The 72,089-nt window shown below is 35.2% G+C and overlaps 1 protein-coding gene across 2 annotated transcripts; it reads right to left on the reverse strand.

Moving 5' to 3' along the window:
* Nucleotides 1–1,980: 1,980 nt before the first annotated feature.
* RANBP9_2 (Ran-binding protein 9) lies at nucleotides 1,981–54,639 on the reverse strand (the record flags this gene model as incomplete). 2 transcript variants are annotated; one of them, XM_051212248.1, is made up of 10 exons in its annotated part: nucleotides 54,432–54,639; nucleotides 49,654–49,774; nucleotides 43,528–43,580; nucleotides 37,755–37,948; nucleotides 34,453–34,634; nucleotides 21,350–22,007; nucleotides 12,258–12,911; nucleotides 8,706–9,095; nucleotides 8,062–8,173; nucleotides 1,981–5,136 (listed from the first exon to the last, which is right to left on the reverse strand). In XM_051212248.1, exons 1-10 carry the CDS (start codon nucleotides 54,595–54,597, stop codon nucleotides 4,217–4,219), a joined length of 3,450 nt encoding a protein of 1,149 aa, XP_051072404.1. In that variant the 5' UTR covers nucleotides 54,598–54,639. The 2 variants fall into 2 exon arrangements, with proteins under 2 accessions (XP_051072404.1, XP_035586067.1); XM_035732630.2 differs by having other exon boundaries at nucleotides 4,217–5,136; nucleotides 8,706–9,521.
* Between the last annotated feature and the right edge of the window lie 17,450 nt (nucleotides 54,640–72,089).

The raw sequence follows: 72,089 nt of genomic DNA on the forward strand, positions 1-72,089 counted from the left end.
AGTACTGATGAGTTCAGTTAACATTTATTCGAACATGGCTAGTGGCTACATAGTCTGTTGACTTTTCTTAGAGTGGAGGGTTTCCTATGTCAGATAATGTCTCTCCCTATGCTTAAAGTTAGTGCTCTCTACAAAAAGATTAATTGACAGTAGTTTAAGAAGACGACCGCCGTTATCTGCTTGCTAAGTTGGTATACCGAAAGTGCCACTTAAGTGAATTTCAACTTGGTTTAAACTATCCATTAATGCACTAAAATCATCTGCCATGATTACGTCTAACCGCTTGAAGATCAAAGCATTTTCTGTATGACCTATATTTTCCTTCATTTTAACTAGTCGTCAAGAGATTGGGGAAAGATGACGAGGAAACACCAGCCTGCCTTTCTATCTTTCCAAATCCCTAGAGAGCTTATCCTACTTCTGGATTTAGTGTTATACCTACGCTAACTAGGCCATAAGAAGCAACAGTCATCTCAAACTACACGAAAAGTTGCATTTGGTTTAGGCGAGGTCAAGTGAATGGCTACACTTGGGACCCATATGCAAGCTCCAGAGATCCAGCATGTAAGGTTCTATAGTTCCAGGTAATGAAGCCTGTTGTCCAATTTGGTATAAGATTTAAGCATTGGATGCTCAAATATGTGGCTTGGAGCAGTTTCAGCCGACTAGGAATGACATTTCTGGAACTCATATCGTTAGCATTAACCGTGCATAAAGAAAAGATGAAGCCATAAAGGAGTGGTTGAGTATGAATAGAATAAATATTAAGAAATCTAGGGATATGATAGTGAACTAAGTAACCTCAACTGCTGTTATATGTGTGAGTGGTTGTCACTTCCCATTTACCCACACTATGGAAGGACATTCCGACCTCAAAGAGAAACTGTATTAGTACTTGTATCGTCAACCTCGGTGGATGAACACATAGCCAAAAAGATAACTACTTGAGTTTGGTCAGCCCGAGCACTATGAACGTTTTTGATCGAAACGTGAAATAATCCTAAGTACATTAAATATGAGATAAGACTCATTGTATTGTGCCTCCCCGCGGAAATCTTTATTAAAAGGCGAAAGATCCGTAAATGAGGAGACACCAGACATTACATCGGGAAATAGAAGCAGATATGAAAAGGATGAATAACAACTGGAAAGGATTGCTCAGGACAGGGTTGGATGGAGAATGCTGGTGAGCGGCCAATGCTCCTCCACGGCAAGTAACAGGCGTAAGTAAGAACTTTAAATACGAACAGGCTAGTACAAACATGAATTCTTATTATGGTTTAATTCTTGGACAATTAGAAAGTTATTAGTTTAAAAAATCTTCGAAGGATTCACTTGGAAAGTATGATATAGAATATTAGGAACAAAAGATGAGGTCTAAACAACTGAATAAAACAGAGCGAAAAATATTGATGTTAAAACTCAAGATCCACAGAAAAAGAGCAAACTTAAAGCACTACAACAGATTTCTGTTCATATGACTTAAAGGATCTAACAATTGGTAAGAATTAACTAACAGACTCTAAGCACAGCATCTGCTGTGCTAATGCGGTATGGCAACTTGGACTGATGCATATATGTGCCTGGTCCTACGTTGTAACTGACTGACTGCATCTACTCAAACCCAGTCACTAATTTCATTTGATCACTCCCAGTCTTCTCCTAATCTACTGTTATGTTAGCCACCATTGTTATTAAGAGATGATTCGGCGTGCGTAACCTAAATCTTAATCATCTTAATTGACAAAGTTTATGGTCACACCAACCAATTTTTATCTTATACATTAAGTCTAATTTCAGAATTACTTAATTCTTCAACCGTATGCGAGCATTTCTTCAAAGATACAAAATACTAGCAAACTATGTATGTACTATACTTTCAAAGTGTATGTTGCAAAATTATAGAATAGAATGAAGTGAACATCATCTTAACATACATGCTATTTGGTATCAAGGTGAATATATCGCTTAAACTACAGGTGCGGAAAGTTAGTTATAGTAATAACTTGTCAATCAAGTTACATATTAGAGATTGTTCTGAAGCTTATCTAAAGTTTACTTATCATTGTTGAATTATATTCTTCTTATTACATTTGCTTAATAAGTTTTAGCAAATAACCCTTCATTTCAATCAACTGAAAATAACCAATAACAATACAACAAATTACATACAATGAAATTCCATTTATTTATTTGTAAAAACATTCATTCCCAGAATTGTAACAATAACAGTAATTATCATTATTTCAATAGTCATATTCATTGTAGATTTTTATTTAATGGTAAAAATAATAATAATTATTATTATTATTATGATAGTCTCAAGGATATAACGAAGTCTCTCAGTTATTATCTCTCATTTTGTTGTAAACTTCCTTGTTTAGATTAAATATATAAAAAATTATAAGAAAAACTCTCTCTCTCTCTCTTCCACACATAGAATGAAATGGCTCAATAATAATCCTCAAGTTATTTACTTCTTAAAGTGAACCAATCAACGAACCAGAGAGTAGTAAACAGTAGCTACACGAAGAAGTTAATGAATAAACTAGAGCGAATTCTTTTGTTTAGTAAAAAAAAAATTGCATAATAATACAAACAAATATAGTTGATTGAATTAAACAAATCATGTAACAGTAATAATATTTGTGATAGTAATAGTAGTAATAGTAATATCAGATTATTTTCTCTGTTTGTTGAAAATAATATAAAAAGACGATTGAAGATAGTGAAAAGAGACCAACTCAGCGCCTCTCTCTCTCTCTTCCATCAAAAGAAAACTTAATCATATGTGGATATGATGAAAGGAAAGTCTAAGTGGATTGTAATACACAAGTGTATATGTAAGAGAAAATAAGTAAATGTATACGATTAAACAAACACATGTGTATATTATTTTCACGTAATTAAAACTGATTGGTTAACAGACTGTGCACAAACTTTATTAAAAGGGGGGTCAATATAAATAATTTATTTATTATTAACATTAGTGGATTTTGTTGGCCACAAGTTATTAGCAGATAAACAAGAATAATAAACTGTTTTTCACAAGATAATTAAGAAAGTCAAGAGTATCAGGTAAACCATTTATTCCTTTTTAAAAGTATACTTTTCTAATTTATAAAAATGTGGTCAACTAGTGAGAAGAGTTTATTACAGAAAGACATAAAAAGAAGGGAAATACAAGTAATAACAATGGAAAACAAATTTCTCGACAAAAAGGGAGGGGGACATAATTAGTAGTATTTTCTTTCTTTAAAAAAAATAGTAGTTATCAGAAAAAAAGAACGAAGTTTTTGTTCCAGCTTAGTAAAAAATAAAAAAAGTACAAACATAGGCGTACACATACGAACACACACACACACACAAAGAAGCAGATCAGCATACTTTTCATCTTGAGCACAGCAACTGTGTATGCATAATCATTATTAACTGTATGATCTAAACAGATGATGATTCGAGTGAATAAGAATAAACTACCTGGATACGTATATTTTTGAAAAGAATAAGATGTTAGTGTATACATCACCTGCCTACCTCATTATTGCTTTGTTTCTTTCTTTTCTTCAGATCAGTAATCCAATGAATTTTACATTAGTAATTCATCTTGTATTCTTTATTTCCTTGTATAACAAATAATCCCATCGTTTGTTTTCTTTAATGTTCTTTACTCTTATTGTTTGTCATTTATTTACCTATCGATTGTATTTATGGTGTTTTTCGTTTGCATGCCTCTGAGTGTATAAATATCATTAAATATAATACATTTAACCATCGAAACAGGACTGCATAAACAATATGTTCCTCAAATTTAATCATTTAATTACATTCTTTAAAAAAGGAACAAAGTCATTTCACAACTGAAAATAGTTGTCTAAAGTAAAAAGAAATTATCACTTATAGTAATAATAATTAAACAACTGCAAATCAATATATCATAATATAAGTATAAATATGAAAGCAACAAAGTAACAAACATCCATTATGAAGGGATTATAATTACATTGGCAATTGAAATAAGATAGGGAGGGGGGATTAAACTGAAGAATAGTTGGGGTAAGGGAGAGGATATGGTGCATGTTAACAGATAAAGAAAGGAAAATACCCAGAGGGAAAAAGTATAGACTGAAAAGTCATCTAATCTTATGGTTTTTTATCCTTTAAAAAGAAAAACAACCTCAACAACAACGATAATGTACGCATAGAAAAATCTCGTTTATCCTATAAATAAAATTGGATGAAAAAATCCTGCTAATTCCGGTCCAGTTGGTGCATGCGTATTAGTAAGAGAAGAGGTAACGGTAATACGTGAAGGTGAGAAACGATTAAGATTTTGTGTAGTACTAGTAGTGGTAGTAGTAGTAGCGGTAGTGTTATTTGATGTTGACGAGGAAAAAGATGTGGAAGCAGGCCAACTAGCTGTTGTGACTAGAAAGCGATTGAAATGTGAAGGTGATGAAGTACTACTACTGGTAGTAGCAGTAGTAGTAGTGGTACCAGTCATTGTAGTAGTACTCTGATTATCAAGTAATTGTGACTGATGTCGTTGATGAATTAAGTTTTGTAAACTTGTTGGTCTTGTGCGTGATGTTGATAATGATGATCTCTGTATGTCGGAACTTCGAGTAATTGGATTATTATTTCGTCCAGTTAATGAAATTAAAGCCGATGGAGGAACATACAAAGAGCTGGATATAATTGAAGTACTAGCAGGACGAAGTAGATTTGTAGAACCATTGAATTCATTTAAACTCAAAGCATATGTTTGAATATCAGTTGTTATATGCCGTGGTTCACCATCAATATCATCACGATGCATGATACCTATTGCTATACTACGATTTGGTGTAGTTGGTGTATCACGTGAAGCAGGTGTTATTGTAGATTCATGAGTTGGTGTATGATTAGTTCTAGATGTAAGACAAATATCATCAGCAGTAGTCCTGGCAGTAGGAGTTCTATTTTGTAAAGGATCAACAGATAACCCGCTAACATTTGACTGACCAGATTTGAAACGATAAAAACCAAAGGGACCATTGTTGGTTGTTTTACACGATGATCCTTCATCGGTTAAAACATGTTCCAAATATGTTAAAGCTATATCCAAAACCGGACGACAAGGTTGTTTTAAATGCACTGGAGAAAGTAAAATTCGACATAAAAATAAACAAATGATGACATAATTTTAAATAATTTAAATTTTATCTGTTATAAAGAAGAAATGATTAATATCACCATGGGGATTTGTGGAGATCGTAGTATTTTAACAGTTGAGTTCACAAGTCAATCTAAGCTACGTCACGATTGAAAACTTGAAAGCACTGAACAGCCGTTTCGTCCTAGCATGGGACTCCTCAGCAGTGAGCATCCATGGCTGTCCAGTGCTTCCAGATTTTCAATAGTGGTCTGACTTCGGTTAACTAATGAATTCGATCATTAAGATGATTAATGGCTGCAAAAGCTTTTTTCTTTCAACGTTACTACAAGTCAGAAGTTGCTGGGTGAGATTGTTAAACAAACATAAAAGGGACATTTTTTTACAATACCTTATCATTATTTATTCTCTTTTGTTAAAAGTTGTCCACTGTAACCGAACATGAGGAAAACGAGTAATAAAATTGTTATAACTTTTTTAACATACCAAACTTGTCATTAAAGACTTTTGGGAACAACAGGCTAAACAGTTAAACCGCTTGGCTAAAACAACTTATCAAACTACAAAAATCCTACTTCCAAGTTATTCACGCCCCTCAATATCTTAAATCAACAGATCCCCTTTGTAGATGTAAATAATTCAACAAACCATATATATATATATATATATATATATATATATATATATATATATATATATATATATATATATATATATATATATAACATCAGTGCTGGGCTCGTTAGTTTTAAAAGACTTAACTGTCATAAACCTCACGGTCAAACATCCACGTCATTTCTTAACACTCTATCCAACCGTTCAGTAGCTGGTTAACCAATCTCATCTGTCTTTCCATAAGTAAAAATGATCTACCACCTAACTACTAGTATTACATTCTATTTCAATTTTCCACTGAGTTTATACATGTTATCTGAGTATATTGATTAAAAGAGTTTGATATCAGTGCCGTCATATTCGGTCGTATCAAGTATCTCCACAAAATTATATGGTGAGTTGGATATATATATATATATATATATATATATATATATATATATATATATATATATTTTTAAGGAAAAATGCAAAGGTCAATTCTCAACGCTTAGTTATGGTTGTAAATTGGAATGACCAGCCAATAAAATACAGTCGAATAAACAAACAGCACTAATACATACTGAAATTTGTCACATAATCACTGAAGACTTAAAAGCTTTAGACAGTAACGTGATTGCATCCTCCCTCGTCAGTGCACACCCAGTGATCTATAGTTTTCTCAAACATAACAATGCCACACAATGACTAGTTCCAAACGGATTTATTAAGGTTCTAGGAAGAAGTCATAACCAATGAAGTCAAATAATTCAGTGCGTCATCCAATTAATATAATCGATATTCAGTCAACAAATGGTTAGTTTAAATGAAAAAATTGTTATGACATTACAATTATTTAATTACACGATAAACTGTAAACAATTCTGATGTAAGCCAGACCAATATATAGATATAGATCATTTCTATTATAAATGATAATTACACATTACAATTTGTCTAATCTACCTTCCATTAAATGAACTGACTGTTGATGAAAATGTTAATTAACACTGGATTTTTCTTGTTAAGAGAAAGAACAACACAGATTCAACTGTCAACTTCCAATTGATACCAGTAGATGTCGTGTATGTCTATATATATACACACACATGGGACAGGAACAACGAAAAAAAGCAGTTCATCATATGATCAGTGTGTAATTGAACAAATAAAGACTTTTCATTTTTACTACAAAATAAATTCCATTCTATTTTAAAACAGATGTGAATGAATTAATGTTGTTTTTTTGTTTATTTGAAGCGTAAAATCTCTAATAGACATTAACTCTTTTTGACAAACATTACAAAATGGACTGAAATGGTAATTTGTGATATTGAAATTTGTTAACCAGACAATGTAGTAATGCAAATGTATATGTCTTATAATCAAGGTGAAAATGATATGTATATTCGGACCACTCAGTGGTAGCATCTCAAACTATAAAACTTAGTGACGTGGATGTGAACTCTGCGTGCAACATCGATTATCTCAAGATTGTAGCTACACTGTCCTGATGAGTGCGAACAATCACGAAACGTAGGTACAATGTTCTTCTTACTGCTGTCATCAATTATTGTACAGATTTTTTAATAGTTACAAAAATAGTTTCCATCACAAACCTGTGGTAATCGTTTAGAAAACTTGGAAAATTAGATAGAACTGGATATAATTTATGTAATTAAACTGTTGAACAGGTTATTGATAGAGCAGCCAAAAGCTCATTGTAGAATTAAACACAAAACGACATAGATTCCAGATTAGTAGTATACCATCGAATCAGTGTTTGAGAATCAAATGCTATCCATTTCCAACTTTAATCGATTCAGAAAACTATCATCACTAGATGTAATTGATTACATGGTTAAAACACATATAACCATTTGATGCTCAGAATACTGGCTTTCATGATTGTCTAGCTGATTTTTGGTTCATCATGACAAGCAAACTACTTTAATTGGGAAAATTTTTCACACAACACCAACTATCTAAGCTTTCTGTCATTAATATTTACTTGAAGTTACACAGAAAACCTACTACGTGTAACACAGTAGTAGAATAATTCGAATATTGTGATGTGTGTTAGCATAGAAGAAATAAACATTTCGTAGAAAGAACTACAAAATGGTATTGAATATCAGGACAATAATAGATGTGTTGTGCACAAAGACGAAATAATAATAAAAAATACACAAAATCCTTTAAATGAACAATTATGTTCCAAGATAGTAATAAGGATTCCAGTCAAAAAGAAGGAAAACAGATGGACGTTTATGCATAAATAGGAAAATAACTGTAAATAGGGTTACACTTACCCAAAATAGTATCATTTACAGCATCAGCTAATAATTCTCGATATTTTGGATGTAACAAACCACTAAGCGGACTTTTGTATGGATTTTGATATGCAACTAAACTGAATGCATCCTATTAGAAATTAAGAGGAATGGAGAGAAAAAAACAGAATAGATTTTCCTGATGAAGGGAATGTAAAGATAATGTCATAATGACAATAATATGTAATGTGACGGTTTAACGACTACATTTTACTCGACTCAGGTGAGGATTTTATGCAGATCATTGTAATCTGTAGAAGAAACTAGTTACGGATTGACCTTGTTTGGTGGTACTATTGAGAACAAGGAGTGACTGGATGGTGATTTTAATGGTTAGGTGTTCGTCCTGAGACCTAGAGGTCTCGGATTTGGTCATCTGGATTAGATTTTTATTGATACTGTTACAAATTTAGAATATAGCTGCTAGAGTTTATTAACATTGTGCAACCAACCAATGAACTTAAATCACTTTATATATTCAGTGCAACTTTATGATTAATTAAAAACGAAAACTGAGTCGGTGTTCACGTCTAGAGCTCCGGAAAATTCTTTTCGAAGCTAATCACTAGTGAGCATATGATAATTGTCAGTAATACAACAAATTCAAAAGAAAAAAAACTTACACTTAAAAGTAACCATTGTTCCAAACTGATCACTCCTTGACGTTGCAATTCTAGTGCACTTGATCGTAAATTACGTCCATATTCAATTAACTCACGTAGTTCATTATTCAATATCTGATCAACACTTTCAACATCACCATTATTATTATTATTATTGTTATTATTATTATTATCGAAATAATTATGATGATGATGTGGATGATGATTAGAATTAATGGAATCATCAAAATAAAATCCATTACTGTTGACTGAATGAAACAAATCACCATTTTGTTTATTTTCCACAGAATTATTTTCATGATCAATTGGATCGATTTTAGACAAAGATATGGTAGAGTCATCATCAACAGGTGAATACACTGAATTGCCATTTGTTATAATTTCATTAGCCTGTTTTTGAACATTAATGGAAGGATGATGATGATCATGATGATAGGAATCAAAATGATATTTTGATTTGTATTTCGGTTTAAATGATACAGAATTAGAAGTTGAATATGAACGATCATAAGAAGATAAGGATATTAATGATGATGATGATGAAAAACTGTGTAACTTATTAACATGTATTCGTTTTCGTCGACAATGACCATTACCAACACCGCCACGATGACGACGTATTACAGTTAAACAGTTCAGTCCTTTATACTCAATTCCTAAACCTAGATCATTGACTGAATCAATTAAACGAAATTCCATATTCAAACCTTCAATATGTGGTTCTAACATCATTCCAGTTAATGAAATATGTCGAATATAAGAATTCGATAGGTGATGATTCCATTTGTATGGCCTAATCAATTTTCTATTGTCAGTCTGTAGAGATTGAAAGTAGAGCATAAACATAGTTTGGAGTTATAATGTTTTCTTTTCTAACCCACATTATTATTATTACTATTAATCTTGGTGTTTACAGTCTAATATTTCCAAAGTTTCTTCATTCATGTAGTAGTATTAACAGATGATAATCAATGGAATCTTCCAGGAATACTTATATACTTATTGATCAAGACTATCATCATCATACTATTTATGGTTGAAATTAGTGTTGACAAAAAATCAAACAAGAAGAAAACAGCTGATTCCGTTACGAAGTTTTCCGTAACTGATCATTATTACAAATATCATGGGATTAGGTTGGAATTTATAAATAAATCACCTGATAATCTTTCAGTTTGACATGACTAACATACGCTCATATAATAGTTTCTATGTTAAATAGGAATAAAACAGCTTGTCGGTTAAGTAATATAGTTTAAGAACAGATTTATCCTTTTTAATATTCAAGAAAGATTAACAGTGTAAACAGTTATTAAGGTGAAAATGTTTTCTCGCATTCTTAACGATAACAAAAACTGTTGGAACAAAACAACTAATAAGTTACAACTTAAAATGAACCATTTTAGATTTATTATCGGATTAAGTCAATTTGACATTGAAAATATACAGGTGTTCCAGAAATTTTACACACTGAACCTTTTTTTCTTAACTAATAAACACTGAATTATATGTAAACAATAATTGTCACTGGCTTTACCGTGATCAAATATGAGCTGCTTGATATAACAAGATAGCTAGGAAGAATACTCGACAACAAATAAAATCCAATCAAAATTGATTCATTACTAAGTAGAAACTGGTGTCATGTCTATCTAGTCCTTGAATTCTGATCAAATTCTAATGTAGCCATTAGTTTAAGTGACTCGACATTATGTTCACTATGTTGAATGTTAAGTGATTGGAGGTAGTTGATGGGAGACTCTGAAACTAGTTATTCTGTTAGTTAAGACTCATCCGCAAGTTTTTTTTCCTGTAATCTTGAAGGAAATAATGTTCCAAGTGGGATTTAATCCCGCAACATTCAGTTTACAGGGAAGTTGAATGGAGGTATGAGGGCGATTATCACTTTCCGGTTGTCCACACCCTGGAAGAGTTCTTCTGGAGGTACCTGAAAAGGAAACTAGATTAGAAGTGGTTATAGTGACCTGAGAGCATGACCGCAAGGCCCAAGGGACAACTGATTGTGGCCAATCATACACGACCTTTTTGTGGGTAATTCTCGTGTTAGCTCCGTACTTGTTGAGACCTTACTGCCAGAGACGGATATCCGTGGGATAAGGCGGGTGTGTATTTTTAGGGTCGACCTTTTCTAACCCCACCCCTCCTTGTGGAGAGGCAGCATCGCTGTCATGCTGGTTGTCTTAAGGAAACATCTTACTGTTGTCACACCTCTGGACAGTCAGCAGTACGACTTCGCCCTCAGACCTTGGGTTTCCTGCTTTTAGTCCTATCGCTCTTCAACCGACCTGTCTGGCATGGTAGGACCTTGAGGAACGATTGTTCCAGCCAGTATAGCTCGATTGATTCATCACGATAGGCAAGCCCGACCACCACGTCAAGGTAGCAAAAATGGGTAGGACTCAGCTTCATAGTTCGAGACACTATCACTCAGATATTCGGAATGCGAAAGACCTCTCTTGTAGAACTGAGAAATATTTACAATTGTTTGATCGCTAAATAATGATCAATATCATGTTTGTCTAGTTTTGTCGACTACTTGCAACTAACTAAAATATCAAAATACTGTATGCGATGTTGATTCACTTAACTATTTCAAAAAAATTTCGAAGTTAACACTGTAGTTTAGAGTAACTGTACTTGAAAGACCAATCGATAACTAACTAGTTAGTTACCAATATCATATTGTCTATTCCTTGGCGTTGATTGGGTTCTATTGAGGGAGTTGTATTACACACCCGCTAGTTCAAATAAGTCAACAAAGTTGTCACGAAGCACACAGATAGACATCGATAATAAAAGCAATCACTTTGCTAATAAAAAATAAATATTGGTACAAAAGGGTCTAGTATATTGAGGAATTTTTATCGAAAGTTATGCTGAAGAATGATTCAAAAGTATTAAGCATATAATTATTTACTTTGTGAAAAACTCAACGTAGTATTCGTACAAACTTAAAGTGGTAATAAAAAAATACGGGGGATTATTTTACTAGTGAGCATAGTTGACGATTACAAATATCAACTTTGTATAATTAAACATTGAATTAATAGGAAACCGTAGCTGACAATTCGCAATATAATTTCTACAACTGTTATATCATATCACACTAGTAAATTCTAGTCAGCTTAATTTCAAATAGTGAACTTCTATTCATAATAATAACAACACTAGAATCTTTTTAAATTCATTCAGAATTCGGTTATAGGTATCTAGTGCTAAGAAATAAAGTAAACAAAAGACATTAAAAAGGTGTTATCACAACTTTAAACTTCAGTATGAAAATTACATATTCAATTCTAAAGTGATAGAGATTTGTAGTTCATGCGGATGATTTTGATGACTTTTTGTTCTCTGAGCTAGATGGTTTGGTCGTGCTGGTGTCATCCAGAAGAACGATGAAGGCTCCATGACCAAGCCATCCAGTTCAGAGAATACAACCTACCAAAATATTTAATTTTCATTCAATAAAAATGAACAAATAGATTTTAGATCACATTAATTTATTCTTAATAAGTTTTTATTTTATCTTACCTTAATGTGATTGTTTTCTGCATAGACAGGGAACATAACAGGACAGATGATTTCTGATGAATTATTATCATTATTATTACCATTAGTAATACAGTCAAGGCTAACACCAGTACCATTAGCAGAAGGACTATTATCATTAAGAGAAGGACCATTTTTTGGAAAGACTGACGGTAGAATTTCAGAGCTATATTCACTACTTATTGCTGGTAATAATAATCCATTATTATTCCATTCATTACTTGGTAGGTTAAAACGAAGCCTAACAGGTGATTGATAATCTGATGGATTATGTGAATGATTATAATTATTAGTAGTTGATGTTAAACAAGACGGTCGATTGATGATAGAATTATTTGTAATATTAGTAGCATCAATTGTTGTGTGAGCTGTTAGCTCTAAATTCATTGAATGATGATTATGATTAGAATTAATTAAATGTTTACATTGACAATCATGTTTATTAGGTGTTGTTGTTATTTCAGGTGATGATTCTGAAGAGCTTGAAGGCTTCATTCTCTTTTGACTATTTCGATGAGTATATAAGCCGTTAGATTGTAATGTTTTCCTAATATTACTATCAATATTATTATTGTCAGGTAAACCGTTTAAAGATGCAGGTTCTTTGGAAGAATTGGTTGTATAATGCTGACGTATCTGTAAAACAAAAACAAAAATATGAATACAAAAGAATTTTAAATAGTGACATTCAACATAAATTGTTACTTATACCCACGTTACAACGGTCCTACGGAGAGTTCAGTTATTACATGTTAGGTCTTGAAGAGATAACATTAGAGACAGTTTTCTAGTTCTTATTTTTGCAATAACATTTACTGTCACCTGATTGGTTGTTTATGTGGTTGGTTTGTTATGTTGCCGAAGGTCATTGTATGCTACTATAAAATCAGTTGTTCCTTTTCAAATTTGATTTCTGTGAGGAATATGGAGTTATTCTGAAAGTTCCGTTTTAGCTTTGAAGTGTTGCTTGTGCGATATATGATCGGCCTATTCGAGTTGATATTTGTTCTCGTTCATATTAGAGAAATCCTCAATTGTTCGTAAATAGTTTTTACCGCTAACCAACTGGAAACATAGTCATCATAATCGAGAATTAACATCTAGACAATGGTTTTAATCTAATTTCGGAAACATATACAGTGTTGTACTCGCTTGAAAACCTAAACATTCTGGCTACGACTCAACGTGAAATAATAAATGTGCCATTCTGAAAGTAGTCACATTATATTAAAATGAAACGTTCACCTAACAGTGTTCTCTCTGATTTTCAATGGATTTTTGAAATATTGTCAATTTATGATGAAAACAAATCTCAAATTGGATAATTTCTACAAACCTTTTATCCTAATAGAAAAAAAAGATCAATTTAATCAATCGAAAATGACTGTATATAAAATATTAAACAAAAATACATAGTTTCTGAGCGATATCATTTTGAAGCATTAAAATTACAATTAGATATAACATTCTATCAGAAACAAATAAATGAAAATGTTAATATTATTGTAACTAAAATTCTTTTTTAATTAAAGTTTAGTAAAGATCGTAATAAACGTATGATGACAAACTTTTCCATATGTAATTATGAAAGAAAAACTTTTTGAACTATAATTATTAAAACAATATAACTGAGATTATCGGTCACATATGAAATTTTCAAGTAATATGTTATATCCAGGATTTTTTAACTTGACAAGAGATGTCAGTAGATTAGAAGAAAGGTAGGCGCGGCTGAACCAAAAAAATGGCAACAGTTCATGAAGTCACTGGGAATTAGACTGAGCTATGGTAACAGGTGTAGACTACCTGTTTGAAGTTCATGTTCATCCACTCTTTGTCTTCTCTTCAATTTTAAGTTTCTAAATTCCTCATAAACTTTTTATTTAACTAGTTTATATTTCTTTTCTCGAGTTGTATTTTCAAAGCGTAAACTTTTCCATTGCCATTAATAATGTTATTAACTCTACTATCCTCGGAATTCACCCTAAAAATTTCATTTCGCTATGCTAATAGGCTATAGCAACTTGAAGTGATGTACACACGTAACAAAGTTTTACGTTGCGTTTAACTGATTGACTAAGCACATTTGAAGTCATTTAAAACTGTCCGATGTGAACATGTCAGTATAGCACAGCATAACATGCAAGATTTAAAAAGACAAATCTATTGAAAGTTGGGGCTTGAAATGAAATCACACTTTAATATGAGACACTAATTCACTTAAAGAATAGAAAAATGAACAAAAGTATTGGTTATATGTCATATTATTTTAAATATTAAAATATGTAACGGATAACCTCAGCATCAATAATTTAAAATTACCAATTTGATTAATAAAGCTAAGATAAATGAATAAATAAGTGAATACATAAAATATAAACATAAAATGAAATATAAACAACAAGAATACAATAATGATATGATGATCACTGAAAATTATGAAATTGAACAAAATAATCAACTCTTTCATTACACATTCACATACAATTTAAGGTTCATGGACTTTTGTAATTTATTTCACAAGACTTAAATGTACTTAATGTATAATACTGAAATTAGATTAATCAAATGACCCGAAAGAAAAATAATAAGTAACCTATTTTAAATAAAACTATGTGATGTTTTATTTTATGATTTTTTTCAATTAAACTATTATTATATTATCAGAATGAGTATTGTGGAGATTTTAGTAAATTTCACAGGTTGAAATCATGAGTCAGTTGAAGCTAGACCACCATTGTATCATGTTGTTAAAACTTGAAAACATGTTCTAATTAGAATCAAGGTTGAACAGATTCTAGGTAGTTCAGTTATTAAAAATTAAATAAGTTTAATATTTTTATAGTCAAATGTTTGAATAGTAGTTCCAGCATAATTGGTCATTTCAATTGATGTATGTATTAAAATAAAAAGTACTTGGAGCTGGAGTTCAAACTCACAACTTATTGTTATTTGAAGGATGAAATAATGTAATTATTACAACCCTATCGTTTAATTTTTCAAAGTTTATTTAATGGAAACATTTTTCTGAGAATCTAGGATGTTATCAAACAGGACCTAGTTGAATGTAAAAACAAGTTTTATAAATAATTTAAACATTTCCCTCCTTTAATTGAACGCAACACATACAACGATGTAAATGTAGGTTTTTACAAGTACTCTTATTCAGTGCTACGCTTTGTAATTTATTAAAAATTTCTATTTGTATGATATATTCTAACTTAACAGTGAATCTATGGAATTATATACAAAAGTGGGTATCAATCTGAGATTTATTATTTTATTGTATTTGTAGGTATCAATGCCAAAGTTTGATTTGATAGTTTTGAATAAATTGAGGACTGGATAGAAGGTTAATAATAAATATAATTTTGTGGTACGACGATGAGTAGAAAATTGTATTTCAGACGTTTCATAACTTTATGTAAGCCACTTCTTTAGAGTAAATAAAAACATGGTTTACATTAAGTCATGAAACGTCATAAATACAACTTTCTACTCACTGGAATATAACAAAATACTTATTTTTTTAAACTTTATTGTGGGTACTATTTAAGTAAACAAACAAAATTAGTATAGATTGAGATTGATTTGAAATACAATTTAATGAAAGAACATTTAATAATAATGAGAAAACGTTTACAGAGTATATTTAATGGGTAATAAACATGTCGCATATAACTAATAGCTAATGCTCTTGAAAGGTGAACAAAAAGTTTGAACTGTGCACACAGTTCAATTATCCTCCGTGTATAAATATATGGAACGCTTAATGCACATGGATGGAAGATTTAACTTTTAAAAATAGAAGAAATCTCTTCTCAACGACATTCATACTATTATTCATCAGATGATGTACAACTTTTAATCATTTTGTACTGACTATTGAAAAAAATATTTAAATATAAATAATGACAATCGTCAAATGTTCTATTACTGTCTCTCTCTCTCCCCCTTCCTCTTTAACACAAGCAAACAATGCACATCAAAATGTTATTTTGATACCACATAGGAATTACAGAAATAAAAATATATGATTTAAAGAAGAAAAGTACTTAACTGAATAAATGTATATATCACAAGATTTCCCAATCCCGTGATCAATCATATCACGAATTTCATATATATAGTTCACGTGATTGAAAAACAAAATCAATACATATCAATACAAAGTTTTATATACGAATAATCTGGTGTTTTAGTAAGTCAATCAGCCGTAAATAGGATAGATAAACAGTTGATAGTCGTTATGCTTTATTTTCTACATTCAATCAGTTTATTTAATTCGTCGGTAACGAAAATTTTGCAACATTACGAAAAAATTTCAAAGGAGAGAAGTAAAACTCAATAAATTTAAATGATTTATACGCTGTTACTGTTACTGTCTGTAAGAACAAAGTAAATGATTGGTTAATTCTACAGAAGTGATCACGTAGTATATGTTTTGTAGATAATAACAAGCAAGCTAATAAAGGTTTTTAAAAGGATAAATTTAAACGACCATTAGGGAAAATTTATCATTTGAGAAATCAATAAATGCGATAAATTATTATGTCAAGCAAAGTATAAAACAGATCGTATATGTGCTAATAGTTGTGAACACATCGTGTATGAATTGCTGAAGCTGGAAAGGGGGCAGTGTAAAGTTAATCAGTTTATGACAGGTTGTCGTAGTATGAAAGAAAGTTATATAAGACTAACATCTGTCAGTTCATCACAACTCCTTGCCTGGTTTTGTAGAGATAATGAAACTTAGTGGCTAGAGAAGTTATTGAACGTGGCTTAGAATAGAAGCTAATGGCAATTCTGCTGTAGTTTTCTTTTACATTTTGTATGAAACTGAAATGAATTCCTTTAATTGGATGAAGTCTATCTTTGTTGTCTTTTTAACCGAAATGTACCTTCCATTGTATAACTACTCCGGTTCATCTATTTGTTTATCGATTGCATTTTAACTTACCTTCTTTATTTCTTCACAAAGTTGTATTTTAATTTTGTTTAGCGCATATTAATTTTGATGCTTCAGTTGTAACAAATTTGTCAGTTAAATAGACTAAATATAAATAATAGTCATTTTTTTATACGATGTCGACAATAATTATATTTGACATTTATGCGAGATATTACTACATGTACATTGAAGAGTTATTTCAGTAATTGTTTGATTGTAGATTTAAACCTTGCCATAATTTAATTGGATTTGGGCAGTTCGGTTAAATCAATGACGTTTTACGTAATTTAAAGATGAGTAAATGAAGTATTTGGTTAGCGAATTAACATTATCTTTGTGATATTTCTATTCCCGGTGGGTAACTGCCTCACATCCGACAAGATTAAACTGCACTGGTAACAACTTCGCGCTAAAACTCCGAGAATTACCTCTCGAAGATAGTCACTAGTGAGCACATGATGATTATCAGTATAAGGTAGTGGAGATTATTGGTTTTTAATTGAAATCATGGACTGATCAATGCTACACCACCATTGAGAACCTGGAAGCACTGGACGAACGTTTCGTTCCGGGTTCTAGTCCCACGTGTGAGATCTTAAGTGTGCACTGTCAAGGGGTCCCAAACTAGGACGGAACGGCCGTCCAGTACTTCCAGGTTTTCAACGTTAGTCTAACACTGACTCGTTCATGATTTCAATTACAACTCAATTATCTCCACAACCCATGCTGATATTTTTGTTTGTTCGACATCTCATATAATGTATTCAGTTTCTAATATTGAATCTATATGATTGTTTCATATTCGATTTCGTAAGCAAGAAGAAAACTCAAATCGGTTATTTTACTTAAGTTCCTTGCCTTAAAAACAATTTACGTAGAATTATTATAAATATTACAATCAAGTCAAGAATTACTTTCACTTTTTCTAGTGTTGATATTTGTTGAACTGGATGGTTTTCAATTGAGAGACTGTCGTTGTCATTCTGGACATCATTATCAGTGCCTACCTTCAATACTTCATTTGTGCTCCTAAATACACCCTAAAAATTATAGAATTTGTCCTATTCAGAATGTTGACATCTTAGCAATTAAATTTGTGTATGTATCTATCTGTATAAATTCGAGTCAATATGTGATCAGCATACATTATAATGGAACCAATTTATGAATGTAGGACAAAAATGTTAGCCAATCACATGATCAAGAGTCAACTGAACAAAGCAGTCAATGGGAGCATATCGAGATAATCAAAGCTGTGAAGGCAAACAGGTGGAAACAAGGTCACCAGAGAAGATTGAATTAATACCTGTTGAGTAATCAAAAAGAACATTCACACGCGAAGTAAGCGCTGATATTGTCCACAGCGATAACGGGAGTTTCACAATTAAACCGTTCAGCTCAAACAATATCACACTATTAAATTCATTCGTCTAAGCTATAAATCTCATTTATCCCAACCTTCGTTTTCTTCGATATCCTCCTGATGAAAGCATCCTTCAAATTTCACAAATTCAAACAGATAGTAAGCTATAACAACTACGCTATTCACTTTCAAGTATTTATCACCTATTAAAGTTTGAAGATAAGATGTATGCACTGAATCGATAATTTTACGATCACCCATTATTTTAACATGGAGAGAAAAAACCTGACAAACCTTGGTCGACACATATAAGCGAACAATTGTTTCCAATTAGATCGTCATCAGGCTTTACTCTAATATACATGAATATTTATACGAAAATTTTAAACCAATCAAGGCAATATGGGCCTGATGACGATCTAATTGAAAACAATTGTTCGCTTATATGTGTTGTTCTAATTTTCACAATGGGAATCTTTAATATTCTAAAACCTCGGTCGACCAAAAAACATGAATATAATCGATTTTAAGAAAATGTTTTATCACCTTCCCTTTTTTAACAGAAGTGTACTATATGTATATATTACCAATAGATAGATGGTGAAATTATCAATATATATATATATATATATATATATATATATATATATATATATATCCTATAATCCTGCACAGCCTTGACCTGTTCATACTTAACTGAATTATCTACACATCTGATGTGCAAGTGTGTATACAACACACTGAAACAGTCGACATATTAATTAAACGAGTACAGCATGTTAGTTAGTTCACCTAATTTTATCTCTTTTTTTGCTAAAATTAAAACTCATGCGATTTCGTGGGTGTTTTGCTTGTCAGGGTGATGGAAAAATTTCGTTAAAAGCGTGAACTGTAAAAGTGCAACAGTGTTTTGATGATTGATATCTCTTTTTATTTTAAATAAAAAATATAAACCAGTACGTTGCAACTAACAAAAAAATAGTAATAACAATAATGACCAAGGTAAATTAAACCACAAAGACTGATATAGCACTGTTTTATGTTTTAGTGTCATACACTATGAATTTTGCGGGCGTAACCGTGTAAATACCTCAGGACATCTGAAATACAATACAGTAAGCACCAACCAAATCACACTAAATGATCAAGCTCTGAAAGCGGTAGGAGCCTTTAAATATCTGGACAACATCATTAATAAGTAAAGGGGATCTAACGCAGATGTGAAGGCATGAACTGGCAAGTCAAGGGCAGCATTTCTACGACTGAAGAACATGTGGAACTCAAAACAACTGTCATCCAACATCCAAGTCAAAATCTTCAAAACAAAACTCGAGACAGTTTAATAGTACGGAACTGAGACGTGAAGAACTTCTACAACCATCATCATTAAAGTACAAGCATTTTGTAAAGTTAGACATTAACACCGTTGAATGCCGGCTCACTAGAGGTTAAGTGTTCGCGAGAAACTGAATGTCCTGGATTCAATTCCCGCCTGCGGGATCGTAAATATGCACTGTCAAGGAGTCCCATACTAGGACGAAACGGCCGTCCAGTGCTTCCAGGTTCTGAATGGTGGTGTGACATTGATCGGTTTGTGATTTCAATTAAAACTCAATAATCTCCACAACCTTATACTGATTTTATAAACAGCTGTCTACACAAGGTACTCTAAATTCATTGTTCAGACATCATCAGAGACATTCACCTGTGGTAGCGAGCAAACTAGCTACCAGATGAGGAGGGAACTAGGGAAAAAAGCTAGAGGGAAAAAATCACACTTCACGGAAATCATTAAACTCCACAAGGCAATCCCTAACGTGAGGTCCTCAAGGTAAAAGAAAAAGAGGTGAGTCGAAGAACACATGGCGCTAGAAATTGGAGACACATAAAAAGGAAGAGTAGCACTTCGCAGTAACCAGAAAACAGAGCCCGGGACAAAATTGGTCGGAGATCCTTGATTGGCAGCCTATGTCTCATGAAGGGTGACAGGCATAAGTAAGTAAGTATTCAGGGAATCAACAAAATACAATGATGGCTGGGAAAAAGCGATGATCATACCGACCAAGTGTTCAAATCTCAATGAAAACGAACAACAACAAAGGTGCGTCGATAAAGTATAATAAAAAAGATAATATGAACAAAGGAAATGAACTTTAGATTAAACTGATCAGCTAATGAAATATAAAATAGAGCCTTAGAAAGTAAACTGCATAACTGTTTACTGATTAGATCATAGGTTTGAGCACACCTCTAGAAATGCTTTCACATGGCCACACGTATACAACCACTACCAGTGAAATCCTATTCGTTGCCTTCTCGCGGCAGACGTGCTGTATACGAGATTGAGAGGACGAAAAGTGAATGCCCAGCGCCTTAACCTGGTTAGCGTGTATGAAGGATTTAATGGAGTTAGAAAATCCTGACTCCAAACCAATGGTCCACATCGGCTCTAGGATCCTGAGGGACAAATAGTGTGCGGACCTATTGTTGGCCACGGGCCACCATGGGACTGTATCTCCTAAAGTTTCTCCACTGCTTGTGGATTAGAGCTTTAGGTCAAAGGCTCAGGGTGTGGCTCCCAAAGAAAGCCATCTGCTTCGGTTTGAGCGTCTGAGTAGTATTCCAGCCCCCAAACAAATTATTCGATTTTTCTGGCACATATATATTTGGTACCTCCTTGTACCAATATTTGCATAAATAAGTAAACAGTAATAGTTAAATATGTTAGTTTCTTTAAAATAACAACAAGAAACAACTTACTAAATCTATAAAATGATGACATTTTAATACAAACGTAATAGATGGATCATTTTCCCATAATGTTTTGAAATAAGCTTTTAATTGATCTAATGCAGATAAATAATCACCGTTACGAATAGTCTCTCTTAAATGTCTTCGTCTTAGTAGTATATCTACAGCTTCAGGCCAACGAAATAAATCATTTAGGATTGTATCCTTCGATGATTTGACTAAATTTGCCTTCGACTGATAATGTTGATTGGTTGGCGCTGTTGTTGGCAACTTTGATTGCTGTTCACCACCTAGTTCATCGAAAGTAATACTGTTATTATCAGTGTCAGTATTATTGTGGTTACTATGATTGTGATCGTTGTTCAAATGACAAGTGCCATTTGTAGAATTTGTTATTGAATCTATTTGATATATATGTTTGTTTATAGACGATGGACAACTACCATTCGGTGTTTCAGATTCAGATGATTTTACAGGTGATTTACCGTTTGTGTCATAATTACTACTGCTGTCTTCATTATGATGTAAATTATAGTCATTATTATCAGTAACCTCATTGTTTTCATTGGTCGTAGTAGAAGAATCGATAGAAGCCTTTGTGACCCATTCGCCTAAAGCTTGAGCCGACTCAAGGAAACCGTTGTGTAATAGATAGGTTGCGACTAAGCTATAAAATTAGAAAAAAACATGAAGCGCAAAAAGGATCATAACACAAGAATAATAATTTGAAGAATGTGAAAAAAATACTCAAGTGCACATCAATAGTCGATATGATAATATAATTCACAGGTTAAACGAGGTTACTACTGATCGTAACACTTGTTCTAATGCTTTGCCGAACCAACGAGGTTGACGAAGAACAATATCCTTGAAACTAAAGGTACTATATATATATATATATATATATATATATATATATATCCGTAATCAAACTGACGTTAATGATATCGATATTGTGTATGTGTGTGTCAAGCAAACTTTATTCTCATAACGAATCATCATGTGACTTGGACGAGTAGTATGATGTGGAAAATGAATGATTATTCAGTACATAAAAAAATTATTGCTAAAGACAGACTTTCGAGAAAGTGCCAACTTCACAAACACTACTCCTCCCTTACTTCAGTTTCAGTAACTGAATAACAGTATCACTGTCTCACTCATACGTATAAGAACACACACAATGTGGCCTAAACTTGGTTGATAAAATACCTGAATTTCGACTCAACTATTAAGTGGTATGATAATCGATTTTAGACCGTTTACGAGTGAAACCTTATAAAAAAAATACTGTATCAAAATGGTTCAAAAAAATAATACAAGCACATTTCGTCAATAATACTCCAACTTTAAACACTCCTCATGTATAAAATAAGTGTATTATTTCCACATTGGATATGTTTATTGAATTTTCGATAAATCTATGATGGACAGACGAATTAAGTGACGATTACAGGATCGAAAATCATTCATAACAATCAATATTTTTCTCTTCCGTATTAACAGAATTATCGAAAAGAAGCTAGCGTAGAATGAACAAGACTAACGAAAAAATGACGATAACACTAAACAAACGTAGAAGAAGAAGAAGAAGAAGAAGAAGAAGAAGAAGAAGAAGAGAAGGAGGAGGAGGTAGAGGAGAAAAACATGTTGAACTTGATCCTAACAGTCAATTGTTTTCTATTTTGATCACCGAGTTATAAATAATTGAGACAACAACCAAACATCAAACATAATCGACCATTCTAAACTGATTTGAATTGAAAATAAACACTTTTTAATCAATTACGTAAACAACTTAACCAACCAATAAAACAATCCTGTAAATATAAGTGACTGTTCGTAATAGTCACATCAAACGGTATTTGTGATGACGCAATATATATATAACCACACATGAAATAAGTACATTCCTTGAAAACTGGAATAATGAGTTGTTATTATTAAGTTTAATCCGAATACCACTGATAAAAATCAGAATAATAACGATAACTATACGTAAAATATTACTTATTTAGACGACAATTTATTTGTTTAATATGACGTAGGAAACGATCTAAAAAGACACTGGAATCATGATGGAAAATTGAAAATTTACAAAGTGCTTTTTTTCTAGCTGTAAAAATGAAATGTGTAGAGAACCAAGGAGAATTTCCCCATCAATAATAGACAACTATGGCATTTTCGTCATTTGGAAATAATGCAGCTATTCCAATGGAACATTGATCACTCAGCTAGCTTATTGGTTGAAAGTTTATGGCCTTATCAGAATACAATGGCTGCTTCTGAAACGATGAGCAACATGTTAGTTGTTTTTAGAATGACTGACCTACAAAACTGAATTTCTCCAATTGGCTATGATACTTAATAACATTTTTTTTCGAGTTAAATATTTTGTATATAAGAATGCTACTTTATTGGAGAAAAACCTATTACTCTGGCTAATAGTCATATTTTTAATCTCAAACAATTCAAGAGTTTACATCAATGATTCGGTCAGCACTGAGCAACTTCATATAATTCACTGATCAGCATTCTTTCCTTTCATTTAATGATCAAAAATCTATTTATTAGATTGTAAAATCCTACTGCATAAGTTTCCACCCAAAACACTACGCATAAACTCAGGATTAATTATTAGACGATTTTACCATACGCAAGCAATCCTTGGAGGGCACTGAATACTAAGAGCCTAAAGATGTTTTCAATTCCCACAGTAATAAAGTAATACATAGAGAACTGCTATACAGCATACTCAACCTTTGATGAGCAGAGAATATCGTGTAAAGTGGCAAAAGCTAAGAAAGTCTTATATAATTGTCTCAGAATAGTAAAGATAGTAACAGTATCAGTGATAACAGGAAAGACTAGGCATCCAAGATACGATGATTTTGAACCATGCTATTCAAGGTCTCTAATCATTTATTAGGATAATCACATGGAACCCAACCAGGTTGTCTGTACCTAATAACATGGCTTAGTCTGATTCCATGTGGCTACATGAACAGATGCCATGTTTTAGTTTGACGATTCTCTAGCTTCCTTCCAACCTGCTCCTGCACCAGAAAACATCGCCCGCCGAGGTAGACGGTGGCTGGGCATACGTAACATATGTCCCAACTACCTCAGCTGATGAAGATTTTGATGGATTTTTGTTCTCTGAGCTGGATGGTTTAATCGTGGAGCTTTCATCGTTCTTCTGAACGACATCATCGGCACAAACTTCGGATAGACTTCTATCTGAAAGCTCCACGACCAAACCATCCAGCTCAGAGAACAAAAATCCATCAAAATCACCCACCTGAGCTACAAATCTTCTCTATCATGATGAAGATTTACTACCTCATTAATCGATTTCTCATCTTTATCTAGTACTCCATTCCTAATCCAGGCATAGTTTACTCTGTGGTCCCAAAATACAGAAGCAATGCTGTGTAGACACCTGTGATTGAATACCAGTAACCTACGTATATCATTAAAACGAATAACATAAAAAACAATTTCTGAAGTATTATACGAACTATAACCTAGATTAGAGAAATTACTAGAGTAAAACAATTTAGTTTCATTTTAAATTCTTTTGTAAATAGCTCAAGCGTTTCTTAGAGTATTGTAACTATTGTCCAATCCACATTAAATCACTAAAATAGTATGTTAATCACCGTTTAAGAATTCATTTGTGCTGTAATTACAACTTAACTAATAAATAACACAGTAAATAAAATGAACGATTGGAAAGGGATAAGAAAAAGAATTAATAATTATATTTTATGTCATATAAATTGTCATGTGAGTGTTTAGAATATAATAAAAACAATAGACAAACAAATACAGGAAAGATAAGATCGAATAATAATACTAATAGGACAGAAGTAATTCAATCTCATGTGTGCTTATATAGGTTGATTAGAATTGATAGAATATCATATTTTATTGCATGTGATACAATACACAACTGACATGGATATTATCGGGCAATGTTGATGTAAACAGGAAAAACGGTTCTTAAAAGTTCATGATATTATTATTATCAGTATTCATTAAAAATATATATATCATAAATCGAGGTACAATAAGAATTATTATGAAATAATCAACCAATAGAAGTGATATTTATGTGGCCGGCTATGAGCTCAACTTGATTTATAAGGACAGATTAATTATCATCAATATAAGTTAATTATCCATCAATAAACAATATCATCTTTACTTAGTTCCTAGTGTTGATCAAATACAATAGAATCAAGTTGCAAGAAGTGGCCGCTAGTTTAAATGATTGGACATCTTGGAGCACTATGTTGGACAGTTGAATGCATTCGGTAGGCAGCGCTCTTAGTTTTATTTTTGGTAGTCGGGACTTATCAGTGCGATTTACCTGTAATCTTGAAAGAACTGATGTTTTTAGTGGAATCGGTCGAATCTGATCACTGTTAAGGAATAGACAATATGAAATTAGCAGTTATTCGCTAAACAATTGATGTTAGCGTTTCAGTCTTACAAGATGTTGGCAACAATCGAATTAGCTCAATGGTGATGTCACTGACAGTGAAATCGAGTGACACATACCTGAATTCTAGAAATTGGATCAGTTCCCCCAAGATTGTTCATTTGCCTTGATAATGAGTTCTAAGTAGCGTAAAACAAGTACATAACTTTATACTAATTGTTCTCAACCAGCAATAATGTTATCACACGAATTTTCGAAGGAAATTAAGTGAAGCTACATGAGAAGATGATTTAGTAACTAAGTTAAAACTTATGTAACCGAGTATAAGTAACGCCCTAAGTGTAAGAGTTAAAGATATCCGTCAGCTACAAAGTATATTTTAACAGGTTTTAAGTAATGATTACAAAAATGGTCCGAATATTATATTTAAACTTATGTTGATTAACGTTAACCTTACGTAATAACTAAATATCGATTACAGAAAATCTCCGATACTTCAGAGAAATATAACGAAAACAAAGTGACTTTTTTTAATTATTGTCATAAACATTAGTCACTATAAAATGTATTTTATGAAAAACGTAGGCGGAAATTAATTAGCAAAAGATTTTAATGATATTAAGACTCCATTTTAGCATAGAGTTTTGATACCTATTGATCTCTTAGTTAAACTTATCTCATGTGGAGTCTACTTATATAGTGAGTCAGAAATAGGTGGGCCAAGAGACGAAGAAAAACATTAATGTAGAAACTATCACTAGGGGTTACAACATTGAGTAAAGACGACCAACTCATAGAGGAAAACCCTTCACGAATACTAGTGCTAACAAAAAAAACATCATGGAAAGAAATTAGGTCATGTTTACGTGTACATAGTGGACAACTAATCAATTATACTTGGATATATATAAGAAGATTTTAAAATTAGAATGAATGAAATATCATTCAATCTTTTTATGGCCAGACTTCTACATGTTCAGTGAAGATTATTTAAATTCACTAGAAAGAAAAGTGTACCTCACTGGAACTGATTGAATTTTTTTCGCATGAACATCATGAACAAAAATAGATATTGATCAATGACAGATTTAGTTCACAAGGTTAATTAGTTTAATTTAGTTCAAGTAAGTAACCTATAACTTGAATTTATGTTATAGAGATTTTTGTATACACGAGTTGGCAATTCTTCAGCTGAGTGTTTAAACTTACAACTTGAAATCCAATGCGTGAAAGTTGAACTATTCAAAAAAGATGAACTAAAAAGAATGCTGTTCACACTTCGATGATTGAATTACTGATTTACTAAATGTGATTGTGTTCATTGGCTTATGAAAATGAATATAACCAATTAAATCGCTTTTCTTATTCAGGATTAAATGATACCGTAGTATTACGATCACCTAGTACTTATATAAATTTTAATAGTTGAATTCATGTGTCAATGTAAGCTAGATCACTATTGAAAACATAAAATCATTAAACAGCCGTTTCGTCCTAGTATGGGACTCCTTAGCAGTGCTCACCCACGATCCCGTATGCGGAACTAGAACCCAGGACATTCTTTCTCGCGCACGAACGCTTAACCTGTGTGTGAATTCGCTTAATTAAATTATTGATCGTCAAAAATTCATTGTCTCTAGATAATACCATCAATTGCCTACTTCTCTATCACCATATATATATATATATATATATATATATATATATATATATATTGATTTGTACTGACTCAGTTAATTACCAAAAGTTAGATTATATTACTATGGATTTTTGCTTGAACAAACCATTTTAATTGCCATGATACAACTTCTATAAATAGTAATTTTAAAAAATAGGTTACAATCGAAAGATACTTGATAATGACGAGAATTAGCTTCACTTTTTTCGCATGATTACTAGGATACAAGCATATGATATGATCGACTAGAGAAGAATATCATATTAATTGTAAAATCATTCAAAGATTAACAAGTAACAAATAGAATGGAAATATGAACAAAACATTTCTCTATATAACAGACTTTTTCATTAAATTAGTTGGATAAATTCGTACAAAGCTTAATAAATATGTGTATTTCATTAACAATGTACCCTAGAGTTAATCGATATGCTCACCAGAATGAGAGAGAGAGAGACAGACAGATAGAGAAAGCTGTTTGATTCTGTACTGCGAAAAATGACAATGTTATACATTATGCATTCTTATTACTTACATAATTTAATACACTTAAATTAATTACGCACAAAATCGATGAGTACGTAGACTTGTAAACACTCATTCGAGTATACATCCAGGTAATAGTGACAAAAATAAGCACATGACGGATGAGTATGGAAATAATATAGAAACAAAACTTTATTAAGCTTACAAACTGATCGCAATCAAACTATAAAAATGAGACAGATCAATAAGGTTTGCAAACACGATAGAACATCCTAATATAGTGTAATAAAATATTACTAGGCTACAATGATGCTACACTACTAGTGTATACAATTAAAAAATTTCATGAACTGAGGTGAAGTAATGAAGCACAGTGATTTCACAATTGATAATTCAATCTCCTAATCCTAGTAAATGATAATTATTGCTTTAAAATATCCATAGTTATTTCCACGATTAGATACTACATAAGAAATCTGTTGAGATTATAACTGATAGAAAGTGGTTAGATTAAAATTTTAGACTGTTGATTGTTTAAATAGAAAGTTTCCTAGATTTTGACTCATACTACTACTATTCCGCGATTGGTTGCCAAATGCCATGGTACGACCGAGAGTGGGGAGAGTCAGTCAGCTCTCCCTCTCGAAATTTTCTCACATGTCCTCGTGCATACAACCACTTCCAGGGAAGTCCTACTCACTGCCTTCTCGCCGCACCGGCGTTGTTGACGAAATTGAGAGGACGAAAAGCAAACGTCGGTGATTTGACTGAGTTGGTGCATACGGAGGATCCACCTACAGGAGTTGGAAAACCCTAATTCCAAAACCAATGGTCACATGGGCTCCAGGATCCTGAGGGAACAAATTGCGTATGAACCTACTGTTGGTCACCGGCTACCATGGGACTGCATCTCCTGACGTTTCTCCACTGCTTGTGGATTAGAGCTATAAATCAAAGGCTCTGGATGTGACCCCCGAAGAAAACCACTTGCTCCAGTTTGAGCACCTGGGCAGTATCACAGCACACATCAATAAATTGACGAAAATTAGTGAAAATACTATTCTCTACTCGATTAAAAGTCAGACAACTCACATTCATTTTTTATTCTATTCTTTTTATATACTACGTCACTTGTCCACTCTTTTTTATTCCCACCTTGTGTATCCTTATTTTTCAACTTATACAGCAACACACACATGGTATAAACTCTGTTCTATTTAAACGATCTCGAGTTACTGACTGGCTGAAAATTGAATGCTTCCAGCGGATACGAATACTGAAACAGTCTTTCTGAAACCACGCACGCCATTCAAACTAGATTCCTTGAACGTTCGCACACTATTTATTATTACTATTATTTTAACACATAGATATTGGTACAAGGAGGCACCAAATACATATGCGCCACACAAATCTCATTTGATTTGTATAAGGACTGTAATACTACCCGGGTGCCCAAACTGAAGCAGGTGGTTTTCTTAGGGGCCACATCTAGAGCCTTCGACCTAAAGGTCTGATCTACAAAGCAGTGGAGCAACGTCGGAAGATGCAGTCCCATGGTAGCCAGTGACCAACGATTGGTTCATACACCATTTGTTCCTTCAGGATTCTGGAGCCCATGTGCACCACTGGTTTGGAATCAGGGTTTTCCAACTCTTCTAGGTGGACTCTCCGTGTCCACCAACCCGGTTAAGGCGCCGGACATTCGCTTTTCGTTTTCTTAATTTCGTAAACAATACCCCAGCCACGAGAAGGCAGTGAGTAGGACTTCCCTGGCACAGGCTATATACGCGTGTCCGTGTGAGAGCATTTTGAGAAGGAGAGCAGACTCTACCCACTCTCGGTCGTACCAGGGCATTTGGGGGCATGTTCGCACACTAATGCAGATCGGATAACAGATAGAGTTGGCTATGTCTTTAGAAAGTCTTAATATCGGTGTTTGTTGCCTATCCAGGATAGGTATTCAAGACACCAGTGAAAGCTTGTTTCACGTGCGTTTATCCGGGGAACCTGTGGCATCTTCGTCCGGTTTTACTGGCACTGGTGTCGCACTAAGCGCTGGAGCCGAGGCAGCACTAATCGACTGGGCCCCCATTAACAGTCGGTTATGTGCTGTTCTATTAGGAAGTTCCATCAAAACAAGAAGAAATCAGTGTGAGAAACGATGTCTTCTCGTCATCTCCGCCTATGCCCCGACAGATTGCAGCCCGAATGCAATCAAGGATGAGTTTTAACACCAAATAACAGTTCTTCTACAGAAATTGCATTCGACAGATAATGTAGTACTAGCCGGAGATCTGAAGGCTCAGGTCAGGCGTCTAGATACAGAAGAGAGTCGTTTAGGAGGTCAATGGGGACTTGTTGGTCGCAGGTCAGATAATGAGGACCGCCTACTGCAACTATGCGCAGACCACAACTTGTTTCTGGCTAGCACTAACTGCCGGCACAGTCATCGCCGATGTGCCACCTGGCATCCTCCTTCTACATTTCAAACCTGGACTCAGACTGATCACATCACAATCAGCTACCGCTGGCGTGGTTGCGTATAAGACTGCAGTTCCTTTTGGGGAGTAACTATCTGAACTCTGATCATGCCCTTGTTTGCGCCAATCTTACCTTACTTTTCAGTGGCCAACAAATTCATCGTCCTGAACGGATTGATGTCAGTAAATTGGTTGCAGCTTCTGTTACAACTAAATATCAAACCGAGCTAGGTTCTAGGCTAGCTAACATCCCACCGAAAAGTATGGATGAGCATTGGCTGCAATTGCACGACGCCATGTAAATGGTGAGTAAAGTCGAATGCGGCTTCGCGAAACGTCCAGCTTATAAGCAATTGGTTTCTTCTGGCTCCTTACAACACATCGAAGCCCATCGGTCTACTCCAGGTGACCGTGAGTTTGACCACAAACGAAGACTGTTACGTAATGAAATTGGGCAAAGCTTGCGTAAGGACCGAAAAGTCTGGTGGTCGGTGCGTGCTAATGATCTGGGAGCAGCAGCTACATCTAGTAACTACCGGAAGCTCTTCCAACTCATCCGAGCCGCTAGCAGCAAAAGTCTAGTGTGAGCGAAACAATCTGTGAAGATGACGGGATGCCAATCACTAACATCAAACGACGTCGTGGACGATGGGCGGAGTTTGTCGAGGAGCAGTGGTCTACTGCCCCGATAACATCGACCAGACTGTCCTACTCTCCATGGCTGGTGACGGCTGATCCACCAAATGATGCAGAAGTCCACGAGGAACTCCAACTTTTGAAGCTCTACGAATCATCGGGTCCAGATGAACTCTGGCCCATTTTAAAGATGATGGAGACCTTTTGGTTCAGGAACTGACGACGTTGTTTACAAAGGTTTGGGAGTTAGAGCATGTTCCAAGATCATGGAATGAGTCGAAAGTTTTCTCTATCTTTATAAAGGGTTCAGGTTGTTCCTGTAACAACTATCGGGGGATAAGTCTACTTCCGATTTGGTCCAAACTATTGGCTTCTGTCATACCTCGTAGGTTGTTCAAAACCAGAGAAAGATTGATTCGCGAGAAGCAGGCTGGTTTTCGTTCTGGCCGAGGATGTATTGATCATATCTTCACCCTCCGCCAAATGTTAGAACACCGCCATACTTATCACAAACAAACAATCATAGTGTTTCTTGACATCAGGGCTGCCTTCGATTCGTTGGACAGCACTGCTCTCTGGGATTGTTTATTGAAGAAGGGTGTGTCTGAGAATCCGAGTAACGTCATGAAATCCCTATATACAAACACCTCAGGTAAAGTGAGGGCATACAACCACCTCTCTCTACTGTTCCATTCAAGCGGTGGGGCTAGACAGGCTTACCAAATCTCACCATTCCTCTTCAACTTTGCCATCGATGACATTCCGGAAACAGCTCTGATGGATGTAAGCAATGGTAGTGTGAATCTGTTGCCTGGAGAAAGACTTCTCGACCTTGGAGATCCTGCTGTAATCTTCTTTTACTTTCTTCATAAAAAGTGACCGTAACTTCTTTAACTGAAAGAATTTTTTCTGGTCGTACATTTCTGTTTACCCTATTATTATTATTATTATTTCACTACCATACACTGATTTGTGGTCGCTTTTGTTCTTTTTCTTTTTACACGCACCTTACATTCTTTATCTCTTCCCATTCTCATTATTATTGTGTGGCGCATAGGTATTTGGTACCCCTTTGTACCAATATTTATGTGTTCAAATGAAAAAATAAAATAGGTTTTGAAAAAAAGGTTTGTTGCGAAGTGGCATGTTTGAAGAATAATTATTTGTAAATACAAACTCAATTTTGTCTTTTGAAACATAAAGTATTGGATTTAGCGAATGCATTTGTCATGAGTTCATGTCAGTTCAAATATATTTCTATTATCGTAATAATGCACTCAGTCACATCAATAAAGTGAACTTTGAAATCGAAGACACTTAGCAGATTAAGTAATTTTTCATATTAGCAGTCTATCATTAACACAAGTATGAGGTACATGTGTATCTCAGAAAGAGTAGACAAAAAGATAAATAAAATATCGTCTCAGTTACTGCATTTATTTTACCATGTAACGGTGTGAAGTATGCACAATAAAATCCAAGAAATCGTTATGCTTAACAATTAAACACCTTAGGATGATCACACAGTTCAACGTCGATTTAAAGCAAATAATATTAACACGTCATTTGTAAGCAATACAAAATAAAAGGATATCATTGTTTAAATATTAATTCAACCACAGTTTCATTAAATTTAACGGGCTCAAGCATTAGCTTAAATTGTCTTGAAGAAGTGATTGCAACAATGATCATTATGTGTTACAGATTTCAATACGTGAAGCTTTTAATTAGTCGCCTATTTTTCACTACTGGTTCACATTTCTAATGATGTGGATATATATTAATTGATGACGCTGAACCAAAGTCATTTTACAGAATGACTTCAATAAAGTTGTTTTTATGGAGGAGCAGTTTAATAAACGAGTTCCGGACTGTTGAAATGAATAAATATACTGCTGATCGATAAATCAAATCAGTGATAAGTGATCGGGTGACGGCCACTCATATGATCAGGTTATAGACTCAAACTCCCGAATGTAAAGATGTTAAAAATAAGACTATTTATTAGTCAGTAGAATAATTGTTTTCGTAAGATGACATGCTTAGATGCTAATTATTAAATAAAAGAATAAATATGATTGACTCAAAGATCAGGGATTATAAGATAGGAATCTCGTAGACTACTCTATTGTAAATGAAATTACGACCTGAATATAAAATTTAGTGCTAATTCCACACATTAGTTGTCTAACAAGAACCACTGGATTGTAGTGAGTGATATAACAAATTAAAGTGATCGTGGCCATTAAATCTCAAGTCTAACTTCGTGCAAAGTTCAGAGTACAAACCACTGTTAGAACAAAGCACTTATGTAAAGCTTCCTAGTTCCTAATGGTTCACTATCCCATAAGAGTATCATGCAATATTCAGTAGGTCACGTTAATAGGAATAAGACCAAAAGCAGCAAATTTATTATCTGAGGGTGCAATGGTTCTGTTGAGTAAACTTGGGGGAGTAGCAGTAGTAAAGTATTTCATATAGTTGACGTGAAACAATCCCAAGCATTCTGTATCTTTCAAAGTCAAGAGTGAAATATCATTGGTGGTATCTTATACCTCGATAGTACCTTGTTAATCTTTAGCTGTACTTCTCATGTCTTCAATTCGTATGGAATTAATTCTTATCTCCAACTTCATAACTTACTGACTTCAAACTCTTGTCGTGCTGATGTGAGGTGTGGCAGTCTGAAGCAATACATATTCAAACTAGGTACTACATTGAAAATAAACAAATTTATTAAAAAAAAGGTTTGTTTTGTGGAAATTATCAAAGAGGCGATCCTCGCAGTTTTAGTGGGAACTCATGGTCATTGGAGTTTAACTATATCGGCAGTGAAATAACTACCTATCAGTATGATCTGATGATGATTAGCACAATATCATGTATGGCTTGAAATCAAAAATGTAAAAACTCGGACACCAGCTCAGTGATCTAAAGGTTAAGCGCTTGCTGTGAAACCTGAATATCTTGGGTTCATCGCAATGCGGTTGTGATTGTACGAGATTAGTACGTGATATAAACTGGCAAAAGAACAAAATACTTTTAGGCACCAGCTGACTGGAAATTGATACGATTAAAAATATTTCCTCTAAAGATTTCTTTTCTCATCATGAAGTAGCATCAAAAAGACAGATGGTCTTCACTTATCTAAACACCTATTTCAATAAAACCAAACCCCTCGCTATCTCCCCGCTTAAAATCAATAAAATAATACAAAAATAAAATTCTAACATCCAACGTCACTAAAACACTCGAAACGAATTTATTTTAATGTTTGATAAGTTTTGAAAAAGTAGGTCAAAAGAATAGAATACTTATGACATACATTGAAGTAGGAATATATATATATATATATAACGAGCATGAATAAACCAACACTCACTTTCTCATTGTCACATAAGCTAACTGATCATTACATTTACGATCGACTGCTGTACTTATTGCTACAGCACGTTCACGAGCAATATACTGACCAATATTGTATGCAAATTTGTGATGACCGAAATTGACGCTCACATGGCAATTGGGACAGGCGAAAGCAATGCAAGGATAGACTGGATGTGGCTGAATACAGAAAGAAATGTGATGTATCGGAGGTAAGATTAAAACAATAAGGTGTGATTTAAAAAGATACATATTTAACCATCTTTTTAATATATATGTACACATGTATATATTCATATGTGGAGAGGGTTAAAGGATCAACATTTTTTCAAATTGACGTTCATTTCATCAGTTAGGTGATATTTTTCCAGATAAATTGGTTGAGTACATATAATCTTTAATGTCTTAATAATATATCCAACTAAGTGACTTTTGAACTATAGTCGGTTGGAATTATGAGGCTGGTTCTGTGTGCAAATTACCATTTTCGTAATTTTGTTGAATATTACAGATAAGCGTACTGATGATCATGTTGATATATTGACTAACAACCTAAATATTCGTGTACTCTGCTTTGAGCTAAAAATGATATTGTGTCCCCCTAAACCGAAGTACATGGAGTGAGGCTCAAACTCACGACTCAGTTTTTCGAAGTCGAACACTTTAACCAACAAGTCACGGGGCACCAATAAATATGATAAGCCATATTATGTATGAAAGACAATAATTTCCTTCTTATATAACTAGATACCAAGGTTTCTACAGATCATAAATTTAAATTTATAATGGAGAGAAGCGACTAAACTATTGCTTAAGTTGTTTACTGGGGCTTCTCGATAGCTAATTAGCTTAAAACTATGTTTGTAGAAATTTGAGTTTTACGCACAATTCACACGATAACGGAATGGTTCATAAAAACAATCGATATTAGGTAGACCATGATGAAACATACACTAAATATTTTGTTTCTACTTAGCTAAAAAAACTATATATGTATCATCCAACGGGGCATAAAGCTGCACCAGACCTCACAACTGAAACGATCAGAACCGGTGTTGTTTGCCTGATTACTGTTGATTAACAAGATAATAAACCGTAATAATGTATGACTACTACTACATATCACTGGGTGAACGTTAGCTGTTCGACTAGCAAAACTGTAATATATAAAATAAAACCAAATTTTGTCCAGGTAAAGCCTACTAGAAAGCATAAATGATTCTCAGAGAACTGTAGCCATAATAATAGGAATTAACATCTATCACTAGAGATAAAAGAAACAGGTGTAATAATTCACTATGAGAGAAATATTACACGTCAGTATACACAAAGAGTGAAGTAATCAACTTGAAATATTAACAACATGACAGTGAAATCGTTGCTTCTTAACTTACCATAGAATATTATTCTCGAACAAGTATGCTATTACGGTGTGACTGACTGATAAAACTGATGAAATGACTAAGATGGCTACATGAATGATCGGCTTTCGAGACCCAAATTCAAATCTCAAGCGAAGTCAACATGAACCAGAATCACTGGCATCTGTGATCTCAACGCAGGATCCAGAAAAAGACCACCAGTTAGTATAGTATGGCCTAAAGTATCTTATTTCAGTCAAACGGGGTTATATCCCGACCATCATTCAACCTCACTGGTATGTAAATTTTAAATTGTTATATTCCATAGAACACAGCTCCTTGAAAAATCCGCTAGTCACTAATGAGCCCAGGATTATCACTAAGTTATGTTGTTTTATGAAAATGTTAAGTTTGATCATCTATGGGATCTCTGATATGCACTACTGAAAAGTTCCTACACTAAGAACAGATGTTAATTGATCTTCGGTTTTAAGATAAGTAATAACTGATATCTCTACTAATCGAACACTTGCTATTAACTTCATAGCCACTTTCTATACTCCCACACTACTACTAAACTTAAACCAAATGGTAAAGAAAAGATGTGAAGTAAGAATAGAAGCCTTAATTCAAGGTTAATTTATGCACAGAAAACAAGTTTATTTATTGGTTTGCAAGTAGTCGTAACTGTCTAGAAGCTTCTGAAATACAACAAAATAAGTAATTGTCTAATTAGGATGCAACAAATTAGCAGTAACTTATAGATATGTCTGTTTGGTGTTAACTGGAAGAAGCGTTTTAAGCCTTTTCTGGGCTTCTAGAAATTTTATCGATATAATCTTGGAGACTCGCAACAATGACCACGTAAAATAATCAATGAGAATTTTTAAGATCAAGATTTTCTATTTTTAGCAGCTTAAAAAAAGAAACCAATAATAATGGAACGACCCTAATTAAGATGAACAAAAACGATGCCTGAAATAAGTCACTTGAGCCGAAATGATATGACATTGACTTGGTCAGATCTGTTTTTGGTTGATAGCACCAAATATTCTTACTTTGTTCTTTTATACTATTTAAACTTGATTTAATTTTGTTTGTTGACTTATTCTCTGAAGAAGTGACTTACAATAAGTCACGAAACGTCAGAATATTTAAAAAGTTAATTTTTTTACTCATTGGAATATTACAAATACATTATCTTTATTAATAGCAATCTACTCAATGCTCAATTTGTTTGAAATTATCAAGTCAGACTTTGGTAATGACACCCAAAAAACCATGAGGTTAATAGACATTACAGTACTAATATGTGTAAGACTTAGAGGAAGATACTGTTTATGTATCTTTCAGCGTGGGAGATTAGTTATTATTGTTTCGAAGAAACACGTTGAGTGCACATAGATTCACTCACAAACTTATAAAGTAACGTCTCATTTATAGACACTTAAAATGGTTTACATTGAATTAAGCGTATTGTATTTGAGATTAAGAATCATAGCAATATTTAGTTGATTAACCAAAACAATTAAATATGAGCCATAAATGTTAATATTCTACTATGTTACATTAAAAAGACCAAATTAATACACAGACTAACACAAGAAATAGAACATCATGATTTGACGCTTATTAATGAATATAAAATCACTTAAATTCAAATAGGTGGTTTGTTAGAAATTTACTGGAGAGGTTCCACTGCTCGAAAATTTGTTTCTGTAATAAAGATCGGAAGGATAAAGTAGAGGAGAGTGGAGGTGAATGATTTAATAATTAAGATGAGGGCACACCAATGTCATTCATGGAATGCTTATTGGACTATAATAATTATACACTAAATAACAGATATTATTTACACTGAGAAATTCGTAAACTTAATCTCATAAATAAGAAACCATTATCCTCCAAAAATTCATTTTTTATAAAACATAAAACTCACCAACTTTTTACCAGCACTTATTGGTCCAACGAATACACCATTTTTTGTGAAAAAAACAGAATTATTAACAAAATTCACACCGCAACCAATTATATCCGATTCACCAAAACTAGGCGCAGAAATGGGTAGTTCTTTGGAATTATGATAAATTGTTCCGCTATTACTGTGGTAACCATACGATGTAAATTCCATCCCTGTAATTATTATTATTGTTTATTTAATATTGAATTAGTAGAATCGAAAAAGAGAACAGGAAGAAAAACAGATAAAAAGCTATTTTATTTCCCCTTTGTTAATGAATAAAGATTAACTAAAATATATTTACACAGCATCTTTCAGATTATGAAGGTGAGGGACATGTGTTAGAATACCACAGTGAGCATCAGCTTCAATAAGATTATAGGTACTCCTTGTATACGATTGGGAGCTAGCACGAAATACAGGACTAGGGTGTCATGCTGACTACCTAGCTCCAACCACCTAACACTGAAACATAGTGAACGCGATATCAAGTCACTTAGGCTAGGAGCCATATTGCAAATTGATCGACATAATTGGATTAAAACTAAAGGATTAAGGATAAATATGACATTGACCACCACAACTTCAACAGGCAATTGTAAACACCATATTCTGCTTATGTATAGTGAAAATAAACACATAATTAATAAAAACCATGTCCACACAATATTAACCAATTCAATATACCATAGCATAGTTGATAAAGAAGAGCCTATTTTCGCTAAAAAATACTTGTATAGAGAAATGTGCTGATATTATATCCTAAGGAATTAGTACTAATTGTTTAGACAAGTGGTAATGGTATCCTCACAAAGCTGAAAGCAGACATCTGGTTCCTCAGATATATCAATGAATAGAGAGGGTTTATATCCGGGACTTCAAGGGACCAAACAAAGGATAAACATAATGTCGATACCAGATCCTACATGAAGACTTGGAAGTTGATCTCCTATAGAAGTTATCCTTTATATTTTGAGCATGCCAGTGGCATCAAGCAAATCATGATAATTCAGTAAACAAAACATAATTAACTGGTTTGATAAACATTTTTTTCACGAATACAAGTATAATGAATAAGAACGAAATCATCTCTGTGTTATTTTATTCCCACTTTGTTTATTCATACCCCAAAAAGTCGTAGTTTCTGTTGAAAATTCGATTATACCATAAAGTTTTATATCGATAAGTGGTTGTTTTCAAAGAGCTTTCACTCAGTGTAGAATCTCGTACATCTATTCTGAAAGCACACGTGCCAATTAAACTTCCTACCTTCAGCATTTGCACTTTGAAGTTAATCGGACAATAGACACGTTTACCGAAGACACTAAAAATGTCTTTTGGATAACAAATACTAATGTTAACGATTTTAGTGACGTACAGAGAATTCATCATCAATCTGTCACCTGGGTGAGAATTCTCCAAGAACGTTTACTATTAAACCGAGTGAAATATCTTCCGTGTTCACTATAGAGCCAAAGTCAGAAGACTCCTCAATGTATTTAGCTAAGATCCGATGGTATTATACCTAGTAGCTGACAATTTAGAATATGAAATAGACCAATATTAAAGGTCACCTTTAAGCTGGATGGTACCAGGCTGATGATAAGTTGTTTGTCCACCCATTAACCAAAATGTTTATTTGGAAAACCAAAATATCAGTAAATTTTAGCCAATAACGAATAAGCTTCGATCTCCATTAGTCTACGAAGGCCAAAGAACACATTACGTCGGATAATAGAAGCAGATATGAAAAGGATGAATTACAACTGGAAGGAGCTGGAAAGGATTGCCCAGGACAGGGTTGGATGGAGAATGCTGGTGAGCGACCTATGCTCCTTCACGAGGAGTAACAGGTGTAAGTAAGTCCATTAGTCTACAGTTCGAGTATTAAAAAGGGAACGACTATAGTCCAAGCAACAAGATTATTCTACAGCTGTACATAGTTTAAATGACTCAGAGTTAAGCTAATCACATCATCGATGAATTATTGCTATTATAACAAAGAATGTATACATAATCTCGACAAACAAAAACACAATAGTTACACTTCCGCTTTAACATAAAACTTTTAGAAACGGTTAAACAATTGTTTCATTAATCAATAATCCACAACACATTATTTATTGTTATACTCTTCCCTCTCCCTCTATCTCTTGCTATTGTTATACATGGCTAGATACATCATTCAGCTTTTCTTCCCACTATAAAGCAATAAATATCATATTCAATACTTACTTAAGCATTTTACTTCTCGTGAAGGAGCATAGGCCGCTCACTAGCATTCTCCATCCAACCCTCTCCTGGGCAATCCTTTCCAACTCCTTCCAATTGTTACTCATCCTTTCCATATCTGCTTCTATTTCCCGATGTAATGTGTTCTTTGGCCTTCCTCTTTTCCGCTTTCCTTCAGGATTCCAAGTTAAGGCTTGCCTCGTGATGCAGTTTGGTGATTTGCGTAATATATGTCCTATCCATTTCCATTGTCTTTTCCTAATTTCTTCGTCAGCTGGATTGTTCTCCCTCACAGAAGGCTGTTACTGATGGTATCCGGTCAATGGATGTTGAGTATCTTGCGTAGACAACCATCTATAAATACTTGCACCATCTTGATAATGGTTGTAGTAGTTCTCCAAGTTCCAGCTCCGTACAGTAGAACTGTCTCAACGTCTGTAATAATGACTCTGCGTTTGATATGGGTTGACAGTTATTTTTGGTTCCATATGCTCTTCAATTGAAGGAATGTGACCCTTTCCTTTGCCAATCCTCGCCTTTACATCTGCATCTGAACCTCCTTGTTCATCGATGATGCTTCCCAGGTATGTGAAGGATTCTACATCTTCCAGAGTTTCGCCATCAAGAGTGATTGGATCGCTGTTCTGCGTTTTGAATTTGAGGACCTTAGTTTTCCCCTTGTGTATGTTGAGCCTACTGATGCAGAGACTGCTGCTACACTGGTTGTCTTTATCTGCATTTGTTCGTGTGTATGCGATAGGAGGGCCAGGTCATCTGCATAGTCCAAATCGTCTAATTGGTTTTGAGATGTCCATTGCATTCCGCGTTTTCCCTCAAATGTCGAGGTCTTCATAATCCAATCGACAACCAGAAGAAAGAGGAAAGGAGAGGGTAGACAGCCTTGTCTGACTCCGGTCCTTACTTGGGATGCGTCTATCAGCTGTCCTCCATGCACTACTTTGCACTGTAATCCGTCGTATAAGTTCCGGATAATATTGACAATCTTCTCAGGAACTCCGTAGTGTCGAAGAAGTTTCCATAACGTTCTCCTATCTACACTGTCGAATGCCTTTTCATAATCAATGAAGTTGATGTATAGTGACGAGTTTCACTCAATTGATTGTTCGACGATGATCCGTAGTGTCGCAATTTGGTTTGTTCACGACCGATCCTTACGGAATCCAGCTTGTTGATCTCGAAGTTGGGCGTCTACTGCATCTTTCATCCGGTTCAGCAACACTCTGTTAAAGACTTTTCCTGGTACTGATAGTAGTGTAATGCCTCTGTAGTTTTCACATTTGCTCAGATCTCCTTTCTTTGGAATCTTGATGAGGTATCCTTCTTTCCAGTCCATCGGCACTTGTTCCTCCTCCCAAATCTTTTTGAATAGAAGGTGAAGCATGTTTTGTAGTTACTTCGATGTCTGACTTCAGTGCTTCAGCTGGTATGTTGTCGGGTCCTGCTACTTTCCCGCTCTTGATTTGTCTGATGACCGGCCATCCTGATTTATTCTGTCGTTGGTGGATTGACATCTATAGGAAGATCTGTGTGCGCTGCTTCGATGTCCGGTGGATTCATTGGAGCCGGTCTATTCAGGAGTTCCACGAAGTATTCTACCCATCTGTTCCGTTGTTGTTGAATTTCAGTGATTGGCCTGCCTTATTTGTCCTTGACCGGTCTCTCTGGTTTAGTGTATTTCCCTGTTAGTTTCTTCGTTGTATCGTAAAGCAGTTTCATATTTCCTTCTCTTGAAACGTTTTCCGCCGTCTTTTCTAGTTGTTCAACGTATTTCTGCTTGTTGGCTCTAATGCTCTTCTTCACTTGCTTGTTTGCTTCTATATACTCACCTTGTGCTTGAACTTTCTTTGTTCGTGTTCGGCTGTTGTTAATTGCTGTCTTCTTGTTCTTCCTATCTTTCATCCTGTCCAGTGTTTCTATACAGATCCATTCCTTATGATGCTTCTTCAGGCCCAGAACTGAACCTCTGGACACGTTGAAGTTAGTGCTTCTTTGATACCTTTCCAGTTGTCCTCCATAGAAGTTTCTTCTCCCTTCAGTAGATCCTGTAAAGTTTGCAACATGTTGTTGAGAGCTATCTTGAATTCATGGAGTTTGTCAGTATCTCGAAGGAAGGCTGTATTGAACCTCTGTAGTGCTGTTTGTCCAGTTGTTCAGTTCTCCTTTAGCTTCAGTTTTAGATTGGCCACAACTAGGTTATGATCTGAAGCTACATCAGCTTCTCTCCTGCTTCTCACATCTTCCATTGTCCTTCAGAACTTATTATTGATGCCAAAAATGATCTATCTGGTTCTCTGTGGTGTGGTCCGATGAGATCCATGTAGCTTTGTGTATACGTTTGTGTGGTAGTATTGTGCCGCCTATGATCAATTTGTTGAATGCACACAGATTTGCAAATCTTTCCCCATTTCCGTTTCTCTCACCCAGTTAATCCATGTCGTCCCATGATATCTTCATATCCGGTGTTGTCTATTCCGTTTTTGGCGGTTAGATCTCCTATCAAAATGGTGAGGTCCTTTCTTGGGCACTTCTCTATGATTGATTGCAGCCTCTCAAAGAATTGATCTTTAATGTCGTCGTTGCTATCATTGATGGGTGCATAACACTGGATAATATTCATTGTGATCACCTCCTTCTTTGTTTTGAATGATGCTTTGGTGATTCTGGATCCGTGAGATTCCCATTCTACAAGTGCATTTCGTGACACTCTGGACAGCATTGGGGCGACTTCCTGAGTGTGTGAAGCATTTTCCTTTTCGTGACCGGAGTATAGCAGCATCTCTCCCGTATTTAGCCTTTGTTGTCCAGCTTGGGTCCAATGGGTTTCGCTGGTTCGCAGTACTGCCAAGTTTTATCTCCTCATTTCCGTTGCTATTTCACTGATCTTCCAGGTCTCCCACATTGTCCGTACGTTCCATGTACCTATAAAAATCGTTGCTGTGGTTGTTAGAAGGGGCATCGGCCTCGTGGCTTCCGAAGGAACTCGGCTTTCACCATGAGGCGTCATATTTATTCTAAATGAAGACCTTCTCACTCCCAGAGTAGAGTTTAAATGGTTTGAATTATTTCCTCTGGTTAGGGTTTTTTAGCGAGTTAGTTTTCTACGGGATGGGGCTGCTAACTCCATGCCCAACCCTCCTCCTTTAGCCGGGCTTAGAAACTGCAATAACTCTAGAAGAGCTACAGGCAGAGTTTTATATTCAATAAAGAAATATTTTTAGCCACAATACACTTTAGTATAAAAATAGACATTTGTCGTACCAATATTGCTACATTAAAAAAAAGAGAACAAAGCACGTTTATTTGATTGTTGTTTTATTATCCCCACACCGTTCATATTGATCAATTGTAGTAAACTAATAAACTCCTCTGACATAATGATACTGTTCATACATTTATTTTCTTACCATTATATCAAAACAATAACCAAAAATAAAGTAAAAATCAATACATTGAAAAGGAAGTAAACTGAACATAAAAGATCAATGAATCGATAATTTACCTGGCCATTCATTTGTAGATGAACGTGATGAACATACACCCAAAGCAAGTAAACTGAGGGAGAGGAAGATAGTATAATGAAAAAGGAGAGTAAATAGAATAAAAATTGAGTAAATGACAATAGTACCATTACTAATAATATGAATAGTAGCAATAAATATGATGTACGTAAGTAAATATAGATTCTACTATATATAGTGTAACAAAAAATTGGTACAATTATTTAAATACTAAAGTGAAAGTGAACCTAGCTGTTAGGCTATAAGCTGATAATTATTAGGAGAAAGTGATGACTAATTGTTCAAAAAGATTAAGATAACTCGCTCACAATATACTTGAGTATAAGCCACACTTTAAATGTGAGGATTAATGATATTATACAGTAGTCAAAACTGGAGTAAATGGAATGGAGTTTGAACCTGGGGAGTTGCATGCTCTAACCGATAAGCCACCGATCAAAAGAGTCGTATAAATACTGTCTGGCATTAAGTCACAAATAATTTTAGTCGTAAGAAATACATAGCAAGACATTCAGTTGTATTTCAGTATATTCTAGTAACTAAAGTACCAACAGTTACAGAAAACACTTCACATTTCGATTAAACATATAACTTATAAGATTAACAGATAGAGAAATTAGTGGGATATTGATTACGAAGAGGAATTAGATTGATGACTATTGTTCCAGATTTTTGGGATGAGGATAGACCACTACTCCATCTTTCTTTGAGAGAATGTCATTAACTATTTCATAATTCCAGTTTCTTCGGTGGGTCTGAACACCTGACTCATAACCTGATGGGACGGTCTTTTACGTTCCGTTTGCCTTTGTTGTCCATCATTGCATGAACTTTTAATCAGTCCACTTTCAGATTTTATTTTTCCATCACGTTTGAAATCTGCTGAGATGAGTTTCCAACTACTTCCGATGATAGCTTCAGAAATCTACTTTCGTGTATTCACGAAAAATACTCTTGATATCCTTATCTTAGGACTAAGCTATAGGGATTTCGATCAGATTAGTTTATTTTATGTAAGAAATCAATCCCACACCTATTTGCAATTGATTGATCACTGTGTGGTGATCAATGTCATGTATGCCATGTCCTTCTTAGTGCCAAGCGAATTCTATCGACCCAGTTACACTGTGACCACCAGTCTAGGTGGTCACATAGACTGGGTCTTACTGGACGTAGGAAAGACGCTGTCATCTTACGAAAACAATTATTCTACTGACTAATAAATAGTCTTATTTTTAACATCTTTACATTCGGGAGTTTGAGTCTATAACCTGATCATATGAGTGGCCGTCACCCGATCACTTATCACTGATTTGATTTATCGATCAGCAGTATATTTATTCATTTCAACAGTCCGGAACTCGTTTATTAAACTGCTCCTCCATAAAAACAACTTTATTGAAGTCATTCTGTAAAATGACCTTGGTTCAGCGTCATCAATTAATATACATCCACATCATTAGAAATGTGAACCAGTAGTGAAAAATAGGCGACTAATTAAAAGCTTCACGTATTGAAATCTGTAACACATAATGATCATTGTTGCAATCACTTCTTCAAGACAATTTAAGCTAATGCTTGAGCCCGTTAAATTTAATGAAACTGTGGTTGAATTAATATTTAAACAATGATATCCTTTTATTTTGTATTGTTCTGTCTGTTGCAGCTATGCTCAGATAACCGCCTGTTTCTTGCAAACACTAACTTTAAGCATAAGGAAAAACATATTTTTACATGGTGACCCCCTAATTCGTCCCAACGTTGGACCCAAATAGATCACATCGCTATCAGCTACCGATGGAGGGGCTCGATAGCAGACTGTCGCTTGTTCTGGAGCACACGCCTAGATTCAGATAATGCTCTAGTGAGAACGCGTATTTTTCTTAATCTTACTGGACGTAGGAAAGACACTGCAAGTAAACCTCTCAGGGTTCTACTTAGTGATACCCAAGCTAAGGATATGTTTCACGAACAACTAGAAAAACAGTTAGGCAGCCATGTAAGTGATGCCCACCCCGAGGCAGCGTGGAACGATATCCGAAAAGCTATGAAAACAGCAGTGATATCTGTTAGTAAGGTAAACCATAAGGTTAGGGAGAAATACTGGATCTCAACAGTACCTACCGCACTGATAGATGTTCGAAAACTCATCCTATCTGGCTATGAACATGACGAAGAGCGGAGTCAGCTTGAGCGCAGGCTGATAACAAGCCTACGCAATGATGGAGAACAGTGGTGGGTAGCGACAGCAAAAGAGATGGAAAAGGCAGAGGCAATGGGTAACAGCAGACAACTGTTCAGACTTTTCAAGGAAACCGGTATTAGGAACCCGACTGTTAGCGAAACTATCTCTGAAAAAGATGGACATATTATTCATTCTCAATCCAGGAAAGCAGACCACTTTAGGGATCGATTCAACTGACTATAGCCATACTTCAGTTTCCCAATTGTTAGGAAACTGGTACTAGGTAAGGATGGCAAATCAATTGATGACGTAGTGAAACTTCATCAGTTGAGATGGCTGGGACACGTGTTACGTATGTCCAACCACCGATTGCCCCGACAAGCGATGTTTTAAGATGTAGGAGTAGGTTGGAAGAAAGCTAGGGGCGGCCAGACTAAAACATGGCACAAATCCATGAAGTCACTGACAAGTAGACTGAGCCATGTTCGTAGGTGAAGATTAACTGGTTGGGATCCACGAAACGATAGCAACCGACAGCTAGAGACCTTGAATGACATGGCTCAAAAGTGTCCTCCCAAATCCTAACTTTTTGAATTTTTCATGTCCCTTTTATATCTCTTTCATAGTTTATTTCACCGGATTATACTCCTTGAATAACATCTTCAAACCCTAATGTTCCCGAATACTGCTTATACTTTTACTATCTCTACCACAATGGGATTTGATTCGACAATCGTATCTTTGTGCCAATGTGGTATGGCAACTTGAATCGATGTACGTACATACGAAGTTCTACGTTGTTGCCGACTGACTGACATATGTATTGCAGATTTATTGTTTAAATCGTATTGTTTTTCAAGGGAATATCATCAATAGAAACTCCAAGAAATAAATATTATGTAAATATCTTTGCATGAATAAAAAAAATACTGGCGGAGATGAAAAAATCTTATAAATACTAAGATCTGAATCAACCAGAAAATCATAGACAATGTAGGACCTGGTACGAATTTGCATCAATCCAAGTTGCCATATTTTATACCAAGCACAGCAAGAGAGGAAAGTAACGAGAGAGATAAAGTGTGAATGTAACTGTACCACTAAAACCGACATTGAACTATGTTCTACGTCAATAGATCTGAAAAATAATATATCACTATAAGAAAACTAAGGAAACTCCAGTAGGGTGGAAGAAATCGAGGATCAGATGAATCAGGAATGTCACCAGTCTATGATGAAGTTATTGATTGAGTCAGGTTGCCAGATGCAAACTACCTGGTTGGGATTTGTATTTATTTTCTTTACTTATATGAACATATGAATATTGGTACAAAGGGGTACCCAATACATGTGCGCCACATAAGTCACTTGGTTTGTGTGTGGGCATGATACTGCCCGGATTCCTAGATCGAAGCAAGTGGTTTTCTTAGGGGCCACATCTAGAGCCTTCGACCTAAAGGTCTGATCTACAAAGCAGTGGAGCAACGTCGGAAGATGCAGTCCCATGGTAGCCAGTGACCAACGATTGGTTCATACACCATTTGTTCCTTCAGGATTCTGGAGCCCATGTGCACCACTGGTTTGGAATCAGGGTTTCCCAACTCTTCTAAGTGGACTCTCCGTGTCCACTGACCCGGTTAAGGCGCCGGACATTCGCTTTTCGTTTTCTTAATTTCGTAAACAACATCCCTGCCAAGAGAAGGCAGTGAGTAGGACTTCCATGGTAGTGGCTGCATACACGTGGCCACGTGAGAGCATTTCGAAAGGGAGGGCTGACTGACTCTCCCCACCCTCGGCCGTACCAGGGTATTTGGGGACAAAGCGGTGTGTGTCGGCCGGGAATCGGACCCGGCCAGCCCGCGTGGCAGGCGAGCATTGTGCTATTGAACCACCGACGCCCAAAGTATGTGCTGGAGGTGGGATTCGAACACACGCCCACATCGTGGACCAGAACACCCGGAAGGCGCCTTAGATTGCTCGGCCACTCCGATGTGTTATAACCACGATCAACGATTGGAGACTTCGATAGCATGCCCAGAATCTTTTATAGTAGTCTAGGACACATTCGCTCTTCATCTTCCGATAGACTTTGGACTCTAGTATCCGTTTATACATACCATTCCACTAGGTCTTTTTGAACAATATTCCGAATTCATTTTTGTATTGGTTGTTTGAATCTTTCCACTGATGTTTAGGACTGCGATCGACTAGTCTCTCGTTGACATATATGCATTCTATGAGGATTTCTTTGAGTCACAAGCATTATAAGCAGAGATGGATGGCGGCTAGTAGTGGAATCCAGGACGCTCGTTTCGTCCTATTTGGGGCTCCTCAACTGATTGTACCTGCATCCCAGAGCTGACGTTCACTCCGGGACAGGTACTGGGTCCGAGCCTCGGAGTTAACATCAACTCTGGAATGCAGCTACAGTTAGTTGACGAGTCCCAAATAAGACAAAACGCGCGGCTTATATCCCACTGCTAGCCACCATCTGTTGTAACTGTGGACTGCAGATTAGATGCGCAGCGAATTATCGATCGGATTAATGATACGTAAAACACGTAAGAACAACCTAGAGTCCCGATTGGCCCTGCTTCCCTGTCTAGCCCAGCCAGTTGAGTCCAGAACGCAAGTTTCAGCCTCGGAGATATGAATCGTTATATTTCAAACATACTCTGTTTATATACCAATCAAGCAGACCGCATCGCACCATAAAATAGAAAACAACATTTGTACAATATTTGACAAGTGAAATAAACATTGGCCAATAGGAAATGTCCATTTAAAGTCCAATGACACCATTAGACTTAACAGGATAATTATTGGTATATTTTTCTGAATATCCCAACACCATCCATCTCTGCCTATAATATTCCGAATGTTTAGTCTTTCTAATCATTATTGCTACTGAGTTATTTTGATCTATTTTGTTATTCATCTTATTATTTTTAGCTTTTCGTGCTAATGTGGCATGGTAACTTGAACCAGTGCACGATTGTGCTAGGGTCTACGTTGATGATTGACTGACTGGAAAAGCTCGGCTAAGTTTTGCGAACCTTAGTCATTTGTGGCATAGGCGAGGTGTCTGTCTGCCAACGTTGATGCGACTATAGTGAGCATCAATTCACTTTGTTTTAATTCATCGCTGTGAAATATTACCTCATAAAGACAGAGCCTTCTAATCAGAATAAATGAAAACACCACTCCGTTTTCGTCAGTTCGGGTTGCTAACCAGTATCACTAACTCTCACACAAAGGCGTGTGGCTTAAAGCCGAGTACATAGATCTGCAATTAGTGAGTTACACTATTATTAGACCATTATAACTGACAGCATAAAACCCCAGTCAGTCAGTCATCAACAACGTAGAACTTCGTACGTACGTACATCAGTTTGAGTTGCCATACCACATTAGTACAGAGATGCAATTATCGATTCAAATCCCGTAATGGTAGAGGTAGTAAAATTATAAGCATAAAACCTAGTATAGACTACCAGTTAAACCTCGATAAAAATAGGAAGTGCTCCTTTCATAGTAATGAAATCGAATCTACCATAATGTAAACGACATATTCAGTTATGCAAGAGACGAACAAAGATAAATGTTATGAGAATTAGCAAAATTATACTACTCGTTCGACCGATAGCCTAGTTGAACACCGATGAAAATAAGACATATAATGAACATTTTCTCTAACATCTTATTTCCAAAAGGAAAACGCCACTGCGCTGTATACACAAAGTTAACGATGTAACTTAAAACGTATCAGTAGTTGGTCTGATTAACTGTGAGAATGTTAACACTTGTGCCACAGGTGTGTAGAAAAAAACAAATTAGACTGGATATGACTAGAAATTTGTTACTATTAAACACAATTATTCAAGAAATATATATGAAGGTGATGGATATTAAGTGTACTCACCCAGAACGACTTTTAACATTAACGGTTATCTCGAAATAATAAACGCTACATGAAACTGGAATTGGGTGATCAGCTTTTATAACCACAGGTAAAACAGTTTGATGTACATGTGATCTCATGTCTATATATGATAAAAATTAAAAAAACAAAATGAGTATATATAAGACTGGAAATTATACATGTGACTGATATGGTTATAAAAAGTTTCTAATTATATCAGCAAGCGTTGATTTTATTACAAAATATATAGGTTTACTGAATAATCATACATCGGTATCATCGTTAAGGATATTTTTCTAAAAACAGTGCCGATAGCGTAAGATTACAGATCACAAGGTAACCAAAATAAAAATTACATATGCACCTTGAAGAAAAAACTTATGTACATTGATAAATCGGTCAGTTAGTCAATTACAAAGCAGAACCTGTATGTATGTACATCGGTTTAATTTGCTATACCTCATTAGCACGGAGAGATGAAGATAATAGACAGGAAGCTCTGAAATGAAATATCGTGGTAGCTGAAACATCCCACCCAGGTGTATATGTAGCCTTGAAGGAACTGGTGCTTTCCCTGGGATTCTAATCAGTCTACTTAAAACCTATTGATTTCCGATATTTTTAAATATGTTTATTCACATTATGATGTTTATACATTATAAAACAAATATTTCTTTTAGGCTTATTCTTACTTCGTTATGTACACGTGACAAACGATAAACATGTTTTCGATTTCCTAGAGTTTCACAACAAAACAATATACGGTTAAACCGACATTACTAGTTCAGAGAATAGTTTAAATAAGAACCAGGCGTTAGAGCAGACATATTAGGAGTTATGGCTAATCTCGCACAACGGGCTTAATGACTATTAAAAAAGAGGTATCACTTCAAAAGGTTGCCAACGGATAAAAGCAACGACTAGAAAACGTCCGCTTAGTTCGCTTTCTAGATGTATATACCTCGAAATATTAAATAAAATTCACTAACAACTTAAAAATCATTCGATATCAGCGGAACGTAGTTACCATAATTAGTATCAATAAAAAAACAAAGTAACAGTGGCAGCAATGATAGATTGCCAGAAAGATATGGAAATAAATGAAAAGTGAAACCGAGAATAAAACGCATGAAGTTACAAAACATTTACGGCTACTAAAATGATCTTACGTCAGTGTAATTTATTTTGGAACATTTCTTACGATTTCCAACTCATTATTACGTTCGTTTCGTGGAATGCAAACAGTAAACATGTGTCTCTAAAAGGCTCATACAAAGGATAAATAAACTTATGAACTTAGACCACATCTCTAGGTAGATGGTGAAATATCAACAAGAGTTTATTAGATTTTAAAAATTCGGTAAAAAGGAAATTCACATAAACATTAATGGACAAACGTATCGTCAGTCAATGTACTCTGTACTAATGTAAAATTTTGATAAATGACTATTATAAGGAAGGTAACGATATTCAACAATTCATACATTTTGACCACACTTTGGGAAACCACTAGAAGAACAAATTTGATGTTAGACCCAAGTAAGTCGCATAATGAGCTTATAGCTGTAAAATAAGCAATTTTGTCCATACAATGAGTGTCAGTTATAATCAACATAGAGCCTAGCACTTACAACTTGAATGCAATAGACTGTCAGATTACTTATCTCAATAATCGCTGTCAAATTTTAGGAACAGGGAGTATACATCAATAAGTAAGACTATGGAACCTTCAAGATAAGTTACTAAAAATTACTTACACATTCTAAGGCTATCTACTCACAAAAAACTGGCAAAGGCAACGATAGGATCAAATATCTATAAAAGCCGAGTAAACTATAAGGAAAAAGGAAACTAGCTAAGTAACTTATCGAAATGGTATTAATTTCCAGTCTGAAATAGTTGATGGTTCCTGAAAATCTATGCTAGTGACAGATGTCGATAGTTTCTGACAGTTTTTGGACGGACTTACCTATCACAATGACCAAAACAAAGTTGAGCGGTTAAAATTCCTATTATTTGAGATCCTGCTGCCATATCATGAAGTCATGTTGAAGGATAATACGATTAGGAGCAGCTACACACTCATAGTGTGAATAATTACAGTGATGGAGTCAGGCGGTAAGATTGTTCAATTAGTTGTGAAAAGATATGACGGAAATGTGTTATTTATGGGTCGACGGTTTTAATTGCACAGTATCTCAAATTTAGGAAAATAACCAGAAATTAACAATCCTATGAACAAAGTATTTTAAATTGTTGTGAATCTTTCTTAAAATGATAGGATGTACGGTAATGGAACCAAGCGATAAAAACCAGTGTTTCGAAAGTGGTTGTATCTTGCATTATTTCGTCACATAATATCACTGATCAATGTTTGCATGGACCACGAAATGTCAGACACCCAGATTGAGTAGTTGGAACGCATTACAGACCTACATACTACCAAAACAGTAGGATCGTAAAATTAAGAACCTAACTAATCTCAAACAAATCCAAGTATGGTTATCACCTTGAAATTCAGTCCGATGTCCCATGACAAAATTTAAGGACTCGTTGACCATTCTATGTAGACCATGATGTACAAGAAATTCTTTAATTATTCTTGCTTGTTTCTATTGGAATATTCAATGAATAGACAAAATATCTGCGAAAGATGGATTAGTGACACTTATCAGATGGCAGAACGAAGTGTGAGGAACATTTCAAACCCACTTTGGTCATATCTTACCATAAAAAAACCATGGCCTGAATGAAGTTGGAGATAGACAAATAAAGTTTAATTACTATCAGTCAATTGTCCCAGGCAAAATTCTTCCGGGACATTAGTCGTTATCATATGTAAAATTAACAGGGTATGGCAGTAGTTCTTGAAACTACTGATTATAAATGTGGGTCGTACATTAAACTGTAAACATGAACCTTCGAGATAAGAAGTAGAATTTAGGTATGATCATTTAAATCAATAACAGTAATACACACAAACAAACAAATGGGATATAATCGAAGTTATTTCTTTTGATCTGTTTACTTCATTTTTGAAGTGGTAGTTTAGTAGCTAGAGTGCTAGGTTTTAAACTAATCGAACCTAAAGTCAAACTCAGCCCCATTTTATTCTGTTCGGACAACTGGTTAGTATCGTTAACTAACACAAACGGTATGGCATAAACCTGAGCATATAAATCTATACTTGGCACATGGGTTACATTATGACATACTCTATTTCTCTTTACATCAACCTGGTATTTTATATCTATTTATTCATCATAGTGGTACAGCAACGGGATATCAAACAAAAGTTTGTGTACTGTGCTACAGATCACTTCTATAAATTAACAGTATGACCTAACAGTCAAAATCTTCATAGATTGAGCGGAATTGTAACTTTTAACCGAGTGGCAAGAAATATCTTGAGTAACAGATTAGAGCTTCACTGAAGTTAGTTTATCATTCTTTAAAAAGATGCGGCGACATTAATAACTCTATCAAATACTTATGCTTCCGTGTTTCCACTGAATTATTGTTAATAATTGTTTCATTGACGTTAACAGTATAGGAACTGATGGGAACGTTAACAAGTTCAAATTTTGTGTGGAGAAATAATGATTTTATTTCGTGGAATTTCAAAACAACTTGCAAGTAAGCAAGCCCTAACTTACTGATCCTAATCTAAATTATTTTCTGTCGTAGAGTTTAAACTTAAATCATTATTTTACAAGGGTAATGCTTTTAGTCTCCCATTTAGTTGGTAGCTCATCTTTAGTAATAATGTTACAATATATCTGAAATTCAATTATGTATTATTACTTTTTGTCATGATTTTTGACTTATTTTCGTTCTTGTTTATTACTAGGCGAGCCCTATCTATTACCGCGGTCCATCCAGTGTATCTGCCGACCACTTTAACCCTAGGTGAAAATAGTTGACTTCGGGTTCACATGGAGTTCATCAACACATGGACGTTTAAGAACATCCACCAATTTACCCAGCAAATAATTCAGTATTATCGACGATATTTACCGTTTTCTTGCTTTCTAGTTTTTTTTTATTGACCCTTAACTGTTGATTTTAGCAATAAGCGCTTTTCTAATAACCTGACTAAAGATTTTTTCTGGTACTTAACATAATTATTCAAGGCTGTAAGCAACCGATAGTAAACTACGAAAAGGAAAAAATTTGACTATACTTGCTGTACTGAAGTTAACAAAAGAGCTTATGAAATCCTGTGGAATTTTGACGGTCTTTCTCCCATGTAAATGCTTAGTAGATAGTGCAACTTAAAGTTCGAGTAGTACAGACCTAGGGCAATGACATAGTAACAACATATATATTAACATATCACATTTCCACCCCCAAATTCCCCATCAGAATGAGAACATGCATCGATCATGATCACACGATCCCGAAGTTGAGATGTAAACTACTGAGTGAGATCTTCCTATGAACTTGGAGACTGAAGACTAATACCTAGATGAGTTGCTTCAGACGGATTGGTGGGTTCCATTGTGTGGATAGTTCTACACATTTTCGTGAACTACCATGAATTTTCAAGCTTTTCATAGGGTGAACAGTGAAACGACTGTTCAAAAAAAGATTACATTTAGTCACTAAGTTCGGAATATATTACAAAGAGGTAAGATGAGGAAATTTTCTGTGTAACATTTATAGAACAGAACTTCAGTATCATGATCTGCGGAATAAAAAGTGATAGATAACTAAATTGGAAACCTAAGTATGAATAAACAGAAGACGGACATACTACCATAAATATAAAAACTCACCAACAGCAGTACGTCCATCTCCGCGAACCTGAACCTTGCTACATTTTGAGTTAGTAACAAGGCATGTTGGAAGCTTGCTTCCCTGCATATAAGCCACAAGGTATAGCTGTTTAATGATATCCTCATTAAGCTGACATCTTTTATCATCATCCAAAGTAAACGCCATTTCTAATGAACAGCTGATTTACAACCTTGAGACAAATCAAACAAATCTCAGTGAATAAGTAAAAACAAAGTCAGGCATCGCAAAGCATTTTCCTCCATGAAGAGTAGAATCATCCCTTCGGCTTCTTAACTGTTGCTTGTATGGGAAGAAAGTCAGTTGGATTCATATCAGAATAGGCTTTCCTGTAAGCCATCAGTAATAAGAATAATAGATTGGTTAATCCGTTTTAATAATTGTCTTTTTTTCAATAAAGCTTCAGATTTACCTTGAATTCATCCGCCGACTGAGCAGATGCCTCCTGTTCTTAGAATGTCATCTTAAATATCAGTCTTAGTAGGAAAAGACATTTTCATAATGAGATCATCGTTCACTGTATGATAAGCCAGTATAAAATCAATCAGTAACCTGGAAATAAGATAACAGTAGTAAATTGAAGTTTTTTATCCTTTCATAGGGTAAGTCGGTGAGACGTTTCACCATCTTGGTCCTACCCATTGAACTCGTCCTAGCATATCGGCTTCACATTTTAAACCACGACTCGCTTCTTGAACCCCATGTTCCACGTGTAGCCTCACAAACATTGAGTGTAATGCCTCAAATTGTTTTAGCTCAAGCAGTGAAAGGACTAACGAACAGCCCATATGACCCCAGAGACTTTGACAGTGGCAGCCACTGATTTACTCGCAGTTCTATTGTCGTTTTTTATATCAAATCCTAGATAAGAATAATCTATCACTTTGTGTAACACAATTACATTTGTTCTGTAGTGATATGAATCGTCTCAATTATTTATTTGCATCACTACACTCTTGTCAGAAGTAAGTTCTATTGACAACCTACACATTCATTGAACCAGTGAATTTAGGTCATCCTGTGACATTATTCTCTATGACATAATGGGCATTGTCTTCAAATCTTGATCTCATCTGCAAAGATTGGAACGGATGACTTTGCTGCAGTGCGACGTGGATGCACGGTTAATATTTAAAAGTCTAGACATGGAGAGAGCCTATGATGTCTGAGTGAGGCGCGGATGTGTTCGTACGTGCTAGATCAGTGCAAGTGAGGGCTTGATCAAGCAGTTTTACAAACGTATGTAATTCATCTGCCATGCGTATTTAGGAGGGAAGACTGTCCTATATTATTGCATACTTGATGAGGAAAACGTTTTTCCGAGTTGCCGATCTGTATTTCTCAACTTTGACGGTAGATACTTTGTTTCTAAGTTCGCACTCATGTGAATATCGGGCAAAAACCATCTTACATGTTGAATAAGTAAAGTTTTCGAGTAGTTTGAAGTAGAGAATCAAATTAGACCTAAGCCTTCTCTTCCAAAGTGGTCCTTATCCTAAGATTTGGCATCGTGAACTGTAGTCAGTGACTGAGTCAGTCTTAAGTATTTTGCGAATGAAGTCTCGTTGTATTCCTTCCATCTTTAGTATATCAGATAGGCGTGGGTTGGAAAATAAGAATGAGCAGTATTCAACGATAGGTCTTACACAAACTTTATAAAGAAAGATTTTAGATTCATTTTGATAGAAACTGCGGAGATTGAAGCCAAGCAATTTCCGCATTTTAGATTCTTTGGCTGAGATGTGTTCAGGGAAATTAAGATTGTGTGAGTAATGTACCCCTAGGTCAGTTACTGATGCCCGTCTGGGCAGTGTGTGGCCGTTAAGAGTTAGTTTTATTTTAAGAGAAGTGTCTCCTATACATAACCAGCCGCATTTCTCTGTGTTGAGCCATAACCTCCAGCGTTTGCACCAGTCTTCTACCATGTTGAGTTCATGTTGGATTGTTGATTTAGGTTGTAAAGAGCAATGGACCCAAGACACTACCCTGCACAACACCACTGGTTTTTGGCTGAGGTGTAGATGTTGTGGAGTTAATCTTGGTTATTTGGTATCTGTTTGTAAGAAAAGACTTGATCCATTGCAAAAGGGGATTTATAATTCCAACTGACTTAAGTCTGTTGATTAGAAGATTATGAGGTACTTTATCAAAGGTTTTCATAATATCGAAATATAGTATAACTATTGGTTTCTTCTGGTTACGTATGCGAGTAAACTCGTTGAAGAAGTCTATCAGACATGTACTGAACGACCTTGTTCTAATAAAGTCGTGTTGTGACGGGTCTATTAGATCTTCCTTAAGTAGGTGATCAGATAGTTGATTTTGTATCACTTTTTCCATTATGCGTGGTATAACTGGTGTGATGTTTGTGGTTCATTAGTTTTCGACCAAGTTTCCGGATATGTACCTGTCTCTAAAGATAATGTGTATATTTTGAGTAATAGCGTCTGTGTGTCCGGTCCTGACACTTTACAAAGGATTGAAGGGATGTCATCAGCACCAGAGCTCGCAATTGGCTTAAGGGATTTAATGGCGGTATGTATACTCCTAATGTCAAAGTTAATGGTACTAAGATAATTTTTGCTGATGCATTTCATGTTTATATCTGTGGCATGAGATGTATTCCCATTGTGGGAAAACCATTCACTTAACAGTTCACATATGAAGGCTTGGTCATTTTACGTCACTCCATCGTTCAGTAAGGAGTGAATGTTCTGATCTGCGTTCTTTCTCATGCGTTTTGCAAGGAGACGACATAAGGCTTGGGCTTTAGATGCAGCAGTGAGCGCAGTACGTTCCTCTGCCTGTTTATGTTTGTTGTGTTTATTTTGTACTCCGCCAAGTAGAGTATATCTGGTGCAGGGCACTAAAGTCTTTTGATATATAGTACGTCCTTTTCAGTTTTCGCAGTTTAGACCTAGTTTTTGGTTTATATAGGGAGGAATTGTTTTACAAGCAGTTTTAGGGAATATAGTAGTGTCTAGTGCAGATTTGCCGGAGGTATTGAATTTTTCTAATGTTTCTAAGAGGTTATCACTGGTGAAGAATGTGCTCCAGTCAGAATGCTTTATCAGAAATCGAAAGTTTTCCCAGTCAGTGTTTGCATAGTCTCTATATTGGAAACGTGTATTTAATGTCTTTAATTTGTTGCACATGGCAAGAATCGGAAGGCTGCAGAGGACTATTTGTTGTGAAACTTTTCGCCAACCACCATTGATGTTGGTGTGACATTATGACAGAATATCAAGTCAAGCATGTTGTGATTTCGTGTAGGCAGGTATACATGTTGTTGCCAACCGTGTATGTCTAAGGACCTAAGTACGCTTTCAGAGCACAACGGGCCAGAATTTGTCGTCCAGTTCATGGTGGGAAGGCTGAAATCACCACACACAATTTTGTAAGTGAAGTCAAGCGAGGCAGCCTGAGCAAATGACTCACTTATAATAGTGTCAGTTGAACTAGGAGTGTTAGGAGCTCGATATATGCATCCAATTAGTATTTTACATTCATGAGTGTGAACAGTAAGCCATATCGATTCAGGAAGTTTGCTGAGGACGTGGTCTCTATAGGTTTCCGCTCTCAAACTTTTTGATACATAAACGAGACAACCACCACCCTTCTTGGTAACTCGATCACAGCGGAAGAGCTCATAGGTGTCTATTTTCAGATATGTGTCTGTGGTATCGGAGGATAGCCAACTTTCCGTTATCAAAACAAGTGAGGGGTTGTTTAGAAGTAGTAGGGTGCGTAGGTGAGTCATCTTACTTTGTACAGATTGAGCGTTGATTAACACAAGTGTCAGGTACGGTGAGTGTTTGTCCAGTAGAACAGTATGATGTAAACCCAGTGGATTGTCTGTTTTGCCATGAGAAAAGAAAGAATTGGGAGTGTTGACTCCATATTGATGAACGTTTAGTTAATTATCAATGGGGTTAATGCGAGAAAGGTAGTTGGAGGTTAGTTTGGTGAAAGAAGTATGTTTAAAAGTGAATAGTTAGGTAGTGTGTTTCGGGCAGTGATCAGAAGGTTCAGTCAAGGAACTTTTAAGACTAGTGACAGTTATCTACGTTGAGAAAGATGTGCCACTCCTCATTAGGTCGGAGTATATAGATGGTCTCAGAATAGTGGGATTGTCACCCTCAACATTTGGAGACCCCATAGCAGCACTGTTGTGGGGTGGAAAGATAAAAAAGGATGAGATGTTGTATATGTCGAATTAGAGGAGATTAAAGAGTTGTATAGGGTGACTTGACTTAGATAGTATCTAGAATCAGTAGGTGGGTTCCCAAGTAGGACATTGTTATGGTTTCCTTGTGTGCGGTGGGCAATTTTAGTCCTATTATGGGTAGTTGGGGAGGTTGTATGTTTCTGGTAAGGAATGAAGGATTGCCTGATGTTGTTGCCAAGAGAGGTGTTTCTTTTGTGTGAAGTTGTATGCTGGTTCATGGAGCGTGCAAGGTTCACACTATATGACTTACGAGTATCACGTGTAGGTGTGGTTCTTGTCGAGTGTCGTTTTACGTTAGGATGAGTGGGTACTGCTAGTTCCCTATGTGTGTTGTAGGGCATTCTACTGCTATGAAAAGGTGCATGCTTTGCGTTAAGGGTGCCGGAGTAGTGGTGGGTTTTTACAGAGAGTTTGGTATTATTTCGTACAGCGGTGTCTGAGAGTCTGTAGCTGTTAGAGCAATTCCTGGGAGGATCATTTTTAGGCTTTTTATCGGGGCCGCTAGGCACTATTGAGGCATAAGTGGATTGGCATTCTGGGGTAGCTGAGTGTTTGGTCCGAGGATGGGCGGTTGCAGCTGCTTTATGTGCAGCCTTTTTCTTAGGACTAATAGCAGCATCCGACGTGTCTCCGTTTTTGGGAGGGGTAGTGTGTGGTGTTTTAGGATTTCCGAAGTGACAAACGCCGTAACTTCCACGGCTACGTAGGCCGGGTTGATTAGTTTGTGTTTCATTGAAGATTCGACGCTGGATAGTAGTCCTGCCATGGATGATTCTAATCTTTTTAAATGTTGGAATACGCCACGGTAATGACTAACCATTGAGAAGGTGATTAGCTTCAGTGGTACTACCAAATTGAAATAGAATGGGACAGGAGGCTTTAGTGTGTGCTTTACGTAATCTTCTTGTTACACACCAAGATTGCGACAATCCACATTCTTGTAGTAGAGTATTTTTAGCAATCTTTACGTTCGCACTATCAGGTATATTATACACAATGACATTCTGCATACACTGAAGTCTTCTCAACATTTCAGATGAGATATGGTTAATTACTATTCCAGTGTTTTTATAATTTCGAGATCGGGATTTTCTGGAACATTGATTAAATATTTGTACGGTAATAAGTCTTGGATATTTTGGGTGAGGCTAAGTTCTGTTTGGCTGCTTTTAGATCTACCAGTGGTGAGATTGTTGGAATTTATATCAAAGTTTTTAAGGCTGATATGGTTACATACAGACCTGTTGCAAGTGTCTGCCGGGTGGTTACTTGTGCACACTTAGTTGGGGGATGGGGTATATGTCTGGGTGAGTAGTCAAGATCTACATCATCGGGCTGGCTATTGTAGGCAGGCTTACATGTACTTCGTGGGTCGCTACTCAGGATGGCCGATTGTAAAATTGCCGGGTGTTTGAGGTCAGCCGCACTGTCTAAATACTGTTCACAATTTGTGATGCTTTTGTTTGGACTGACAAATGATGTCGACTCTAACGGTATGTGAATGCTCTTATTTATTGATAAGTCTTGCAGATTGAACGCCATATTTGTCCCCTAAGTTATTCTGTAACCCCCAAGCTAGAGCCAGACAGCGACCTGAACACGAGAGAAAAGACGCAAAGTACGCGGGAAGTAGTTTACTCCAAGGTTCACTTTAATACAGAAAATACAGGGTTTTTATAATATTTCAAATGTCCTTGGGTTGCTAGAAGAATCTGGAATGCTACTAAACATAGTAGCAGTGTAGCAACCAGCCAAACAGTACCTCTACATGTGGCGTTTTGCTCCCCTGATATTTTTGGCAAAAACTTCAAGTGAACGCTGATTAGACGAAACGCTTCTAAGTGATTACTGATGCTTGCTTGTCTTTTGCAAGCAATTTTCTGGATCACTCCAACATTTATATCTACAAGCGAGATACAGGGTAGTGATATGTCATGCCCAAGCAAACGGTGCACGTTTAGTGTAGCTGAAGGAAGATCAGAGTAGGATGCAGACCGGTCAGTGTGTTTATAAGGTTTCACATTATTCGCTTTAGTGACTGATTTACATCTTTTGCAGGTGCTATAGGCATCAGGAGAGATTATATGTTTTTTAGATGGCCTCGGCATTATTAGAAGTAATATAAATATAAAGTCTAATTAGGTTAGCAGCGACACTTATAATTCAACTTAATAGACGTGTAAATTTGTATGGTAGGATCAGATCCAGTATTAGTTAAGAGCAAATATATTAACGTTAATTAGTGAAAAGAGATAGACAGCGTGAAAACTAGCAAAATCAATGTATGATGTTGAGTTCCAAAATGAGGTGTCAAGTTGATAGAACCCTATCAGTGACGTATTGTTTATCGCTAATCAGTGTTAAATTAAAGGGAAAAAGTAATGGAAAAAGAAAATAATACCACATGAAAATAAGTTGCAACCTTCAAAACGCGCGCAGTAATGGTAGTCAGATGTGGTCAGATGAAGGACTGTATATGCTGCTTCGATGCCCGTTAAATGCAATGGAGCTGGTCTATTTGAGAGTCCCTCGAAACGTTACATCCATCTGTTCCTCTATCCTTGAATAGTCTGTGATTGCCTTGCCTTCTTTGTCGTCCACCCTTCTCTCTGGCTTACTATATTTCTCTACCAGTTTCTTCGTTGTGTCACATAGTTTTTCCATATTTCCTTCTGTTGCAGCTTTATTCATTGACGTAACTAGATCATCCACGTATATCTGCTTGTAAACTCTAATGCTCCTCTTCACTTACTTGTTTACTTCCGTGTATTCAGTTTGTGCCTTTACTCTCTCTGTTCTTGCTCGACTGTTGTTAATTGTTGTCTTCTTGTGTTTCCTTTCTTCAATACTGTCCAGGATTTCGACAGAGATCCATTCCTCATGATGATGCTTGTTGTGACCCCGAACGTCCTGGTACTTTGAATTTAGTGTTTCTTTGATCCCTTCCCAGTTGTCCACCTAACCGTGCCTATTTTTGTGAATACATTGACACATATAGCCATTTTGGTGATAGTACCCACGTTGATAAAATAAGCCGACCGCCTCACCTGATCCATTTTTTAGGCTAGTTTTCGCTTATAAATGAGGCATGTTTATGACATCATTGTAAGGATAAACCAGTCAAAACATCATATTTCATGTAGTAATGTTTTACTCTACAATATGAAACTGAAGATGACACAGGTATTCAGTGTTTGGCAACGCTTTTACCAGTAACACCTTCTAATATAATTCGTTCCCACCCAGAGAAATCAAAAGAAAGAGTCGAGGAGATCGGAAGAGTGTATTTGGCGATTACCAATATATTGGAATTCTCTGATCTAATCTGGCTAGCGATTGCGGTTGATGTTGAGCACGGCGTTACCACACGTGATCTGGTGCGGATGTATGACCGAGCGCCTTCAGCTAGATGAGTCCACTAAAACATGTGGTCAGCATCCAATGTCGAAAACTTAGAGCTATTTATTTTGGGGATTTATTTACCGCTACAAAACTACTACAAAGTGATATATATATATATATATATATATTAGTATAAAGTATATTTTATGAAAGGAAATCAGATCAAAAAGATGTCAACTTGTGGTGTTCGTATGAATTAATGATACTAAAGTACTCGGTGCGTTTCTGATTTTGAATTCCATATATAATACGTTATTTCAAGGATTCGTAGTTCGTATAATAATTCGAGTAAATCTAATTATCACACAAATTTTCCTGGTGAAGATTTCTAGAATAAAGTATCTAACACATCTATGTTCCGTAAATTTTGGTATACATGATTTACAAAACAGGTATTTATGGAGCAATTTACTCAACGTAAATTAACCTTTCCGGTTGAAAAATTGTAATGGATTATGTTACATAAATCTTTAGTGGGGCCCTTTATTTTGTCGTCATTTAGATCGCACGATGTTGTCGACGGCCTCTCCACTTTAGTGGCCCGCGATCTGACTCCAAGCAAATCGTATGAATGATTGTTGTTTGATATATATATGTCGCCTATCCTTGTATATAATCATCGACTTAAATCGCGTTAGTCAGTGACGGAATTAAATAAGTCATATAACGAGAATGGAATTTTGAACACGTATATTTTGTATATGAAGTGAATGGAATAGAGAGAAGCGAAACGACGGGCAGTGGATACGTCGAGTAAGCAAAATCCATTTAATCAAGCGTTAATCAAAAGTTTTAGGCACATAAAAATAAGTTACAGACATGTGATGAATGGAATGGGAAGTGTACACACATATGCGCTCATATAAAAACAGTCAAGATTGATAAGCGAATAACTAACAAGGTCAAAATATGACTCAAGTAGAATGAGTAGATCAGCCTGTCCGAAAGTCAGAATAAGTTATATGGGCCTAACATAATAACTGACATTACAAATCCCCTACTGATCTAAACTCTGCTGTAATTTTGGGGCTAGTAATTCAGGAGAGTAAGTTTAAGTGTGTACATTAGTTATTATAAGGAAAATTTTGGTTTGTAAATCACCAACGTAGATGATCTATGTCGAATTTTTGAGGGCCTTCTCGAGTTAGACGGGAATGGTGTGACCAACAGCTAACTCCGAAGTCACACATCGTGCTCAGCACTTAACGTGGATTACCCCTTCGTCGTATCAAGGTACTATGAATGCTTTGAAGACCATATAACACAAACGACTTTATTACAGAAATGTATTAGAAAAAGTAGGTACAAGGGGAAGTTGTGACCACCACTGCATACGCCAGTCCACGGCGTGCGAGCAACTGATTTGCACTGGTTGACCTTGACGAGGATCGGCGAACTGTTCGATATTCAGTGACTCAACTGCTGGATGATTTCGCTTGGGCTCAGTGAAATTTCTTTGGCCTTACAGGATTTTTCCTGCATTTTTCAACTAAGTCCTTTCAATCTGATTAGACGAACTGTCTTCATTCATTTAACACAGAGATAAGAAGGTGGAGAGTAAGAGATTTATTCTCATAATATGATTTGAAAACTCATAGTTCATAAATATTGCATACATTCGTAAGAAGTACAATATATTACGAATATTCATTTCGTACTTATCCAGTTTGTTCCATTTTATCTCTAGATTTTCAGGTTGATCATTTCCGGCTGAAAAAAAACCAAATTTACATTTAAAATGAATTTTAAAGTGTAACAAGCAATAGACTGTTCGTTCAGTCTGACTAGGTGGAAATTCATGTATTAACATATTCCCAATAAGTCTAACTGTTTTACTACAATGAAATTTCTATTTTGTTGGCCAGTTGTTTTGAACTTCTATATTAATTCAGTTAAGATCTTCACCCTCATTCTATTAGCGTTTATTTATTTACCCCGTCTAGTACCTTTTTGATTGATTGTCAGTAATTTATTGTAACTAATTGATCATGGACTACTAACTAATGTCATTATTTGTTTAATCGCAAATGTTGATCGAATTTTATTGACCAATGTTTTCATTATATTTATTGATGATCAGTTATAGTGAGCTTTCTTTGGATTTTAGATCCTTTAAAATTACCAACAAGTTACTAATCCAAGTTTCACCCTACCTAGGGTGTGTAAATATAACCATCATTTTTAATTATTCAATGAAAGTGCAACACCTAGAATTTTCCGTCTATATATGGCTGAGTGACTCTTACTAGGGCATACCTTTCACTGGCGATTTCATTCCAATCATCTAAAGCTATCCACGAATGTCTTCTTGCTAGGTGTAAAAATTTAACCAAGGGAAGGTTTCAGTTTAGAATGAAATCCTCAATAAAAGTATGCTCTTACATGTAGCACTCATCTACTAAGTGAACGTGGGGATGCTTGAAGATAGTTTAAAACTGCATATGTATTGGACATTGATAAGCGGATTCGTTGCCAATTGATGGACACCTATCTTATCTCCATGTAACCCATCAACAATGTTTCTACTTACTTCTGAAGGAACAGACAGCCATCATGAAAATCCAATCGACGTCAACTAATGTCGTAGCGAGAGATATTATCACTGAGATAACGATGTCATAACTGTGGTATATACGACCGTGTTAATGTGTGGTAGATAATGTCACAAGGTACATCAGTACAAGAGCTTCCTGGAGCTTGTCTGCAACTGTCTAGTACAATTCATTTTTCCGAATGGTAAATTGTAAAAAATAAGGTGAATCAAACAGTTTCTAATTTATTTTTGACCATAATTCACGTTTATTTATTAAGTTAGTTATCACACTGTTACAATACTATTCAGTCAAAAGTTTGGTGAATGGAAATAACAAATGTTTCTTCTAAATCATAAAAAAACTGGATGTACAGAATTTGTAATTTACTATGAGGTTTGACTAGTCATTTTTTATTGTACGTAACTAAATGTGTCTCTATGACATAAATATCTTTTTTTTTCAGTTTAACAACATTCTATCTCTTAACAGTGGTTAAAATTTAATTCTTAAAAGGTTTAGACAATATTGTTGTACAATGGTAATTGTATAATAACAGATAAAAAGAAAAGACAGAAATTTAAACAGTTAAATCCCAAGACGTAAGCATAAGTAAATGATAGAAATAAGAAATGAGTACTGTAACGTAATGATTGTAGAGAAATTGGAAACTACACTCGAGTACTTTGAGATATCTTATAATACACTGATACTGTAGTGAACTGAACACGAGTGGGGACAATCGAATTATATTTAGCACACAATTACAGGGTTACTTGGTAAAATAGAAAAACCATACTACGATGCTTAATTTGCAAAATGTTCAATAATTGTCTCGAACTTCATTGTTCTTGCATTTCCATACTAATTGCTTTCTATTTCCGCTCTTACTTTCTTGATCTTCCCCATCTTCTGCTGCCAGACATCACATTCCTGACTCGCGTCATATACTACTTATATCAATATAAGTAGCACGCACCACAATACTACGAATAATTTATTCAAACTAAAAGACAATAATTGTAAATAATTTCACTAAAATACTTACATAACACGATCTATATCTTCTATTGACAAAACATTTAACACAAGATGTTTAGCGGTCTGATGTCCATATACCGGAAAAAGAATTGTATTTCAGGTGGTTTAATTTTTTTCTTCAACGATTCCATGAGTATTAATAAAAAACAATATATTTTTAATATCTCAATGAGTAGAAAAGCCAAATTTTCAGGTCTTTTGTGACTTTGTGTAAACTATTTCTTCAAAGAATAAATAAATATGAAGAAGTGACTTACAATAAGTCACAAAACATTAGAAAACTTAGTTTTTCTAATTATTAAGGTATTCTAAATATATCATTATTATTAATAATAATCTATCCTATGGTCAATTTATTTGAAATGATCGATTCCATAAGTAGTTTTGTTCACAGAAACTATTAATTTCTAAGCCAATAGGGTAAGTCAACACATACATAGAATGTAAATCAATTGGTTTCATCTGTTACTTAAAACCAGTATATAACATTAGGTGTAACACAATGGATTATGAATTCATTCATTTTGATTATCTTATAATAAACCTTCACTGGTAAAGTTAATTAAGCACATTAATTTAACTCAGTAAATAAATATTTATTTAGAGACCTCACTCTCAACTACAAATTTTTGAAAAAAGTAAGTGATGTTCGGGCTGACAGATTAATTACTAGGCAAGTCAAGCGGTTTGATCACCAAGTCATTGTCATGTACCTAAGACTATATGACATGATATTTGTTTATTCTGTAGTAATTAATTGTTCTATTAGCTATTTTTTATCTCTTAGCTGATAGTAAAAGCTGATCAGGGTGATCTAGGTATATGTTGTCTTTCATATTTTTAATTAAAATAATGATTTATTTAATTATCTAAACGTTATTATTAAGTGTTTTGTCGTAAATTCTAATATATAAAAGTTCTAAGATTTGTTAGAAAACATCAACTATTAGACTACAAATTATACTACCTGTCACACAGATAAAAGGCTTACCTCTGTAGTGACTCACGTTTATCACGAGAACACGACTGGTTTAATAAAAACAATTATTATTATAACCAACTGTACCAGTGTTTGTTTTAATGTGCTTTTGTTTGACTGTGCTAATGACAGCTATTTTGTGCTTCCATTCTTATACTGACACTTCGATTGTAACTTCGCGCGAATTCGGTTACGTTCTGTAACCAAGGTTGTATCCTGGCACGATCTCGGTATCCTTTCGATGCCACGAGATCGCCAGCAAATAAACATCGACTTGGTCCATTAATTGCCTTCTGATATTTGGCTTCTCGGGGATTTTATGGAGTCATTTGGAACGAGCTTCTTACGCCTTCTGATCTATTTGGCACGTGTTTCTTGGTAGCGGTGTTCATAGTTAATCTCAACTCGACGCCACGCTACAATTGGTAATCCCAATCAGACTACAATTGGTGACCCGTATTTTGGAACACGCCTCAACTTCTGATCAAATCTTCCAAAGAAGCCAATTCGGTGAGTCTATGATTTATCTATCCACGTCTGTCGTATATTTTCATATCTTTAATATATAATATACGCGACATGACGGATAACGATAAGAATAGTATTAATATAATAGACTCACACGTATGTGTACCGAATCCTTGTCACTTTTTATTCGCGTGATGATGAATTCCACGCTTTATTCGAGAAATGTTACCCTATTAACGATTCTCCTCGCTGACCCGGCTGCTTGGTACGGAATGCATACGCATAAGCATATCCGTCTACCACCCAGCACCAAATGGTTAAGTTGAACGGTTTCACTGCCAACTTAAAAGTGTTCTACGAGCACACGAAAACGGCAACTGGCATGAAACCTTACCGCTCGTTCTTTTAGGGGTGAGAACGAGTTTAAAGGCAGATATCCAATGTTCCGCCACGGAACTTGTATACGGCACGACATTGCGTCTGCCCGGAGAATTCTTCACACCACGGAGCAGACCTAATTTCGGTAAATCAGACTACGTCCATCGACTGTCTGCATTTATGCGAACGCTGTCTCCGGTGTCAACTCGAATACAACATCGACAGGTCGCTCTCTCTCGAGAGTTATCTACCTGTTCACATGTTTTTGTACGAGTAGATTCGGTACTCAAACCTTGGCAACAACCTTACGAAGGCCCTTTTCACGTGATCGCTCGTCACGAAAAGACCTTCAAGGTTGATCGATATGGACGCGTCGAGATCGTCAGCATTGATCGTCTCAAACCAGCACACGTCGATGACAGTGCCCTATCTGACACCCTGAGATTCAATGCTAGACCTATCAAACCTAGCGGGATCCTTAAATCTTCTTCAGGTCCCACGCTAGATGCATGTGAGACCTCATTCTCACGACCCGGTCAACAGCACGCGTCATCTGCACCGTCTACGGACGAGACGACAGTCTCACGTCCAGATCAGCAGACCACGCCGCCTCTGACTTCGGATGAGATTGCAGGCTCACACGACGCAAACGAGACTGCCGTCTCACGTTCCGGTCGCCGAGTACGGTTGCCCGTACGCTTCCGCGAATAGTCGCACAGTCAATAACCGATACGGTGTAGGATTATTCCTATACTACACGCATGCTACACTCTTCTCTTTTTTGATTTTCTTTTTGTTTCCTGAGCCCACGCCTCCGACCATCTCCGTTTGGTTCCGTCGACTTCAGTCAACTTTGGCGAAAGCTGGCCTGATCACCCACGCTCTTGTCAACGTACTCAGTCGATATATTGGTTTCGAATGCTTGGCATACGCTTGGTCTCGAACTTGGTCGTTACGGTCGCTTCTGGTCTTTTGGCTCAACGTGGTTTCGTCCTACGTCTGCAGCGTTTCTGGTCCGGACCCCTACGAACGCCCTCTTCAGATTCTGGATACAAACCACTCTGGTGTAGCATGCCAACTCAAGCAATAAATACAACACATCGCTCCTGGTACCGTTCTCCGAAAACGACCTTCGTTGGCAACTCGACGATCAACGATCGCTTTCCTGTTCGCCAATTCTTCCGTCCTACAATCGCTCGTCAGCCGTTCAGTCCCACGATTCAAACCGCTATTTATCGAAAGTGTAAACCCTTTCTAGCGGGGGGCTCCTGTAGTGACTCACATTTATCACGAGAACACGACTGGTTTAATAAAAACAATTATTATTATAACCAACTGTACCAGTGTTTGTTTTAATGTGCTTTTGTTTGACTGTGCTAATGACAGCTATTTTGTGCTTCCATTCTTATACTGACACTTCGATTGTAACTTCGCGCGAATTCGGTTACGTTCTGTAACCAAGGTTGTATCCTGGCACGATCTCGGTATCCTTTCGATGCCACGAGATCGCCAGCAAATAAACATCGACTTGGTCCATTAATTGCCTTCTGATATTTGGCTTCTCGGGGATTTTATGGAGTCATTTGGAACGAGCTTCTTACGCCTTCTGATCTATTTGGCACGTGTTTCTTGGTAGCGGTGTTCATAGTTAATCTCAACTCGACGCCACGCTACAATTGGTAATCCCAATCAGACTACATCTCCATAGCAAACAGTGATTATATTGCTAATCAATGTTTCATACACATCTTTAGTCATAAAAAATGATTCTAAATGCAGGAGATATATGTATGTAGTGAGTATTTAATTTATGGTGCCTTTGACGCAGCAGTGATATGCGATAGAATCACTTAATAAGCACTGCTGACGTCATATATACCTACCATAAAGATATGGTAGATTGATTTTTTAGATTTCGAACCTACATCAGTTGAAATGCTCGTAACATGTATTACACGTGACCAGTGTGCTAACATCCATCGTAGATGTAGGCTGGATGTAAGAAGGTTATAGAATAGAATGTTAAATCAGTACAGAAATCTATTTACTGTTGATAGGTATCATTACAAAGGTTTGATTTTGTAACTTCGAATACATTAAGCATTGGATAGATTGTTATCAATAAATAATGTATTTGTAATATCCCAATGAATAGAAAAATTATATTTTCTGACGTTTCGTGATTTAGTGTAAGCCACTTCTTCTTTAGAGAATAAATAACCAAATTAATCCAAGTTTAAATCGTACAATGAAACAACGCGAATATTGTGTGGTCAGTCAAAAAACAGGTATTGTTGAAATAAGTTTGTCAGGAAGCATAGACTGCCTAGTTGAAATTTGTGGGATAATCATGATCTACAAACGAAAATTATAGGTTGTAAAAGTGAAGTTGACTTCAGTGTTTTTCCCCTTAAAAATTTGTAGCCTCTAATTATCCTATATGTTTTACTTCCTAATATATTTAGTCTCTTTCTAATTACATTTTACATATTTAATATCTCACTTGTATTAGAACTATTACATTCATTCCATTCCATTTCAAAATATCAATTTCATTTTCCTAAATTGATAAGAATCATATGATGTATCTTGTAATTTTATACATTACTCATTCTTCACCCTTCATTTTTCTCTCATTTATGTTTAATTTTCTGTAGTTCCTAGTCTTTTTTACAGAAGAATTTCAATTCAAAATATAGAAATAGTTATCCATTGCTATTTTCTTCTTCAGTTTCTGATAATCTAAGCTTAATTGATAGTAATAATTTCACAGTACTTTAAACTATGAATTTAAAGAGCCTAGATGTTATTTGATGAAGTTTGTATTAAGTGATGGGTATAACACATTAAACTTTGTATTATTCATTCATAGAAGATTGTATGGTTTGAAGGAGATTTTCATTCATGACTAGCATCAATAAAATAATCTTGTAGAATTTGTAAGCTTTGAACACCCATTTCGTCCTGATATCATAGTCTCCCCAAATTTATATAAATACATAGAATTCACAAATTCAAAGTGTAAATAAAACATCTTTCCTTTTTAGTGAACTAATCCATGAATTTGAATAAAATTTCCAGTTCAAATTAAATTTTACCAAAAACTTAAGCTTATTTTATAACTACAACAAACAGGACGAAACGCGCGTCCTGGATTCCACTGTTAGCCACTATCCATCTTTGCTTATAATGCTTGTAAATTAAAGCAATATCGAGGCATACGCACAGTATGCACATATGCCAATAAGAGACTGATCAATTTCAGTCCTAAAACATCAATGGGAAGATTCAAGTAAAACAATACAGAGTGAACCATTTATTTCACCTTTTAAAACAAAATGTTTTCATTTAGAGATATTTGAATTATAATGTGTAGAAATTTAAGCAGGATCACTCAACATACTGTTTGATACCAATTCCAAGGTCATAAATTAATTTACGTTGAATTTTGTTTTGGCTAATTAACATTAAATTGAATGAACTGTATATTTCTTCACTTTTACGTAGTAATAAGGTGAGTTACGGATTCATTCATCAAATTACCGTATTTTCATCTCGCTTCAAATGTGGCTTTTGGGATATCTTATGATTTATTCAGGGTATAATTACATTCTAATGTAAAGACTAAATTCTACCATCAGACACTTATTTAATAAAGCTTTGAAAACAATCGATATTCTACGTTACGTATGCATAAAATAATTGTGTGGTTATCTAAGCGAGTTCCATTCTTAAATATAACTCATTTACTTAAAACAGATTTGTAAACTTGGCTTTGAGCTATACGTTATTATCTATAGACAAGTGATACTTTTTGGTTTCCTAAACCAAAATGAGTGGAGCTTGATGGCGTTAACCATGTAATCTAGCGGTCGAACGTTAACCTATTTATTTCATGTATTCTGTTCTATATTTTACTCATTAGAAAAAGCTCTACCAGACAATGAAAGTACTTATTTATTTAATAGGAAAAATATGTAGTGAACGAGAACACAAATGGGGAAAATAGGATGTATTTGAATACAAAATCACAGAACATCTTAGTAAAATCTGAGGACCATACAGTAAATAATTCATTTGCAAAATGTCAATCAATCGCCTCATACTTCATTATTCTTTTGTTTATACACCAATCATTCTTTGTTCTCGTTCGCTTTCCTTCGATCTTCTTAACCTTCTGCATCCAGACATTTCACTTTCGACTGACGATACATACTACTTATATCTACCGACATCAGTAGCATACATCACAAAGGTATATATTTCAATTATTAAAACAAACTCCAAAATGTGGTATTTGTATGAACTAATGATCATTTTGTACTTGTTTACCCTCCGAATTCGAATTCCATGTACAATACGTTCATTTGTGTTCATCTAGTCCCACTTACAGTAAATCGCACTAATTTGGGAATTCCTAGTTAGCACATTGATTCGAATACTCCTAATTATCATAAAAAAGTATTTCGCAAACATATTTACAATTAATTAATCACAGTAGTAACTTGCATAGATGTAGAGAAAGAGCAAGCACTGTTTGCAACTAACCATCCAATCTATCCATTTAGTCACCGCATATCACAAAACAATTGTAGAAATTTAAATATATGCT

This window comes from Schistosoma haematobium, chromosome ZW, assembly GCF_000699445.3.
Source record: "Schistosoma haematobium chromosome ZW, whole genome shotgun sequence".
NCBI classification, from domain to species: Eukaryota; Metazoa; Platyhelminthes; class Trematoda; order Strigeidida; family Schistosomatidae; genus Schistosoma; species Schistosoma haematobium.